Here is a 68,041-nt window from a genome sequence, read left to right on the forward strand (position 1 = left end):
GCCGGCTTGGGCAGCGGATGCGGCGGCAGGTGGCCTCCGCTACCGTTTTTCTCTGGCGGTGGATGTGGAGGCTGAGCGGCAGTTAGTGGAGGAGAGATCTCGTCCGGCAGAGGAGCGGTGAGATTGTCTGGAATGACGAAAACGCACTGCGACGGGCGGCGCTGGTGACGGTTAGCTCTCTGCGACATTTTGAGAGTAGAGGACAAAATGAGAAATGTTTGGATGTTTTGGAAATGTGGTGAAAAGATGTGTCTAGAATGGGTATTATATAGAGAAATTAAGTCAGATTATCCGTTCACAGACGGATTATGTTGCATTTAATTATTCATAAATCCAAATGAAAATTTGGTGATTACGAACATTAAGTCTTGTTAGCCTTTGAGTGTAAGTGTGGGACCAATAAACAAATACTCCCTCATCTTCCTATCAATTGTCCACTTTTATCATTTTGTTCATCCCTCATTAACTTTCATCTTTTACTTTTTTACTATAAAGAGTAAGTAGATCTTACTATCTACTAACTCATTTCCTTCGTATTTATTGTAAAACAAGTATATAGAAATGAGCTACATATTCCACTAATTTTTTCAACTCACTTTCTTTTACCAGTGGACAATTATTGGGGAGGGAGAGTAAGAGTTAACTACGAAATTAGTGTGCAGTGAATGCATATTGTATATTTATGGTATTTTATAAAAATAAATAATACTCCTATTAGAGATCTATGGATCAAGTCTGTATTTCTTTCTAATTAATTAGGGAATATAATTACTTCGAGTCTAATTAATTCACGAGATTTAATTACTTAATTAGTGTTTAATTAAATAAGGAGAACTAGTTACTTTTTATCTAATTAATTTTGGGGATTTAATTACTTGGCTTATATTAAATTAGAGGATGTAATTACTTTGGATCTTGTTGAAACAAGTTTTAGGGAATTCATATCACTCTTTCTCATTGATAATCACAAGATTTACATGCCTCTTTATAGGCCTTCAAGAATACAAATAAGGTAAGATTGATTTCCCTAACCATATTCTCTATACAAGGTAAATATCAATTTCTAATTAATCGTGATCACAAGAAATTAGCTACGGAAAATCTTTCCTTCCACTGTGAGATCTTTCCTTCCAACACTCCCCCTCAAGTTAAGTAATGGGATCACCGATACTTAACTTGTCCAATACATCTCGAAATGAGTGAGAGCTCACTGCCTTTGTCAAGATATCTGCCAGTTGATCTTCTGACTTGACATAGGGCAACTCAACTATTTTTGCATCAATTGTATCCTTTATGAAGTGTCGATCAACCTCCACATGTTTGGTTCGATCATGCTGAACTGGATTCTCCGAGATACTAATGGCCGCCTTATTATCACACAACAAACGACACGGCTGTGTGGACTTGAGATCAAGCTCTGTCATGAGTCTTCTGAGCCATAATATTTCTGTTAATCTACTCTTGATTCCTCGAAATTCTGCCTCGGCACTTGATAGCGCAACTACCTTCTGTTTCTTACTTCTCCATGTCACCAGATTTCCTCCTACAAGGGTAAAATACCCCGCTGTAGACTTCCTATCATTAGGATTTCCTGCCCAATCTGCATCAGTGTAACCATGTATTTCTAAGTGTCCATGCTTCTTAAACAGCACCCCATGTCCTGGTGTACTCTTCAAGTATCGTACAATTCTCAATACCGCCTCCCAATGTTCTTCTTGCGGTGCATGCATGAATTGACTTACTACTCCAACGGCGTAGGCAAGATCTGGCCTAGTGTGAGATAAGTAGATAAGTTTCCCGACCAGCCGTTGGTATCTTCCTCGATCAACAAGTTTGGCTTCTTCCCGGATCTGTAGTCCATGATTCTGGACCATTGGGGTGTCTGCTGGCTTGCAATCCACCATCCCTGTTTCTGCTAGAATATCGAGTATATACTTCCTTTGATTGATAAAGATCCCCCGTTTTGACCTGAGTACCTCTATCCCCAAGAAGTACTTTAAGAGGCCAAGATCCTTCATCTCAAATTCCTTGGACAGATTTTTCCTCAACTGATCTATTTCTTCTTCATCATCGCCAGTAATAATCATATCATCAACATAAATAATAAGACAGATGATCTTACCATTTCTTTTCTTGAGAAACAGGGTGTGGTCTGAGTTGCTTTGACGATAGTCATACTTCTTCATCACTTCGGTGAATCTCCCAAACCATGTTCTAGGAGACTGCTTGAGGCCATATAGTGTCTTCTTAAGTTTGCAGACGTCTCCATTCTGAAAATCTCCAGTAAACCCAGGTGGGGGAACCATGTAGACGGGTTTGGTCAGCTCTCCATGTAGGAAAGCATTGGTCACGTCAAATTGATGTAGAGGCCAGTCTCGGTTAGCCGCCACTGAAAATAACACTCTCACTGTATTGATCTTGGCAACAGGAGAAAAGGTCTCCGCATAATCGACACCATAAGTTTGCGTATATCCCTTCGCAACTAGTCTCGCCTTGTATCGGTCAATGGATCCATCGGGCCTCCTTTTAATTGTAAACACCCATCTACACCCCACTGTAGTTGCTCCCTCGGGTAGCTTACTAACTTCCCAAGTCTTGTTTTTCAACAGAGCGTCCATCTCTACAAGCATAGCATCTCTCCAATGCTTAACTTTCCATGCCTCTTCTGCTGTATAAGGAATTTCTTCTTCTTCGTAGAGGGCAGCTTCGAATGCCCTAGCCATTTTAGCTAGGTTTCCTTTCACAAAGTTTGCCACTGCATATTGGCTTTTTCTGCCTGTCTTCTCTGGGGAGAACCTCTTCGGAGGGATTCCACGATTACTTCGTGGTGGGAGTATATAACGACCAGTATTCTCATCTAGAGTCGTACTCTCATGATGAGTCGTACTCTCATCTGTAATTTCTGCATCAGTAGAGTCAGTAGTATTAGTATCTTCTTGAGGTGAATCGGGAATTACCTCAGGTGCCTGGGATACCGGTTGAGGGGAGCTACTCGAGCGCGGTTGAGAGTACTCCATAGTGTTTGAGACATGCTCGGCGACAATGCTAACCTTTTCTGTTGAGTCCTCGTTGGAGGGATTTGGCCCAGGCACAAACCAACTTAGGTAGTCCAAAGTGTTATATGACTCGCTACTCTCCCCCTGACTACTAAGGTTGGTTTGGTAATAAAACTCGGTTTCCAAAAAATTACAATTCATTGTGGTTACTACCCTCTTTGTGGTTGGGTCATAGCATCTATACCCTTTCTGGTTAATCCCGTACCCTACAAACACACATTTGGTAGCACAAGGTGACAGTTTAGTTCTTTCATGCTTTGGGATATGGACGTATACAGTACATCCAAAAACTTTGGGTTGAAGGTTAAGATGTTTGGGTATTTTGGTGAGTTTGGAGAGGGTGTCGAAAGGTGTTTTTTTGTTTAGGATTTTAGTAGGGAGTCGGTTTATGAGGTAAATAGAGGTGGCAACAGCTTCGGGCCAGAAGTGAGTTGGGACTTTTGATTCTAACATCAGGGCTCGGGTAATTTCAAGGATGATTCTGTTTTTTCGTTTTGCTACCCCATTTTATTCTGGTGTGTAGGGACATGAGGTTTGATGTATCAGGCCCTTTTGGGTAAAGAAGTCTGTCATTTTCTGGTTCACAAATTCCCTCCCATTGTCGGATCGAAGGGTTTTTATCGTGGTCTGGAATTGGGTTTGGATAAGATTAAAGAACAGAATAAACTTGTCAATTACCTCGGACTTATGTTTCAAAAAATATATCCACGTCATCCTAGTGCAATCATCTACAAAAATCACAAAGTATCTTAACCCATTACCCCCAACAATAGGTGCAGGACCCCACACATCAGCATGAACAAGGGAAAAAATGGAATTCATACGAGTGTTTGTAGATTTAAATGATTGTCTGTGGCTCTTGGCCAAAACACAAGTCTCACAAGAAAAGTCTTTTGGAATAGAGAGTTTAGGAAAAAGTAAACGAAAATAACCAGGGGAAGGGTGTCCCAGTCGTTGGTGCCAAAGCCAAATCTCTCGTTCTGTGGACCCGTGAGCCAACATCACACTGCCTTGTTGAGCTATCTCATCCACGTAGTAGAGTCCTTGGCTCTCAGTGCCACGCCCAAGTATCTTCCTCGTCCGAATATCCTGTAAAATACAGAAGTCGGGATGCATCAGTAACGTACAGTTCAACTCCTTTGTTACATGGCTTATAGACATCAATCTTTGGGACAAAGTTGGAACATAAAGACAGTTTGACAGCCTCAAGGTTGGGGATATCTCAATAGTGCCTGCCCCGGCCACAGTAATCAATTCACCACTAGCAGTCTGTATATAGGTTTTAGTAATATCACTAAAACTAATAAAATCATTTTTATTTGGAGTCATGGTGTCTGTAGCTCCATAATCAAATATCCATCCCCGTTTTTCACCCCCATTATCTCTCTTAACAGTAAGTGCAGCGGAAATACAGTCCAAGGGCTCAAAACGATTTTTCAGTGGAAGGGGGTTAAATTGCATATTTGGCCAAAAAATTGGGGGTTTGTCACAATAATGTATAAGCTGGGGTTCATTATGCAATTTATCAGGAAATTGGGGACTATCATGCAATGGGTGGGGTGCATGCCGATATTTAATAAAATTCTGGGGGGTTTTTTGTGAATAATTATGGTGTGGGGATGTAAAAAGAAAATGAGGGTTAGGGTTAATACACCCCAACCCTCTACCTCCGTCAATTCTCGCGCCGCCTCCCTCATTTTGGTTCCACATCTTGCCGGCGAAATTGCCAGCGCCGCCGCCGTTCCCGCCTATGCCGGAAGCTTCCGGTTCCTCCTTTTGCTTTCCCCGTCTGGTTACCACTTCTCGATTGCCCGATATAGTTTCCGCCGCTTCACTGCCGGCGGAAACTCCAATGGCCATCTTGGCCTTTGCCGTCTGCCTTCCTTCCCACCAAAGCTTGGATTTCTCAACCGGTTCGCTCCCTAGGCGGTGAACGGCGGTGGCTTGGCGCCAGGTTCCGCTCCGGTTACCTTGGCGTTGCCCCTGAGCCGCAAGTCCATGACCGATTCCTTGCGATTCTGTTCCGCCGTGGGTACTAGGATTTGAGGATTCCGGTGGCCCTAATCTCTGTCGGACCGCCTCCCTTTTAATCCACCCATATGCGGTCCCCAGTTGGTAATCTCCTCCATTAAGTTCGAATGCAACAGTTACATTGCTGCTTGATGATTCTGACGAATCTGTTGTTGGTTTCTTCTCGTCGTCTGACATTTTGGAATTGATTTGAATTTTGTTTACTCATTGGTTCTTGGTTATTTTGGCCGATATAGGTTTGGGCAATGATGAAAATAATTCTGAGCCCTTGTTTAAACAAGGCTCTGATGCCATGTTGAAACAAGTTTTAGGGAATTCATTTCACTCTTTCTCATTGATAATCACAAGATTTACATGCCTCTTTATAGGCCTTCAAGAATACAAATAAGGTAAGATTGATTTCCCTAACCATATTCTCTATACAAGGTAAATATCAATTTCTAATTAATCGTGATCACAGGAAATCAGCTACGGAAAATCTTTCCTTCCACGGTGAGATCTTTCCTTCCAACAGATCTGGCTAAAATAGCATAACTCATTTTTCTTGCAATCTCAGATAACCTTGATCTCAAACATATACTCAACGTCTGTCGTATCCTTCACCTCTAATTGTTGGATAATCATGACCAATGCTCAAAAACACGTTCTTGTCGTTATAAATCAATATAATGTCATATGCGTAGAGTACCAAGAATACTACATTTTTTCTATCAACATTGTTATACACATAATTTTTAATAGGGCACTGATCACCCTTAGTTAGAAAATACTATAATGCAGAAAATAAAAGACTAGTAGTACAAAAAATAAAAAAGGCGGTAGAAATTTCAAGACTACATTGTAGCATGCTTGGTTATTTTTCATACAATGTATATAATGAGTTCTTTATATAGGTAAAATATAATCATAATCCTAATCTAACTCTATTCCCGTTAGATATTTATACAAAGTATATGGATATATTTATAGGTAAAATATAATCATAATCCTAATCTGATACGAGGGTACTCGTATCGGTTCCGGCAGCGCGAAGTCGCCGGAGAAGGGTTAGGTTCGTTCGCGGGATCCTCCCGTCGAGCAGCCTAGGGTTCTCGGTCAATTAGGGTTTGACGAGATGAACTTGCAGAAAATAAAGTACGGAAAAGATAAAAGAACGATAAAAGATAAATTGATTTGATATTTCTTGAATTTATCAAAATGACTAACAATGTCCACTATTTATAATAATGGATACTAACTTAATGAGCAAGATAAAAGATATGAAAAAGATATACAAATCCATAATTAACTAACTAAATAATAATAATAATAATAATAATAATAATAATAATAATAATAATAATCGTATCAACTCCCCCACGGTTGAAATCCACCTTGTCCTCAAGGTGGGCACCATGAAGCAACAATGAGTGTCGAGGAATCCTCCTGGGTCAAACATACACCGAATAATTGAGCGTCTCCCTGTATCAATGCATCCATGAATGCTCAAGCACAGAGTGTCATTTTGCGGAGGAATCAACTGGGCATCGGCGTCGAAGAAAGTTGATCGATGATTAATACTTGTAACATCACCAACATGCCAAACCACATATACACAGGCAATTACCTTCTTCATATCCTCAATAGAACCATCTTCGTCCTCTTTCAACAAAAAAGAATCAATCTTGTTGCTCAACATTGTAATATCCAACATGTTATGCTCCACCACATGTATAGGTTCTCGGCAAGTAAAAACAACATTACATGGATCATCTATGCCATCTTTACTACCATAATTTGGTCCACTAACATCAACACTAGAATGAATAACATCTTTTTCCTCTTCATCATTATCAACGACAATTAATTCCATCGAGTCATACCCGAAATTGGAGTCGCACGACAGAGATATTGTGGCTGGTGGAGGCGGGATAGCAACGACAACAGGCAGCGAGCTTCTAGATGGATGGTGATGGAGATCAGCTGGGGCGGCGGCGGTCATCTGTGGTAGGGGACACGATACCGGCTCCGTGTACATGACACTGGCTGTAAGGTCAGGTGGAGGTCGTGTCGCGGCGTGTGGATCGCCCAGGCAGCGTTTGTTTGCATCCATCAGAGACGTCAGTTGCTTGACAGTAGCAGTCAAACGCTCGAGCTGTGAAGCTAAGGCAGCCACCGTTAGGTTCGGTTCAGATTCCGGCGTCACTGGATCACGTGGCATGTTGAGAGGCTCCATATGGCCGACATCGTTGGTCGTTGGGAGACATTGCCAATCCGGTTGATAAGGAGGTTGCGGATATAACAATGGCGAGTCTGGATAGGAGTATCCAAATTGCACGATCTGGCTCTGGAGGTACCAACACGATGTGGGGCTCGGCATGGGCAGTGGAGAGAGGAACGGTCTATTGAACTGGCGATGGACGTAGTCAGTGTAGGTGTATGACATGATGGCGGAAATACGGAGAATGAGCTCTCAATGAAAGCACCAGATGATACGAGGGTACTCGTATCGGTTCCGGCAGCGCGAAGTCGCCGGAGAAGGGTTAGGTTCGTTCGCGGGATCCTCCCGTCGAGCAGCCTAGGGTTCTCGGTCAATTAGGGTTTGACGAGATGAACTTGCAGAAAATAAAGTACGGAAAAGATAAAAGAACGATAAAAGATAAATTGATTTGATATTTCTTGAATTTATCAAAATGACTAACAATGTCCACTATTTATAATAGTGGATACTACTAACTTAATGAGCAAGATAAAAGATATGAAAAAGATATACAAATCCATAATTAACTAACTAAATAATAATAATAATAATAATAATAATAATAATAATAATAATAATAATAATAATAATAATAATAATAATATCATAATCTAACTCTATTCCCGTTAGATATTTATACAAGGTATATGGATATATTCATAAAGTAAAATCTATTCCTATTTTCTTGTGATTTGAGTATATCTTCTGACACCCATTGCCGTATGATGAGTTTTCTTGTAATTTGAGTATATCTAACACGTATGACGAGTTTTCTTGTGATTTGAGTATATTTTCTAACACCCATTGCCGTATGATGAGTCTGTTATGTGAGCCTCTTTGTTTCTCCTTTTTTAGTTTTTCAATTCTGTTGAATTTTCGTTAGAGCATACTGGGTTGGATATTGACGTGCTCAAGTATATGGAATTTTAGTTTGAATATCGTGATAAAATTTCTCTCCTTTTTTCGATCACATCAGCAATGTAATGATTCATTTAAGCAATGCAGGCAATTATTCTCTCCTTTTATTATGCTTTTAATTATTAAGATTATTTACTTTATGGCTTTCTTGGTTCAGATTACTTATTTAAACAGTTTAATTATTGAAATAAATTAATTTGAAAGTATAAATGGAAATAAGTTTACAACTTAAAAATAAACGTATATCCAATGTTAAAGTGGGATTCATATATTTTAGGGATCAATTACTGAAATTAGGATCAATCACATTAATTGTAGATTTGATACTAATTAGAGTAGATTGATATCATACCTTACAGAGGTAATTGTAACACCTATATAAAGGGTGATTGGAAGAACAAATAATCATCAAGTAATAAACAGTGAATTAATCCCCTCAAACGTTCTCCCTTTTTCTCCCTAAATCTAGATATGTCCGATACACTATTCAAGATGGTATCAGAACGGGGATGAGACTCAGAGTAGTCTCATCACTGTCTCGGACCAATCTCGACCATAAAGCCAAAAACTGGCAGATCTCTATCAAACCAACCAACCATGTCAGATAACGACAACCCATCCAAATTAACAGAATCTGAGCACTTCGCTCAAATGTTTTCCGAATTCATGCGCTACAGTATGGCGCAATCCCAAAGCTCACAAATAATACAAACCAACCCAACACAAAGCAGCTACAAACCAGATACAAAACCTCTTGATATCGGCACCAAATTAAATGGTGAGAACTACTCACTATGGGCAGGGGTCATCCGGAGAGCTATCAACGGGCGGGGGATGATATCTCACATCACTAAAGTCCCAACCCCACCGTCGAAAACCGATCCAGAATTTACACAGTGGCAACAAGCGGATGACTGTGTATCTACCTGGTTGGTTCAAAACCTAGAACCAAAATTGGTTAACAGAGTATCCAAGTACAGCGAAGGGAATTTGGGACAGCTTGGCGGTCACCTATGCCAGCGGCGGCGACTCGATCCAGATCCACGATCTTCACCGTCGGGCTACACTGCTGAAACAATAAAAAGGCGAACCATTAGAAGAAGTATGGGCATCATTACAGGACATATGGGTCTCGATTGACCATAAATGGCCAAATCCTATGGAGAGCCCTAGAGACATCGAATTGTTCAATCAATTCATAGAAGAACAGAGAGTACATCAATTCCTAATTGCGTTAGACGACACACACGATGTAGTAAAGAAGGAAATTTTGAGAACCCAACCACTTCCCTCGGCTGAAGCGGCATACGCGATTCTCCGGAGCGAAGACGCTCGGGCCTCGGTTCTGAAGCCAAGAGATACAGGAATGATGCAAGGAATCGGAGCAGGGCTCGCAGCAAGAACTCCGTGGCAAAATTACCCCACCAACCAGAGCTTCCCTCAACGTAGCGGCGGCAGCAGCGCTGGACCCAAGAGAGGAGAAGAGGACCGATCAAGGCTGATATGTACACACTGCGGGAAGAAGAAACACACGAAAGAAACGTGTTTCAAGCTCTGTGGCTACCCGGAGTGGTGGGAGGAGCGAAAAGCGGCTCGATAAGCCCAATTCAAAGGTAAAGCTATTGGCGCTCTAGCCATCGGAGACGGAGGACCAGCCGCTACCGTCGGGAGCAACTCAGAGGCCGCGTCAAACCGAGGCAGCGGAAGGCCTGGAGCTCCGGCGGAGTCGGGACAATTGCGAGAGGAGGCGCTGAAAATGTGGAGGCGGGTAAAGGTATTTTAGGGTTAGAGGATTTATCCTCAAACCCTCAAAACTTTGAGAAATTAGAAAGTAAACCCCACCCAATCATTTATCCTAAAAATCACCCTCCTGATTTAGTTGAATTACAAAATAACCTCCAGAGTTCGATATATGAGTTTCAGCCCGTTAAGAATGATAAATGTGAAAATAACACCCAGGAAACCAGAAATATCACTTCTGCCCAAATACCCTGCAAAAACAGATTTCAAGTCCTCGAAAATCTGCCCAACTCCTATGCTTTGTCCATATCATCAGAACCAAAAATTGATAAATGGATTTTTGATTGTGGAGCCACCGATACTATCACCTATGATAAAACTGATATATTTAACATGCATAGGGCCCCAAAAAGTCATATCCAGACTGCGAATGGGGAATTTTCCTCCGTGGAAGGAGCATGAACTGTTAAAATATCACCCACTTTGACATTGTCGAACTGTCTTTATGTTCCCTCAATGTCACACAAATTGCTATCTATCAGTCACGTCACTAAAGAGTTGAACTGTACACTCCTAATGCAACCCAACTTCTGTCTTTTATAGGATATCAGGACAGGGAAAATTATTAGGCGTGGCACTGAGCGGGACGGACTGTATTACGTGGATGAGATAGCCCAAACCGGAACGACCTTATTGACACATGAGGCTGCAGACAGGGATGCATGGCTTTGGCATCGGCGTTTGGGTCATCCTTCCACTGGTTATCTAAAACTACTCTTTCCTAAATTAGTAGAGATATGTACTGTGAAACCTGTGTTTTGGCTAAGAGTCATAGGCAAACTTATAAGTCAAGTAACACTCGAGTTGATTCTCTGTTTTCCCTCGTTCATTCTGATATATGGGGGCCTTCACCTGTTTTAGGGGGCAAGGTTTTCAATACTTTCTCCTCTTTGTGGATGATTGTACTCGTATGACATGGGTATATTTTATGAAACACAAAAATGAAGTTTTTGAACATTTCACCCACTTTTGTTCTCTCGTGCAAACCCAATTTCAGAAAAATAAATACTCCAATCTGATAATGGGGGGAGGGGGAATTTGTGAACTCTAGAATGAAACAGTTCTGTCTCGACAAAGGCCTGATCCACCAAACTACATGCCCATATACCCCAGAACAAAACGGTGTATCCGAAAGAAAAAATAGAACTCTCTTAGAAACAACACGTGCTATGCTAATTGGGTCCAACACCCCGAGAAGATTCTGGTCTGAAGCAATTGCCGCGTCATTTTATCTTTCCAACCGGTTGCCATCAAGTACTCTAGACCTCAAAACACCACTAGAAGTCCTCTCCATTCTAGCAAAAATTCCCTTACCCCTAACCCTTCAGCCTCGAGTATTCGGATGCTCAGTCTTCGTTCACATTCCAAAGCATGAAAGAACCAAACTTTCTCCATGTGCCATAAAATGTGTCTTTGTGGGCTATGGGATCAATCAGAAGGGGTATATGTGCTTTGAACCCACGTCAAATCGCATGTACACCACCATGAATTGCGATTTCCTAGAAACCGAATACTTCTTCCACCACCTTAGCGGTCAGGGAGAGCATAGCAATGATGATCCACTAAGACGACTGCCAATACCAATAAGTATGGACCAAACAGTGGAAACCAAGGAGACAGAAGACAATATTCCAGTAATACAGTCTCCACCGCCCAGTAACACTGTTCCAAGTCCTTCCCAACTGATATCCACTGTAAGTCCCTCTAAGCCTGAGAATACTGATATTTCATCTGCGACTGACCATGAGACAGATGTTGAGCCTGAATCTGAGAACCAAGATGAACCTGAAATCTGCGACCTATTGGAGGAGCAGATAAGTGAAGGGGTTGGGGGATACAAACTTCCTCCAAGACAAAACAGAGGAGTGCCACCAAAGAAATACAGTCCCAATATCATAAAGAAAAAGGTGAAATACTCTATTGCCAATCTTGCCAAGAGCCAACTCTCAGAAATGGCTCATGCATTTGAAGCCGCACTATATGAGGAAGAGGAGATCCCGTGTACCGCGGAAGAAGCTTGGAGACATAAACATTGGCGGAAAGCATTGTTGAAGGAAATGGGAGCTTTGGAGAGGAATAGAACTTGGGAAAAATGCATGATACCAGAAGGAAAGAAAACAATCGGGTGCAAATGGGTATTCGCTATCAAACGACGACCAGATGGGTCTATCGAAAGACACAAGGCACGACTGGTAGCTAAGGGATATACACAGACCTATGGGGTGGATTATGATGAAACATTCTCTCCAGTAGCAAAAATGAACACTATTCGGGTCCTACTCTCTATTGCGGCAAATAGAAACTGGCTATTACATCAGTGTGATGTCACAAATGCCTTCCTGCATGGGGAATTGAGAAGAGAAGTATACATGGAAGCCCCCCCGGGTTTCTCAGATGGATTCAAAAGGGGAGAAGGATGCCGATTGAAGAAAACCTTATATGGACTCAAACAATCTCCTCGAGTATGGTTCGGAAGGTTTTCCGAAGCCATGGGAAAATATGGATTTAAACAAAGCCAGTCAGACCACACACTTTTCCTAAAGAAGAGAGATGGTCGGATAACATGCTTGATCATCTATGTAAATGATATGATCATCACAGGAGATGATATCGAAGAGATAGAAAGACTTAAGGGAAGCCTATCCCAAGAGTTTGAGATGAAGAACTTAGGAGATTTAAAATACTTTCTGGGAATCGAAGTATTGTGGTCAGAAGGGGGGATCTTTCTGAGACAAAAGAAGTACATCCTGGATATTCTGGCTGAAACCGGGTTGCTAGACTACAAACTTGCGGATACACCAATATTAGTAAATCATGGGCTGCGGATCACAGAAGGAGCGGAGCTAGCAAATCAAGGTAAATATCAACGTTTAGTTGGGAAACTCATATACCTTTCCCATACTCGACCTGATATTGCCTACGCAGTTGGAATTGTGAGTCAGTTTATGCATCAACCACAAACAGATCACTACGAGGCCGCCTTGAGGATCGTAAGATACCTAAAAGGGACAGCCGGACATGGTGTACTGTTCAAGAAAAATGATCTTCGAGGGATCTACGGGTATACTGACGCAGATTGGGCAAGCAATCCAATTGACCGAAAATCAACGGCAGACTATTTTACCTTTGTGGAAGGGAACCTAGTCACTTGGAGAAGCAAGAAACAAAAGGTAGTCGCACTGTCAAGCGCTGAAGCAGAGTTTAGAGGAATCAAAAGTGGACTCATGGAGGTACTATGGTTGAGAAGATTGATGAATGAAATTGGGATCGCTCAAGAAAAGAGCCAACTCTTCTGCGACAATAAAGCGACTATCAGCATATCTGAAAACCCAGTACAACATGATAGGACTAAGCACGTTGAAGTTGACAGACACTTCATCAAAGAGAACATTGAAAATGGAGCTGTAGAACTGTCTTCCGTCCGATCAGAAGACCAATTGGCAGACATCCTCACCAAAGCAGTGAATGCAAGAAGCTTTACAAGTGCACTTTGCAAGTTGAGTTTTGGAGACCTAACCACTACTCAACTTGAGGGGGAGTGTTAGAAAATAGAGAATATTTTAGGGATCAATTACTGAAATTAGGATCAATCACATTAATTGTAGATTTGATACTATTTAGAGTAGATTGATATCATAACTTACAGAGGTAATTGTAACACCTATTTAAAGGGTGATTGGAAGAACAAATAATCATCAAGTAATAAACAGTGAATTAATCCCTCAAACGTTCTTCCTTTTTCTCCCTAAATCTAGATATGTCCGATACACCATTCAAGATTTCTTACAACGGAAGTCATTAGTCATGTAAAAAGTGGGACATATATTTGTGGAGGGAGGGAGTATATAGATTAAATGAGCCCCCTCTCTTAATGAGTTAGTATTTTGGACTGAGTTTTCCTGTTTGATCTGTATCAATTAGGTTTATAAAGAATCGTTTCAAGCACTCCTAAGTCCTACGCTAACGGATGCTTCTATGAATTCTTCTATGAATTTTGGTTTCAGACATACGACAACTAAGAAGAAGGTATCATGAAACATATCCAATAATCTTTTCTCGTTAAAAAACAGACAAAGCCGCCGCCACGGAAGTTCATTCGAGAGAGGTTAAAATAAGAGATTAATTTGTGACGAGAGAGGAGTTAAATTATACTCCCTAGAAAAACAGACAAAGCCGCCTCCACGGAAGTTCATTCGAGAGAGGTTAAAATAAGTGATTAATTTGTGACGAGAGAGGAGTTAACCCTCCGTCCCCATCATGTGTCCTACTTTATTTTGATATGTTCTATATTAATTGTCGCGTTTCATTTTTATCACTTTTAATAATGGAACACACGTTCTGCTAACTTATTCTCACTCATATTTTATTATAAACCTAATATATAAAAGTAGGATACATATCCCACAAACTTTTTCAGTCCATTTTCTATTACATTTCTTAAAACCCATGTCGAGTCAAAGTGAGACACATATTGAGGGACAAAGGGGTACTGTGCATCTTAGTTATTACTCCATCCGTCCCACAATAGGAGTCACACTTGGTGTGGGCACAGATTTTAAGAAATACTCCCTCCGTTCCATGTTAATAGAGTCATTTTTCTATCTTGAGAAGTTCCAAGTTAATTGAGTCATTTCTATTTTTGGCAAAAGTAATTTTCTCTTTTACTTTTTCTCTCTTCATCTCTCTTACTTTATTCCCTCTTACTTTTTTCACCATTCATTTAACACACTATTCTTAAACTCCGTGTCGAAAAGAAATGCCTCTATTAATAAGGAACGAAGGGAGTATAAAAAATAGTGAGTTGGAAAAGTTAGTGGAATATAGGGCACACTTTTTTATATTGATTTTATAATAAAATGTGAGTGGAGTGAGTTAGTGGAATGTGGGACATGGTAAAAGTGAAATGTGACTCTTATTGTGGGACGGAGGGAGTACTATGATTTGTGATTCGGTGTATTATTTGGATTAATTAAGTTATTATAAAGTTAAATGTGTTATATCAATATCTGTATCCAGTTAGAGCATTAGTAATGGAGGGCCGATGGGAGGGACTTCCCCATCGGCCTCCATCGCCCCACCACTGCGACGGAAGTGCCGTCGATCGGCTCCCTCACCTTCCTCCCATATGGCCGATGTATCGGCCTTGGCCGACCCTATAGGGTCGTCGATCGGCCCTTGATTTTTTTTTTGGCTGAAACAAAATGAGACAGAGGAAGAAACGTGGATGAAGAAGAATGGAGGAAGAAGAAGAAGAAGAAGAAGAAGAAGAAGAAAGCGGTTGTGATGAGGAAGATTAACCCTAATTTATGTTTAAACTATAAATTAATGGGCCAATAATTTTATTAAATAGATAGACTATAAATTAATGGGCCAATAATTTTATTAAATTAATAGAGTATATTTGAGATGAACTAATTTAGGTTTTCATTTAGAGCATCCACAGTGGGGCGCCCTAAGGGGTGCCCTAAAGCCCGCCCTATGCACCGCCACGTCAGTATTTCATCTTCCTCCCCTTCCACCTGCAGTGGGGCCCCCTAAGGGGCGCCCTAAGCATTTTACTATTGTTTTGTTAATTAATTTAAATGTTTTCAAATATATAAATGCAAACTTAGAAAAAACACAACGATTAACTAAGAACGACAAAAAATTCATTGATTATAAAAAAAAAGTTACACGGGTTAGAAATAAAAAAAATTGACTATCTTACAAAAGCCCCAACTTCCGACTCAACTCATCGATCAACCTCTGGAGGAATTCATCTCTGGTTGGATCCGTACACTTCATAAGGGCGTTGTGCGTATCCAACAACGTCCGTGCCATCGAGGTCGTTGCCAAATCCGCGTAGGCAAGTGTCGCCGAGGGCGGGGTAGGGGTCGAGGTCGGGATCGGCGATGGGGGGACGGCGGCCGAGGAGGATGTCGCCTTCGCCTTTCCCTTGTTCTTCGCAGCCTTGACGCCTATGGGACGCCGCCGAGAGGACATTGGTGTGCCGGAAGTCTTTTCCTCCGTTCACGTCTGGTTGAGGTCCACCGGATGAGTTCCTCTTTTGCTGGTCGTGTAACCACCAGTGTCGGTGGTCTTTGTCCTCTTCGCCGCACCGGTGTGCAGAATCCCGCCTTGGAACTTCTACTTGTCCCTCAAGAGCGCCCAGATGTTGAAATGCTTGAAGTCGTCGTACATGGACTGGTACGACAACAGCGCTCTATCGCGCACGTCGCTCAAGCTCTCGCCGCTTCCCTGATCCCTCGAGCACTTCTCGTACTCCGCCGCGAACAGGTTGACTTGCTTCTTCACCTGATCCCAGTGCTTGCGGAGCTGCTCCCGTTGGCGCTTGTACGCGCTCGGCGGCTTCACCTCATTGTAGCGCTCGACGATGCGCTCCCAGTACGCGAGCTGCTTTTGGTTGTTCGCGAATATCGGGTCCTCCGATATATCTACCCAACACCTCACCAAGACGAGGGTTTCATTCGGCTGGTAGTTCATACGGCCGAGGGCGTACTCTTCACAAGTTGTCGGAGGTGGCAACTTGTGTGCTCGGTGCTTGGTCCGCTTCTTTCTGGCGTGGGCGGTGGCGGCGGAGGGGGCGACATCGGCGGCGGCAGGGCGAGTTGGAGACGGCTCCATGTCGGAGAGACCGTACGAATCCGTACTGAAGTCCGGATCGTACTTCGTGTTGGCGTCGAACGACCGATATTAGCCAGGTTGTGTACCCGGCCACCGTGCGCCATCTCCAAACATCGGGCTACTAGGACTTGACCAGAATCCATTTTATAGCGTAATTTGAGAGTTTAAAAGTTAATCGAAAAGTTACAAATGAAAAGTGAAGCTGGGGTATATATATATAACAAAAAATTTTAATTTTAAAAATAAAAAAAACTAAAACGCGTTGCATCATCCGCGTCCCCTACAGTGGGCGGACGATTGCGCGGACGATGCCCTATCGTCCGTCGTCCGCGGAGCCACAGTGGCGGACAATAGCGCGCCCGATGCATCGGACGCGCTATCGTCCGCCCCACTGTGGATGTCCTTAGTTAATTAATAAGTTGTCACATATTTGAGATATGTGACTATATGTGAAAGAAAAAAAAGTTGTCACATATTTGAGATAAATTAAAATTTATTTCATGTACTATATTATTTTGACATTTTAATTTAATTAAGTTCATAACATATTAAATATAAAAGTGCTAAAAAATTAAAATAAAATAAAATAATTATGATATGAAAATAAAATGGAAAGGGAACGGCCTTATGGGAGGGTCCTTCCATTATGGGGAAATAGACCCTTTTAAAAAAATGATGATATGGAAATAATAAAAAAGAAGGGCTATATGGGATGTCCTCCCTCTTAGATCATCTACATGAAATTTAATGTGTCTCGTCAATGTCTCTTGAAATCCATATAACTTATATTGACACGTAATTAATGAGCCACGTATGAATAATTTGACGTGCAAGAATAGTTCTGTAGCTAGAAAATTACACAACTCCCCAAAGTTTATGATATAATTAATTATTTTTAAAATTTATGGGAAAATTGAAAAATGACCAAAGTTGGTGATTTTAACAATTTAAATTCTTGTAGGGACCATGGGCCTCCAAGGCCTATAGTGGCTGGTCTCCTCTCGCCGTGTTCAACTTCAATTGCAAAAATTTCACGGGATTTTTTTAATGTATTTAACAACTTCGATACTTCTTTGTGAGGGAATATTTGCAAGATCTATCTTGTCAGCGTGATTAGATTTGATTTTATCGTATTTTTAATCTAGATAATCTATGTAGTAGTAATTCCCTTGCCGAAAAATTTGGTCGGTACAATTCTCGTGCTACTTATCGACAAGAATTACAGGCTTCTTGAAAGCCAAAAAGTAAAGAATACAATATTTTTTTCATGTAGAAAGTAAATTGATAATGGCGAGAAAGTGATCAGTGATCACTAGCTATTCCTTTCTGTTCACAAGTCAAAGAGTGGAAATTAGGTTTGGGACTAGGAAATTGAGCTGTAATCAAGTGCTTAATTAAATCATCTGAAATTAGATTTGGAAAAGAGAAGTAGTTGATTAAATCATCACAAATGGCAGCAGTGGCCTTGTTGGTATCTCGCACACTTTAACATGGAATTAGAAACACAAAAAAAATACTCCATCGAAAAACAACCGTGTATTAATTTAATTAAATTTGATATGTGAATGAAGATAATTACAGGCTTATGCATATATGTAATGTACACTCAAAGTCGAGCGTTCTGCAAACCAAGCGTAACTCTTTTTCATACGCCAAAAGCCTCTGGAGCAAGTCAAATCCGACTTCAGTCAGCACTGAAGAGCGGATTTATGGTCCATTTGATGCACTGAAGCTGGTCGAGCAGGAGATCCGCCATGGTGGCCCCCACAGACCACATGTGACATCGGATTTGAGACCCCTATGGTTGTGGTGGAGGAAGGCAACACCCTTGAGTTTGAGTATCTCCTCCATTATGTACTTGATCTCCAAGAGCGCCTAGGGTTTGTTGCGCTTCAGGTCCGACATCATGTGCTCCATCACGCGCTCACCACCCCACGATGCATGGGTGGCGCGGTACTGATTTGAGCATCTTAATCGGAGGGGCCCAGCCCGCCCACCTCCTCCTTCATCGCCACCATCTCTCCGGTTTTCTCATTCCGAGCTTTGTACACCACACCGTAAGTACCCCGGCTGATCTCCTCCAGAATCACGTACTCGTCGTCGTTCCCGTCATCGCTCGAATACGTGTAGTCCACCAAGTAAGCAGTTCCTAATCCAGCCATTACTGCCATACCAATCAATTCGAATTTTGAAACACAACAAACAAACTCAAATTAATTTTGTGAAAAGTCGATCCAGAATGATCGATTATATTACATATATACTACTACTACTACCATTAAGCACAAACTATCTAGTTTAGAGTTGTATTATGCTCTTATGCTCTTAATTAGGGATAAAGCCGCGTGATTGCTTTTGTTGTCAGCTGATTAGATTAGTGGATACTAAAAGAATAAAGATAAATTTTATGTAAACCGAAGATTGACAGCAAGAAATAACGAACAAAATAAGAAAGAACTCGAGGGATTTTACGTGGTTCGATCGTTAGATCTACATCCATGGACCAAGGGAAAACGATTCACTATATTTGAGATACTTTGCAGAGTTTTACAATCGCTCAAGAATTCACTCCAACTCTCAACACTTCTAATCTCATTCTAAACCAAGAACTAATCAAGTGAATGATTTTGGAGACTCTCTTCTTGAATTACAAAAGCTGAAAAACTAAATGAGGAATGTAGGCTTCGATCTGCTATATAACGCTCCTCTCTTCTTCCAACAGCTCTCGGATCAGTTTGCATTAGTTAGTTAAAACCGTTGCATGATCCAGTTGTTGCCACCGAACAAATCTTGGCTCTTGATTTCATCTCTTTTGTATCCAACGGCTGCGGACTATTGAGATTACTTTCCAACAAATCCCACCTTAATCTCATAATCAACAATGAATCAAAAAACCCTTGTCATAACCACAAACTCATCACTCCACAAGTCCCACCAGTCCCATGTAGTATTTGAACTTCATGGCCGGTAGAGGCTTCGTTAACATATCAGCTGCATTGTGCTCAGTCGATATCTTTACAATCTTCACTCCTCCCCTCTGGATCTCATCTCTTAGAAAATGCATCAGCACATCTATGTGTTTGCTCCTCTCATGAAACACTTGGTATTTTGCAAGACACAATGCACTACTGCTATCACAATTTATATGCACAGTTTCTTGCTTCTCCAAAATCTTCAAGGATTCCTTTGAGCCATATTGCCTCCTTCACAGCCTCAGTCATTGCAATATACCCAGCCTCTCAGTCATTGCAATATACCCAGCCTCTGTCGTTGATAAAGCAACCACATGTTGTAAACCAGATTTCCAGCTTATAACAGTGTCATAGAGATTGAACACATATCAAGTTTGAGATCTCCTATTATCTCGGTTTGAAGCATAATCAGAATCACAAAATCCCATAAGTGCTCCACCTTGATTCTCAGCACCTGCCTTATACACTAAGCCATTGTCCAAAGCACCTTTTAAGTATCTGAGCAACCACTTTAGTGCTATCCAATGTTCTCTGCCATGATCTGACATAAAACGGCTAGTGACACTTATGGCTTGTGCAAAATCTGGCCTCGTGCACAACATTGTGTACATTATGCTGCCTATGATGTTGGCATAAGGTATCTTGCTCAACTCTCTCCTTTCTGACTCATCTTTCGGTTTCTGATCTATGCTCAGCTTAAAATGAGCAGCCAATGGTGTAGAAACAGGCTTGAAACAATTAGCTTGAAATTTCTTTAGAACTCTCTGGATGTAATCTTTCTGCATCAACCTGAGCTCCCTCCTTGACCTCCCTCACTATATCCATGCCAAGGATTCTCCTTGCATTACCTAGGTCCTTCATTTCAAACTTAGATTCCAGTTCAGCTTTAATTCCTTGAATCACTTCCAGATCTGCTCTTGCCACAAGCATATCATCAACATACAAAAGTAGAAAGGCAATTGGTACACCATTTCTTTCTCTGATGTACACGCAGCTATCATACTGTGATTTTCTGAATCCAATAGTCATCATATGCTCATCAAATTTCAGATACCATTGCCTACTGCTCTGTTTCAATCCATACAAACTTCTTTTGAGCAGGCAAACTTTATCTTCATTCCCAGCCTCTATAAACCCTTCTGGCTGATGCATATAAATGGTTTCTTCAAGTTCACCATGTAAGAAAGTTGTTTTAACATCGAGCTGGTGTAATTCCCAATCATATCTGGCAACAAGGACAAGCAATATCCTGATAGAGCTGTGTTTGACAACCGGAGAGAATACATCATTATAATCAATTCCCTCTTCTTGAGTGAATCCTCTAGCAACAAGTCTTGCTTTGAACCTAATACTTTAAATCTCACCAACTTCAATCTTCTTTTTGAAGATCCACTTGCAACTGTTGAGCTTTTGTGTTCCTGGATTTTTTACCAAAACCCAAGTATAGTTCTTTAGTAGGGACTGTATCTCCTCTCTCATGGTTGCAAGCCATTTCTCTCTTTCCTTAATGGACATGGCCTCAACATAGGTGGATGGCTCTTTTCTTATCTCCCTTCTGTTTCTGTCTCTAGCTAGCACATACTGCCTTTGATCATCTTCACTATGATCTTTTTCTTGCGGTTGTGGTTGTTGAGCACTTGCTTCTCCACCTTCATTCTGATCATCTGGCTCGGTGTGTGATGGCTCACCATGTTGTATTTCTTGATTAATGGAGATATTCTCACCTATCTGCTCTTCAGGCTTTAGGAATGGCATGTGGTATTCATGAAAGGCCACATCTCGGCTTATGATTATTTTCTTATTCCCTTCTTTTGTGCACCATAATCTGTAGCCCTTCACCCCACGTTGATATCCAACCATCACACACTTTTGTGCTCTTGCATCAAGCTTTCCCTATTTGCAGTGGGCATAAGCTCTGCAGCCAAAGACCCTAAACTGATCATATTCCCTATTTCCACCATACCACCTCACATCTGGAATCTCATTTCCAATTGCTGATGATGGAGAATTGTTTATGAGCACAGCAACAATACTTACTGCCTCTCCCCGGAACACTTTAGCTAAGCCAGAAGAAAGCAACATACATATGACCCTCTCAAGGAGAGTCCTATTCATCCTCCTAGCTACTCCGTTCTGTTGTGGGTTTGATGGGACCGTTCTATGCCTTTGTATCCCATTCGATTTGCAGAAAGAGTCAAACTCACCAGATAAGAACTCTAGGCCATTATTAGTTCTTAAACACTTGAGAGTAGTAGACCTTTTTAACTTCATTTCTGTGCACCGTTCTTTGAATTTATCAAAGGCTTGTGACTTCTCCTTTAAAATGAATACCCAGACCTTTCTTGTGTAGTCATCTATTATAGACATGAAGTATCTGCCTCCTCCCATAGAAGCAGGTTGAGCTAGACCCCATAAGTCACAATGGGCATAATCTAGAGGTGATTTTGAAGTGTGCTTCCCAGCCTTGTATGGAAGTTTCTTACTCTTCCCAAGAACACAATGTTCACACTGCTTGAGCCTCTAGCCCTCACTGGCTGAGATAACCCCTCTCTTTATCAGTTCCCCCATCCCACCTTCTCCAAGATGGTCGAGCCTTTTATGCTAGAGCTCTATATCAGCAGCCTCTGCAAGATTCATTGAGCCAACCACAGTTTCTGCTACAAGATAGTGCATGCTATTCCTTCTTTCAGCAGTCAATAGGATTTTCTCATTCATTGAAACATTCATGTAGCCATTTTCTGAAGAAAACTTAAAACCTCTAGACTCAAGCATGCCAAGTGGAATTAAATTCCTCTTAATTTCAGGAATATACCTGACCCGAGTGAACAACTTCATTGATCCATCATGAGCCCTCAGTCTGATATCTCCAATGCCCTTTATGTAGCATGCCTGATCATTCCCTAGCATCACAGATCCGGTTGCCTCAACCAAATTCTCAAACCATCCCTTGTTGGAGCATATGTGAAAACTGCATCCAGAATCCATAATCCAAGAACTCTTAATTCCACCACTCACAACATTCATTATCTGAGGTGCATCTGTTTCTTCAGCAAGATCAGCTTGATTATGGGCAGCCTTTTCTTCATTGTGCTTCTTCTTCCATGAGTAGCAATCTTTCTTGAGATGCTCGGGCTTCTTGCAATAATGGCAGCTCCTAGTTTCTTCCCTGGGGCATCAGCTTGTTTCTGATGATGGGGCTTCTGAACTTGAGTGAACTTCTTCTTCTTGCCTTTGAATCCTTTTACATTCAAGGCTTGACTCCCTGCTTCTTGGCTTGTATTGGACTTTCTTAACTCCTTCGATTTGAGCGCACACTGAACCTCTTCCAGAGTAATAGTTTTCTCTTTGCCATACAACATGGCATCCCTTACATGATCGAAGGCCTTTGGCAGGGGACTGAGGAGAATGATAGCCTTGTCTTCATCCTCAAGTTTCACATCAATGTTCTCTAAATCGTCCACAGCCTTGTTAAACTCATCTAGCTGCTATGCAAGGCCATTATCTTCATGAATCTTGAACGAATATAGTCTTTGCTTCATGAATAACCTGTTGGCCAATGACTTTGTCATGTAGAGAGACTCAAGTTTCTTCCGCACTCCTGTTGCAGTTGTCTCCTTGGATACTTCCCTCAACACGTTGTCAGCCAAGCACAAAATGATCACACTATGAGCCTTTTCATTTATTTCCTCCTTCTTGGCTAGAGTTTTCTCATCTGGGCCATCTTCTTCTGCCTCCTTTCCAGCATCAGCCTTGATAGCATCTCCAAGGCCTTGCTGCACCAACAACGCGCGCATCGTAATGCGCCATAACCCAAAGTCGTTCTTGCCGGAGAATTTCTCTGTTTCGAATCTTGTAGTAGCCATCTCCAAGGCCCGCGCCATCGTCCGCCTCATTGCGGACGCAGCGGACGATGGTCGCGAACGATGGCCATCGTCCGCGACATCGTCCGCCCCATTGTGAAGGTCGCGGACGATGGCACGCGGTTTCGTTTTTTTATATAAATCTCGTTTCTCATTCAGTTGTGCATACGAACATATCGACTATCTCTCAACATATTCTCTCTCAACATCCAACGAAAATGAATCCCGGCGAAGACACCAATAGTTCTAGTTCGTCTGATTGAAGAAGTGTAGGCTCGTAACCGCCGTCGCTGAGTTTGCGTTTTTTATTATTTCGCATTGTAATGTATTAATTTTTATTAAATGAATGAAGTTTTTAAAATTCGTATTTTAAATGTATTTTAGTTTTTTTTAATTCGTATGTATTTTGTAAATATTACAAAATTGATGATGTGGCGTGCCATAGGGCGCGCCTTAGGGCGCCCACTGCAGGTGGAGAAGGAGGAGGATAAAAATGCTGACGTGGCGCGCCTTAGGGCGCCCCACTGCTGATGGTCTAACGCTCATCTCTTCTTCCAACGGCTCTCGGATCAGTTTGCATTAGTTAGTTAAAACCGTTGCATGATCCAGTTGTTGCCACCGAACCAATCTTGGCTCTTGATTTCTTCTCCTTTGTATCCAACGGCTGCGGATTATTGAGATTACTTTCCAACAATAAATTAACAAAAAATTGTGTATACAAAATGCCCCTCCGTTTGAAACCGGGTTTTATTTAAACCGGTTTTCTTATTAACTATTATTTCTTCACTTAACTACCCTTTTGTTATATTTGTTAAGTTACATCACTATTAAATTTCATGGACTATATATGGAAAATTTGAATATATGGAAGATCACTACAACAAAAAATATGAAAATAGTACTGCATCAGATGGTTTGCTCAGCCATTTTAATCCTATCTACTTGGTGTTCTTATTTAGCGTGGAATCATATCAGGTTCCAATTGTTTCTTATTCTTAGATTGCACTCAAACAACTTTAAAATTAAATGTAAATATATTATTCAGTAATTTACATTAATTTTTTACAGAAATAAATAAAATAATTGGATTCAAACGACTATGATCATTTAGTTTGATTGTAACTCTAAGATTTTAATTATATACACATGTAGTCGTTTTTATAACTTAGAATTTAAAGATAATTTAATAATGAAATAATTGGATGCGAATGGCTATAATTATTTTGTAATTCGTTGAATGATAACACTAAGAAATTAATTATATACGTATGTAATTGTTTTTGTAACTTAGCATTGTAAAGATGATTGAATAATAAATAATTGGATGCGGATGGGCATTATTATTTTTTTATTTTATTGGAGGATAACACTAAGAAATTAATCATATATGCGTGTAGTTGCTTTTATAACTTATAATTTTAAGAATTATTTAATAATAAAATAATTGGTTGTGAATGACTATAATTATTTCTTTGGATGACAACACTAAGAAATTATTATATACACATGTAGTTGTTTTTATAGTTTAGAATTTCAAAGATTATTTATCATTAAAATAATTGAATGCGGATAACTATGATTATTTAATTGGATGATAACACTAAGAAATTAATTATATACACATGATGTTGCTTTTCTAAACGTATAATTTTAAAGATGATTTAATAATGAAATAATTGGATTCGAATAACTATTATTATTTTGTATTTAATTGGATGATAACACTAAGAAATTAATTATATATGTATGTATTTAATTATATGTATTTAATTGTATTTAATTATAAGTTCAGATTTTAAGAATTACTATATAATAATAAAATAATTAGACGTAAATGATTATAATTGTTTCTTTAGATGATAACACTAAGAAATTATTACAATAGTCAATTTTTATAATTTAGAATTTTAAAGATTATTTATTAATAAAATATATGGACGTGAACAACTATGATTATTTAGTTAGATGATAACACTAAGATTTTGGTTATATATATTTGTAGTCATTTTTATAACTTAGATATTTATAGATGAATTAATAATGAAATAATTGGATGTGAATGACTATTATTATTTTTTATTTTGTTGGATGATAATATTAAAAAGTAATTATACAGGTAGGTAGTCATTTTTATAATTTAGAATTGTAAAGTTAATTTAAAAGATAATTAGTTTGTATGGGGGAGTTTAAATTTAGAGGAAATGGAATGAAGATATATCCTTTTTCTTGTTAATGGAAGAAGAAATTATGCAACTAATATTATCTACCTAATTGAATAGATCGATTCAACATAATTGATTAGAAACTATGCAATTGATTCTGTAGTAAATCATTTCCTAAATATGTAAACGTTGATGAAGGAAAACTTAATCTTTCCTAAACTATTATAGGAGGGTAATTATGTAATACATTAAATTAATTAATAATTGTTATTTTAATTTATGTGTAAAATACCTAAAATGTCCAATTTTGTACATTGTTTTTTTGTTAATTTATCACTACTCATAATAAAATTAATTCAATTATGGGAAGTAAATTTAGGATAAATCTCCAGGGACCCTATATTCACGCTTCATATCTTTCATAAGTAAACACTATAGTAGTATTTAATTTGGTGTTTGAAATGAAGCAAATCTCCCATATTGTCTCGCTTCTTTCTATAACTTTCCAAAATTTCATTTTTTATTTTCACTCTTTTCTCAAAAAAATCTGTTTTTTCAAATTGAGACATACACTTTGTTTTCTTAAAACATTATAATGATAATTGCAATATCTGATCAGTTAGTTATAAGAAAATTATAAAATACATCTTGATTTGTTGTTTTGTTGCATACATGGAAAAAGTACGGTGTCACATACTTGAGTTCAATTATATTATTATTAAATTTCAGAATATAATTTTTAATATAATCTCTTTATGTCATAATTTTCTATATCTGATTTTAAGATTTTTGGATTTTACCATAATTATAGTATTTCATATCTTAACTTATGTATCTTTATTTTTATTTCTCATGAAGATAAAGCAATTAACTATCAATCCCTAGCTAGAAGCATAGAAATGAAACTAATCTATACTGTATAAAATTGGAAATTATCACTACTATAAAATTATCGTTTTATAACATTAGAATATGTCAAACAGAATGTCATTCTGACACTTAATCTTTAATTAAACTTGATTGTTGATGCAAGTGTAACGTTACAAGATGTACGTGTAATGAGAGAACTTCTAGTACTTCTTTTAAAATACCACTACAAAAATGCTCATTTCTAGGCCTGCTTATTCGGCCGGTTCCGGTTCTAACTGGACCGGTTGACCGGTTGACCGGTTTCAATTTTTTATCAATCCTAGAATCGGAACCGGTCGGTTTCGGTTTGGAGCCGTCCAGTTAAGAACCGGTAGATTCTAGTTTGGAACCATAACCGAAACCGTTTTGTGATTTTAATGTATAATTATTTGTAATTTAAAATAATTCAATACCACAAAAATTGTAATTTACCACCTAGAAATATAACAATTAATGAATAAAGACGATGAATTGCATTTAATTATTAAAATTAAATCACTCTCACAAAAGGAGTCTTTGTTGTTATCAACCATCATCTATACAATCTGGATCATGTTAACATAGTTTCCATGTTCATAAATGAATCAATATTCCTCTATTTTTTCTTAAGTACATGGCGGCGTTAATCGCCTATGTGATAATTAGGGTCAAAATTTGAATCTGAAATTATGCATAATAATATTTTATTATTAGTATATTAAATTATAAAATAAAATAAAATAGAAATGTAATCCGGTTCCCGGTTAGGAACCGGTCGGTTCCGGTTCTAATCGGAACTGTGTTTTAAAAAAGAAATAGAACCGGTACCAGAACCGGAACCCGTTTTTCGATTCCCGGTTCCTCAATTACTCGGTCAGTTCTGGTTCCGATTCCGGTTAACCGAGAACCAGAGTGTAATACCCCAATTATGACCCTAGACGGAATTTTCCATTCCGATTAAGAAATAGGAGAATCAGCGCTTACGGAAAATAATTCGTTATAAAAAATAGTGAAAATCATATATGGTTGGAAATGAAACAGAAGAAGATTTATAATCAGGATAAATAAAGTTTACAAACTAGGTTTTCAGCAATTGTTATGATGCCGAAAGAGATGAATAAATTTAACGTATAAGTGATAGTTGATGTATAAGTGATAGTTGATGAGAGTTATTGTATCTTTCTAAATGAGTGTTAAAAGTATAATATGAGTAATGCAAGAAATTAGAATTTGATTGAAGTTTGTATAGGAAATAGATAGAAGGGCAAATTAGTAATTTCGCATGAAATACACTACCCTAATGATTTAATCTATGTGTGGCAATTTTATTCCTACAAGTAATACAAGTAATACCATAAGACCATGTTTATCAGCAGCTACCCAACCCAACCCAACTCAACCTAACCCAACCATCCACTTTTTCAATATTTAAATATTTTATATCTCTTCCACATCATCAATATTCATCCAACCCAACCACACCATTTTTGATAATTTATCAATGACCACCCAACCACATCATTTTATATTTATAATATTTTTTAATAATAATATTATTACATGAAATATTTATTTTTTGCACAATAAAATTTATAAAGAAAAACACAATATACATGACAAACTAAAAATTATAAAAACAAGCAAATAAAAAATTACAATAATTGAAATCTTGGGAAGGATTAAAATTTTAGGAAGCATTGAAATTTTAGGAAGGATTGAAATTTTGGAAATCAGAGAATATATTATTATCATTATCCTCCATGGTAAGAAACAAAGGAAACTAAAAAATAGTAGACTAAAGGCCAATTTTGGTCCTTAACATATTGCGATTTTTTTATTTTGGTCTAAAACATTATCTTTTGAATTATTCGGTACCTCACAAATAAAAACGGCTCACATTTGGTCCATTTTGGACGGTTCCGTAAAAAATTTGACGGAAATTCCAAATTTGGACGTAAATTCAAAAATTTGACGGAAACATGCCGGCTTCTGACTCCCGGTGTTCTCCCGCTGCTGCTCACCGTCAAGTCGTCGTCTCGCCTCCTCTCCCTCTCCCTCACCCTCGACCCATCCATCGACCACCTCCCCATCGCCGTCGCCGTCGTCCAGGAACCCTCCTCTACGACTGCCTCCCCCCGCCGCAGTTCCACCTCCTCCTCTCAAATCGTGGCTGCAGCAACTCCGGAAGACGTTGTCGTCGCTAATTTTGCCAGAGATGAAATTGATCGGATACAACCCGATTGCGGCACCTGCAGTTACCTATTTCTGACTCTTTCGAAAATCGGTCAATTCGTCGTCTCGCCTCCTATCCCTCTCCCTCACCCTCACCCTCGACCCCTCCATCGACCACCTCCCCCTTGCCCTCGCCGTCGTCCAGGCACCCTCTGCTACGGCTGCCTCCCCCTGTCGCAGTTCCACCTCCTCCTCTCTAATCGTGGCTACGGCAACACCGCAAGGCGCCTACGGGGGATTGATTGCTGAGTTGAGCGAGGCGAGGAAGGTGGACACCGTGGCGGAGGTGGTGAGGGAGATGATGTAAGGAGGGGAAGCTGAGGGATGAGATAGTAACGATGGTGGGTGAGGCTGATGGATGATGGAAGGTGGACGCCGTGGCAGAGGTGGTGAGGGAGGTTTGGGTTCCGTCATATTTTTGACGGAACCGTCCAAAATGGACCAAATGTGACCGTTTTTATTTGTGAGGGACCGAATAATTCAAAAGATAATGTTTTGGACTAAAAACAAAAAATCGCTATATGTTAAGGACCAAAATGGACCTTTAGTCAAAATAGTATGAAATTATATCAAACAAGAAGGATTATATGAGGAGAAAAGATGATATTTTTTTGTATGCAATACTATAGCAAATGTGGTCTATATTCATAGAGGATGAAAAATGATGAATTTTGGTATAATTTATATAATTTTTAAATATAATATATTAAAGATATATTAATTTTAAAAAGTATATATCAACTAATGAGATTATGCCATTTTACACAACCTCATTGGCTGATGAAATTGAAAGGAGTGGGATTAGGCGGTTGGAGTTGGATTTGAGTAGACCCTGGCTTTAGAGAAAGAGGTGCCTCAACTTTGATTTTTTTTTTCTTTTTTTAATTGTGGTGATGTGGCGGTCGACCACAGCCACCACTAAACATGGTCAAGATGAGTTCTTTTTAATCCTTAGAGCATCCGCACTGCCGCCCGTACCGGTGGACGTCCGCGAGGGACGTCTGCCATTGTGCAAAGGTGACGCGGATACGGACGTCCGCTGCGGACACCGGAGTTCCGCGGCGTTCCCGGGACGTCCGTGGCGACGTCCTTGCGGACGTCTGCCATTGCGTTGATCCCACGGACGTCCCGATTATATTTTTTTTACAATTCTATAAATACGACTCGTTGAATTTCATTTCATTCGCTCCACTTATATTAACGAGTATCTCTCTCTCTCTCAATACTTTTCTTTCTAAGATAATTATATATGTTTTTTTTAACTATGTAATTTTTTTTAATAATTATGTATATTTTTTTGTATTATGTATGTTTTTTTTAAATAAAGTGGTTGCAATTTCTCCGTATTTGTGTTGAAATTTTAATTCCGTAAATTGTTTAATTTGGTGAATTTGTGAATTTTTATTATTGTGTGAATTTTTGATAAATTTATGTCTTAGGTGTGTGATTAAATACTAACTTTTTACAGTAATAACTAATAACTAAATATCAATTTTATATGTTAAAAATATCAACACAAAGACATAAATTTATCAATATTATTGTGTTGATATTTAAATTTACATGTTGTATTGATATAATTATGTCTTTGTGTTGATAATTTTAATACACATAATTGAAAGTTATTAGTTATTACTGTAAATTAGTTAGCACACTAACGCAACCCTATATATATATATATATATATATATATATATATATATATATTTGTGTGTGTGAGAGAATCTGTTGATTTTAAAGTGATAATAATTTGTTACGTGTTTATGTGTGATTTGATGTATTAAATGTGTGGTCCTATAGAATTTTGATGGGTAATAGTATGGCATACGAAAATGTGTTTATGCCTTGTGCTTGAATATGTTCATTGAGTATAATTGTTATGTCATGTGACAACAATATTGCATTATATGAAATCACTCGTCTTCTGGATAACTGAAGTGGGGATAGTCTGTTATCTGGTAGGCTCTTATCTAATCTGTCTGATACACATTGCTCTTGAGAGCCTCTTACAGAATTTGTTCTGCGAGTGTCTGATATGATTGGCTCTTTGGAGTGTCTGATACGATTTGTTGTCTGCACCCTAAATGGGTGGTCCGTGCAGCGTCCTTTCAAGGGCAATAGCTGCGTTTGTATTTGCATCTTATTTGATCCGTGTACCGATGTCTGTTACTAAGCATAGTAAAGGAGCTATATGTGTTGTACTATGCTATTGTGTGAAATCTCCGTTATAATTAGGATATGTCTTGATATTTAGAGCATGACATAGAGTTATGTTATGTGTGTTTCTGTTGAGCTATGATACAAGTGTTGGAAATTTGAGATTTTGCTAATGTGATTTGACAATGTATATGAACTTATAAGTCTCGGAAGTCTAAAGATGGGATGAGGATTCTGTTGCTGGAACGGGAATGTAGATAAGTTTATTTACAAAGAATATTAATTTCTAACGAGGTAAAGGTCATTAGATATCTACTTATGTAAATATGTTGATAAGTGACGAAGCCAGAAATATTTTTTTGGAGGTCCAAATATTTTTATTGATGACTAAATACCATAAAAAATACTATTTTTTCATTTATTTAATGATTAAATCTTACAATAATTACTTTTAATTTTCTGCGAATCTTGAATAAGAGAACTTTGAGATGAAATTGAATGATCATTATAAAGAAATGAATAAAGATTATGGATTATATTCTTAGACTAAAAGTTGTTAGTATAAAATATTTTCATATTTAAGGAATATTATAGAAGTCTAAGAATATTTAATTTATCAACTATGAAATTAAAGTTTAAAATAATCAAATGTTGCAAAGTCACAAATAATAAGCATTAAAATTAAATTAATTAGTAGATGTGGATGTGTAAAAAAATAAGAATTTTATGAATGATAAAAATTATAAGTAAAAAGGTTTTGCAAAGTGGCTAACATTAATATTTTTAAAATGAACAGAATATATAAATGGAAGACATTGAAATAGAAGAAGACATTGAAATAGAATAGCTTAAGTGGTGTGTATAAAAAAAATTAAGTGAAGAAATTATATTTATTGTTCTATGGGAGATTCGATCACAATAGCTCAAGGATGAGAGGAGGGTCCATTGACCAACTGCGCCAAGACAGTATTAGTGTAATGCTAAAGCATATATATATATATATATATATATAATAACAGTTCCCATGGCTGGGGGGCCAGTGGCCCCCCAAGTCCCAGTGTGGCTTCGTCCCTGTGTTGATATATTATTTCTCAGTTTTGAATAATTTTGTTTTAGTATATGAATACTCTACGGGGCTTTCTAAGCTCTTCTCCCTTCCTACAAGTTAAGCTAAAGATTTTGACATTAGAGTAGTGCAGCGGCTGCATCTTAAGCGAGTCATTAGTCGTTTGAGAAAGTTTAGAAAGTGTATCGTGTTTGGTATGAAGCTTTGGATAGTCCATTTTCGCTGCAATGTTCTAATTTGATAAATTTTCCGTAATGTATTTTTGTTTGAGTTTCCGCAATACCAATTGATGACGTCATTAGCGGTGGATTTTTACCTATGGGGTGTTACAAGTTTGGTATCAGAGCTTAGGTTAAGGCGTTCCTAGGCTTTTGGTAGGTTTGAAGTGTGTTTAGTAATACGTCACATAGGGTGTCTTTATTCATATTTAGTATTAGTAACTTGATGCAGCTGCTACTCTGTTGGTATAGAAGTCTGTCAAATGAGAATTTGATAAATTATAAAGTTTAAAGGTTAGCAAAGTTTTGGACAAGAATTCCTGTGTGACTGAGAAAATGGTTATATGGGACTGGCCACCTCATATAACTTGAATCTCGGTAGCATCTTTGTTGGATGAGAAAATTAACGAGTCAAGTAGAATAAGTTTGGAAAGATTGTGACCCTTATGTGTTATTGGCACCAAATAAGGGCTACATGTGAAAATGTGTGGTCATATGAGTTGCTAAAAGTATGGTATAATGATGTATGCTCCTGTTACGATCCCCCTATATCTTAGGATTCCCCAAATATTTAGTTATCTTTTTATTCCCCATATCTTTTGATTCATAGTATATTTTCATATCTTGTTTTCTTGTTCCCTAAACTAGTATTCTAGTATTATAAATAGGGCTAGGTTGTTATCTTTTTATTGATGAATGAAGAATTATTTTGCCCACAAACTTGTGCATCACGCTTTGAAACCTTACGCTGCTGACGGAGAGAGTTCTCTGCGCCAGCTTCGTTAATCAGCCGCCGACCCCAACGATCGGGGCGCCGGATTTGTGTGTTGCGTTCGTCGAAGGCAGGGAATCTTCGTTAAGAGAATCGTGCTCTTAACAACTGGTGCTCTCGTTGAGAGTTGACCCTCCCACCATCTCGAACCGAAGCTACACCGCTGCACGACGGAAAACATTTCGCGCACAACAACTGCTTTGGTTGTCGAGTCCCGCCTGTCCGCCGAGCTCTAGCAGCAGGACAACACTACTTCTGCAATACCCGACGGGAAGGATTCCCGCGTGCCGCGTCGAAGTCAAACAATCATCAACAACCACAGCCACGCCTCAGTCCGTCAACATGTCATACGACTATGTCGGCTATCGCCGTCGTCAATACGACTTCCCTCATGCCACACAGCCATTCCGTCCCTACCAGCCGGCCCAACCTCGCCGTGTAACCAGTTGGGACCCTCCGAGCAGCCGGGTGGAAGTACTCCGTCCGCCGTCCCGCGGTGGCTACATCGAGAGGGGTGGCCACCTATCTGATCGCGGAGATCATCAGACCCAATTAGGGTTTGATCGCTACCCGACAACCGCAACGCAGCGGCACTGCCCAACGTGCTGGGACCCACCGGCGCAACAGCAGGACCACGGCTACTTGACCGTTGACCGTCCCCGACGCTCAGAGACGTGCTGGGACCAACCTCGCCCTCGGGAGGAGGTGAGAGCGCGAGTCCAGCCCGCCTCCCACCAGCCTCGCTACTCCACCGAAAAGCCAACGCAGGACCTGTACAGTCAGCCCGCGCGTGTGACCAGTCAAACTCCGGAGCAGCCTCGCCTGCCGCTAATACGAGTCTCCCAGGCGGAGAAGTCAGAACGGTCCAGGTTGGGTCTCTGTTGGCACTGTCCCGAGAAATGGGTGATGGGACATGTGTGTAAACAACTCATTCTATGTTATGCGGATGATGAGGAGCAGTTTGAGGAGAACATTCAAGATGAGAATTTAGCCGAAGAGAAAACTGATAATACTCCCACGATAGTATTCTGTGATGATGTTCCCAATGACGTTACCGATGTTCACAATGATGGCGCTCCTCTTGATATTCCAAACAACGAGTCCCCTGGAGAGTTCGTCAAGAACAAAGGGATTGTCAAGAACGACAATGAGTCACCGCAAGTGCTCGTTGGGGTATATGATGAGAAGATTGGTGAAAATGAGGAGACATTGCTAGAAGATAAAGAGGGTGATGGTTCTATTGGTGAAGTGGAGAAGATAATCGCCTCACTCAATGTTGTTCAAGTGTCATCCAAAAATGTTGTTGGAAATTGTTGGGGCAAGAAAGGAGATGGTGCTTACACCGATTTGCCTGTAATTGCTTGTGTCTATGTGGATTTGAATGTCGGTGATGTTCCAAGTATGAATCATCGATCAACATCGCTCGACAAAGATGCAAGGTTGATCCCTCCGAGTAATGACATGCCATGCTTGGGCATTCTGGGAGGCGTGGACAAGCTTTTCGATTTGGCAAGGTATACGAGTCTTATACTATTATTATTTAGTTTAGATATATTAGGGATTTGCATATCTTTTTCTATATCTTTGTTTTCTTGTTCATTAAGTCAGTAGCATTATAAATAGGAGTTATTGTTATCACTTTATTCATTCCATCAATATATGAAATTATCATTCTTTTGGCTCAATTGAGTAGCAAACAAGAAACATCTCCTAAGGTTGCCGACGAGGCTGATCTCGCGCTCAACCGCCCCTTTTTGTCGTCCAAGTCACGACCCAACGTTGGGCGCTCGACAACGACGACATCTCGTTTCTTGATTTTGTGTGGAAATCGACGTTAAGGATTTAGGTCCTTAACAACTGGTGCTTTCATCGGTTCTCACCCTCCGCATCCATTCACCCTAATTAGAGACTTTGAGATGCCAAATTTGGAAGACTCCTATACAACCAAGTTGTTTGATCGCATACATGCTGCGATTGACAAACTGGAGACCCGGTTGGACGCAGCCAATCGACGCTTTGGCAAACTTCGTGCGCCTCCCCCGCCGGAGCCACCGCCTCATCAGACTCCAGACCCGATGTACTCGCAGCGAACCCACCGCTATCCACCCCACAGTCAGTCGCGGCCTAGAACATCTCCATACACTTCTAGGCCGTCATCGTATTTCAGCCCAGATACGTACGGCCCGCAGCCGTATTTGTGTTCAAACTGGGAACAACCTGGAGTGCTCAGCGACTACTACGAGCCGCCGCACGCACGCTCTATTTCCAGCTGGTATTCCGCCCGACAGAATGTCTACCGGCCTCCGCGCAACGCCTTCACCTCTGGGGATCAGTTCGCGGAGCAGGAACGGCCACTCTGACAGCCGCATTGCGCTCGCCAAAGCCCGAACTCGGGTTGGTCTTCGTCAGAATCACACCAGCAGCCGTTTCTGCATGTGAAAAACCAGACTTGCTGGGATCTGCCCTCCCAAACGTCCGGTCGCCGTGTTGGAAAGATTCGCGCTCCCCCGTTGCCAGAACATCAGCCACAGCTGACTCCGTCATATCGTCAGCTACAGCAGCCAAATACAACATCGACTATTGAGCTTCCTCCCTACGCCGCACCGAGCCCTTGCCAGCCCTTGCTATCGATGTCCGTGAAAGCTCTATTATGCGCCTTTCCTCGTCAACCGCAAGCGGGTGTCTCAAGCTCAAGGAAAAAGGAGTGGAAAATTGATTCGCACGATGATGAAGAGAAGAGGGAAGAGAAGTTGATAGTACTTAGTAATGTGTGGAATCAAACAGAGATAAGGAAAGAGAATGACTCTATTACCAAAAGAGAAGATGAGGTCAACAACACTTTTCTGAGGGTGATCGAGAAAGAGATGAAACCTGAAGCTCTTGATTCTAGTTTGGAGTCGAAAGAAAAGACTTTAAGTATGCATCCTGAAAAGCAGAGCAAAATCGAGAGGATGGAGAGTCTAAGCCTTGTTGAGGAGGACAAGGCTGCTTTTGAGATACAAAAGTACAACCTTGAAGAGGAAATGGAAGAGAAGAGAATGTTATTTGAGGATGAGATTAGAGTCAAGACTGTAAAATTGGTTACGAAGAAGACCGCAATCAGCAACACAAAGAAAATATTGAAAAAGAGAGGGCAGTCTTGTGCGTTTGATCCCGGAGGGACTCTTCGTGGTGTCGTGGTTTCCACCTTGAGGACAAGGTGGATTTTAACCGTGGGGGAGTTGTTACGATCCCCCTATATCTTAGGATTCCCCAAATATTTAGTTATCTTTTTATTCCCCATATCTTTTGATTCATAGTATATTTTCATATCTTGTTTTCTTGTTCCCTAAACTAGTATTCTAGTATTATAAATAGGGCTAGGTTGTTATCTTTTTATTGATGAATGAAGAATTATTTTGCCCACAAACTTGTGCATCACGCTTTGAAACCTTACGCTGCTGACGGAGAGAGTTCTCTGCGCCAGCTTCGTTAATCAGCCGCCGACCCCAACGATCGGGGCGCCGGATTTGTGTGTTGCGTTCGTCGAAGGCAGGGAATCTTCGTTAAGAGAATCGTGCTCTTAACAGCTCCACACAGACTATTGGTGTGCTCGATATCAGGATATATGTATGAAAAAAAGGTGATATGATAAATGTGTACACAAGTGAGGCTATAGATGACTCATTGAGACCTAAATAGAATTAAATGAATGATCTGATATAAAGAAGTACATGATATTGTTGGATTTATGTATTTACCCTTTATATTAATTATGTTATTCTATATAAAATATTTTGTGTTAATTGGCGATGCAATGTACTACTATAAGTTATTATTTGTCATTGGGATATGTTTGGGTTGTGAGGATATTGAAAGAAATGAATTATTACAATTATGTGATTCGATAAAATGCCGAAATAATGATATATGGTGTGACGGGAGGAAATGATATGTGACGTGTGGTGTGCTGTGATTGGAGGAAAATGATACATGATATATGGTGTGATAGGTGAAAACGATAAATGATATATGGTGTGATGGGAGGAAATGATACGTGATGTGTGGTGTGGTGTGGTGTGATTGGAGGAAAATGATAAATGATATATGGTGTGATAGGAGGAAATGATATGTGAAATATGGTGTCATGCAATGAATTAATATGTGATATATAATGTGTAGTGGGAAGGAAATATTATGATGTATGGTGTGATGATATGATTTGAACGGCTCCATGCGGGTGCATTTGGCCTAGCACGTATACTCGTGTTTATAGCTAAGCAAAGTTAGTTGGGGCAGATATGCATAAGGCTGTGATGGTATATGTGTTTTGATATGTGAGAATATTATTTATTGCAATTTTGTATTTCTATAAGAGCATCTGTAACTCTTGGGGCCGGGCCGCAAATTGCGAGTCCCGGCCCGTCCCATGCATTACACGGAAGGGCGGCACGGCTCAGGCCCGTCCCGGTGACGCGTGACCGGCCTGGGGAGCGTCCCGAGTCCCGGCCCGGGATGGGGTTGCACGGAGACGGGCCGCAAGTCCCGCGTCCCGGCCCAGCGTTGCACTGTGACGGGCCGGGCCGGGCCGCAACAAAATTTTTTTTATATATATTTTAAATTCGAAATTTTTTTCTATAAATACTACACCATTTTCATACACATTCAACTTCACATTCAACTTCAAATCTCTTCTTAGAATTCGAAAAAATGCCTCCTCGTCAAAGAATATTCGAAGATCAATTGAAGAAATTTGGACTCGCAACAACGTTTTCCAGCATTGACGTTATGTTTTCATGTATTTTATTTTCAGTTTGAAAATTTATATGTTGTAATTTTGCAGTATTCGATGAAATTAAATTTTCCGTGTTATAAATTTACAGCGTTTTTTATTTTACTTTCAAAATAGGTTGGAGTTGTGAATAGTGTCATTTATTAGTTGCGGCCCGGGCCGCAACCTGCAGGGTTACAGCAGTTGGGGCCTGGGCCGCAACTGTAGAGGAATGATGACGTGGAGGGGACTTGGGGCCGGAAATGGGGACGGGGTTACTGATGCCCTAAGTGACGGTGTCTGATTTTATACGCGTTGATGTGTAATTGTGATACGTTCTTTGAATTAATTCGATAATCTATGTGGTTGACTATTATTAAGTTGTGCATTTTTACTATGTATTATTTCTATAAATTTTGTGAGGAGATATATGATTATGACTTCGCCAAGTTTAAGAAGTCAAAGTAAAAAAAGTTATACGAGTGTTAAGCGGTTAAATAATTTTTACAAGAAAATAGGAAGGCTGGGCAAAATTAAATGATAATATGAGATTAGATGACGTGATACGATACATGTCTACGGATATTTAGATCAAGTGAAATTTCGAGGATGAAATTTTGTTAAGGAGGGTAAAGTTGTAATACCCCAATTATGACCCTAGACAGAATTTGCCATTCCGATTAAGGGTCATAATTGGGGTATTACATAGAGAACGGATTAAGCACCCCTACTCATTTCCGAGCGCCAATGTGCTCGGTGTATAAGCAAAAGTGCTCAGCCCTGCATTATCGGAGGAGGTGTGGGCCAAATCTGGTACATGCGGGGAGCGGTGTAGGGCAGTGACTGTATGGTGGTCTTGTGCGTCTTCACCGCAGATTACCACATGGTGGACCCTCGACTCACAAAGCACAAAGAGAACGTGGCATTTTCGGAGATGAAATGCTGATAAACATGTATTAAGTATTCTATGATGCTAGCACAGAATAAAGTAATAAAGTCATTTTGTTATATTTACATTTTTTATTTTAATTAAGTTGTGGTGTGATGTTGTTGAAGTTTGGGGAAAATAATGTAAGTAGACTTTTGATGGAATATGGTGGAATTTTTTATTTATTGATGCTCAATAATTTATTAATCCATTTACCGATTTATTTATGCAATTTTTTTGGGGAAAGTGATTGGATGTAATTTTGTACTACACCTATACATATTTTTCCCAACAATAAAAACCAACTTAAATCGCAGTGTTGGAAATGCGATTTCCTCAATCAGTCACTCCACACCAGTTTCAAGCTTATAACCAAAAATAATTCTGCGGCTGAAAATTGCAGAATCCATTGAAGCAGCCATGGATATTCGACTTCAAATCGGAAGCCTTTATTCTCACACATGTCTCAATCTCACATCAAATTCCAATTTTCTGAAACCGCGCTGCGTCAGAGGGCCGCCTCCCCAGCAAAATGACGACAACACTAACAACGGTAAGTGTACCCACACGCACACACACTCATATTAACTTCAGCCGTTTTCATTGAATGCTAAATCCTGATTGCTAGGTGTTTGCTTGTTTTTAGAATAAAACGAGGACTCTATGATTTGTTTTGTTTGTGTTTGGCGGTTTGATGAATTTTTTTTGGGGCCTAGCTAGTTTTTGCGTGAACAGTTGCGTCGATTTGATGGATTGTTAGGTTTTACTGATTTTGTTTCGCGTGTGCAATGAAATGTCCTTGTTTGATTTGGCTGGGAATATATTATGGTGTTCTTGGTCCCTTTGTTCAACCTACATATTACATGGGTTCCAAAAAAAATAGGATGCCTATCAATGAGAATTTGAGAAGCTTAATTGAGCTTGATGCAACTTCAAAATTAATCTAGAATTACTTCGCTCTGTCAGGAAGATTATCCATTCTAGTTTCACAGCCAAATAGGCTTATGTTTTCCAGTATTTTCTTTATAAGATGTTGCATTTTTCAGTGTTTGCTTCTCTAGGAACACCAAAGTTCTCGAATGAGTCCTAGTTGAGCAGGACGCTCAAACCCTCCCAATTGAGCCCTATACATAGTAACTTTCAATGTAGACACCGTACAGATCTTGCTCAATGTTGAGTGAACTTATGCAGTGTTGTGAGTCCAATGATACTGTTCACAAGACTTGGATCGATAGGTTGTCATTATAAGCTTCATCCCCTTTCACGGAAAAGAACTTATTTTTAACCGAATGTTAGAATTGTTTTGGACCTAATGTGTTGATGCTAGCGGTTTCTCTTGATACATGTGCATCCGACAAATTTTCTGCGCTTCGGAATACATTCGTCTGTTGTGTTACTCTAGTAAAACATTCATTTGTAACTGTGTCAATTCATAGTAAGGTTGATGTATTTATGTGTGCATGTGTTATATTTCCTCCCCAAGGTAATAGGTATGTGAGATTTATGCGTCGTCTGAGGTAATTCATCATAAACATCAGATTTGCCTTCATTTTTATATGATTGATAACCTCATGTAGAGCTTAATGGTCTGGCTAGAACATAGTAAGTTTATTATGTATTGAGCCATCAGTAATGAAAGTCGGCTATCCTAAACTGTGGCTTGCTGAGTAGGATGGAAAGACTAGCGAAGTAGTTACTGACATCTTTTTGCAGATGATAAACCCTCAAGAGACTGGGATAAAGCATGGACCAGCTTCAAAAAGAAAGGAAAGAAGACATTGTTCTCAGGTTTCACACCAAACAAATACGTGAGCTGGAACCCGAGGCGGTCGGAGTATCCGCTGTCGGAGGAGGTGGACCCCATAAAAAGAAGTGAGAGATCGAATCTTATGCTATGGACTAGTCCAAGGTTTACTCTGTTTGGAGCGATTATCATTGTTACTTTTCTTCTTGTCTATACAATTCTTTACCCCCTTAAATGAACCCTTTCATCTTCCAATGCTGTAAATTCCTTCTAATGGAAATATTCCACATTTTGCTACATATATGAGCAAAATGAAAAAAACTCTGGATGGTATGATTATTTACTTCAGATTAAAAGGTAACGATTCAATTCAAACATCCTAGATATCGTATCAAGATTGCAAATAAGTGTAGTGCTTGTTATTTTTAAGTAGCACCACTGACAGACGGAAAAGAAACCAACATCACTTGAAGAATCAGCTTCTTACACCATATTTAGCAATATATATATATAGTGTAACAAACTGAACCAGGCACAAGGATATCATAGCTCCTATCTCTCTCCCTCACGCGCAATGCAGCTTTCAGCGGAGGTGGCCGTCCCGATTGAGCAGCATTCTTCTACTGCTGAGGGGTAAAATGTGCGTAGAGCCATAGACTGTGCGGCCTAACACACAATGTCAGCTGGTTCTTTGATCTCATAATGTTGTTTTCGATAGGCTAGCTTCCAGTTCGTTTAATTCATCCATGTCCAGCTCATCATGATCGTCAAATTCGTGATCAGTTGCACTCCACAGGTCGTTGTAGACGTACTAGGCATGTCCGTAGGTGCACCTTCATTGACCTGAAATTAAACATGGAATTTTCGAAAGTCATCCCATGAGATCTTCAGGAATCTTCGATATATCCCCAACAAAAATGACAGGTAAGATTTGAGTATACACGTTGCAAGACACACAACATCCTAAGATTTGACTAATCTCATTACATTGTTGGAAAATTCGTCGGAAATAAATGACACAATCCATTAAAGTTTATGAGAAAATATGCTACATAACTCTTTGCCACCTTTATTCTGATTGAGTGAAATTGTAAATCGTAGAACTTGTCTATAAGTTGATGATATTTTTCTTTAATTACTAAATCTAAAAGTAGAAGGTTATTTGACCCGAAAAACAATGCTTAACCTAAAAACAGAAAATACCGAATCTGAAAGGAATCTTAGCCGTTTACCCATTTTGTGAAAATATAAAGCCTAGAAAAAAACACATCTCCTTTTCTACCCTTCTCGATTCAGCTCGAGCGCCGCCGGCCAAACCCTCCAATGGCGGCTTTGACCCACCTCTTCAGATCCTCATTGGCGGTCTTCTCAATCCGGAGGTCCTTGTCTTCGGCGGCCGCGACCGAATTCAAACCCCAGTCCTCCCCTCCCCGTGTAGATCCCAAGCCAGAAATGTCCAGTGGGTGTTCCTCGGCCCCGGCGTCGGAAAAGGAACCTACGCCAGCCGCCTCTCGCTTCTCCTCGGCGTTCCGCACATCGCCACCGGCGATCTCGTCCGCGAAGAGCTCAATTCCTCCGGGCCTATGTCCAAGCAGGTTTGTTGCATTTTCATGTGGTGATGTTTTGGTTTGTGCTTGATTGGATTGAGTGGGATCGTGGAATTTGAATGCATATGTTCTGTGATTTCAATTTTCAAATATGTAGGAGTATCATATTTGGAAGAGAACACTCCTTTAATACTATTACAAAATAAATTGGGGAAAATATGTGGAGTTTCAGATGTGTTAAAACTAGTTGGAAAAAAATTGACACTTTTATTGAATAGTTCTCAATTGTATAATGCTCAAGGATCAAGTTTACAGTTTTGGTGCAAGATTGAATCTCCCATGCTGTGTTGTTTCTGTTTATGTCTGTTTAGTGTGACGGGAATGTGTGTTGGTTGAGGTTGCTCAGCTGAATTGTTGGATCTCTTATTGTAGCTGGAGGAGATTGTGAACCAAGGCAAACTGGTATCGGATGAGATAATTATTAATTTATTGTCGAAGAGGCTTGAGTCGGGAGAGTCCAAGGGAGAATCAGGATTCATACTTGATGGTTTTCCTCGCACAGTTAGACAAGCTGTGAGTTACTACTTTTTATCGTGCAAAGTGAAGTCGTTTTATTTTATGAGGTATGTTAAATCTGAGGAGTACATGATGTTATAAAGGTTTCTTGCCAAATGGTAGTGGTGCTAACGTCTGAAGCATTGTCCTGCAACACTCTCAATTTAGTTCAGGAATTATTGCTTCCCATCCCTGCAAGTTTCTTCAAGTGATTTTCCGAACTGTATCAAAATATTGGAGAAAAAGTAGGAGATTTCTAGTTATCAAAGATATGATCATCAGTGGTTCTCTGTAAGACTTAATTCATTTACTCCACATGAGTGTCTGAAAGACCTCTATAATGTTTCCTCTGCATCCGGTGAACACACTTATATTGGCACGATTGTGATTGTTTAAGATATTGCATCTCTCACCTGGTAGTCTCAAAGCTGCATTTAATGCATTTTTTTTTTATCATTTTTCTTGTAATAAGCGGAGCTTTCAAAAACTTTGATGAGTCCACAAAGCTACAGGTGCTGAACTACTATTCGACTTGATTCAAACACGTTGGTTGGGCTGCATGATAGTGATAGGCCCATTGATAGGCCCATTTACGTGGGCTTAAATTGTTGATTGATTTACATTTTTTTCGTTTATATTCTAATTAATTTTATTCGTGGATAGACTGCTAAGTTGAAATATTTAATACATAGGTAAAAGTTAAAACAATAATATTGTATAATCGTTATCTATTTCGGGTGAGGGTAGCCGGCGCTCGACTCAGGTGGGCCGGATATTGGGGCTGACAGTCAACGACTCATCATTGATACAATAATTAATTTAAATTTGTCAATTAACACCATAACTCAAAGTAAAGTAAATGCTTGTTAAAATATTTTCATGTGATTAACCCTTTAATTAATAGTACTGTATGTATAAGGAATTTATCTGCGAACTATATATATTTGCAATCAATCAAGTATATATCCGTTTGTCGAACCGAACTACTATAAATTAATAAATAGATGGATATGATGGAAATTATTGAACACATATTATTGTGGTTGACATCACTTGAAAACTTGGAAGATTTTTGTACATCACTCTCTCTACCAGCTAACATTGACCTAAACCACAAACTCATGTTTTTATCTACAATGGGTGATGTTCATCCTTCTACACCTCGTTATTTTCAACCATTCTTATATGCATTTATTTATGACTTCCATAATATTTTTATAACATATTTTCGAGATGAATAATTCTGTCAGATTATTTTTTACATGTGTATGTGTATTTTGACACGTGTGTCATTTACATATGGCCAAACCACCAATTTTGTAGGATATTTTTCTATAATAAAATGACATATTTCAATTTTCTAAAAATGTAACATCAAATCATAAAATATATCTAGAAACTAAAAGTGGTCCGTTGCAATTAATCACGGAATTGGTAAAGCATTAGTGATCATATCATTTGTAAAAAGAAAAACAATCACATATAAATCTACACTGCATAATTCTAATAATTGCATTGTTACATGATTTACATCATCATCTATATTCTATACCATTCCATCTAACTGATTTCGCAATGAATTTCACAATATCTCATCACACATTACACTTGGTAATTAACCACAAGGAATTAAAACTCATGTAGTCTCACAAGAGGCGATCACGGCGAGCTCCTCCAGGAGCCGGTCGATCTCGCGGCGGAGATCGTCGGTGGGTAGGCGGTGGCGGCAGCAAGGGCAAGTATTCCTCTTCTTGAGCCACCGCAATATGCAAATCCAATGAAACAAATGGTTGCATGGCAACTCACACACATCTCTCCCTTCCCTCATCTCCTCCCTACATATCACACACTCCTCCCCTCCCTTCACCACCACCGACGGCAGCGCCACCACCACCGCCGCCGACGCCGCCTCCTCCCTCCCCTCCTTCCCCTCCCCGGCGCCGCCGCATCCCATCACGCCCACCAAATTCCAGCATCTTCTCACGGACTCAACGAACTGGACCAGAGCCTCTCCGTCGGAGCAGCCGCCGAGTCTCGAGAGCCTCAGGACGGCGTCGGAGACGTAGCCGGCGAGGATGGCGCGCCACCATGAAGGCGGGGCGTCGAGGAAGTTAGGGTCGTGCTGGTGGAGCTCGCAGAGGAGGAGGAGGAGGAGGACGGCGTCGAGGTCTCTGAGCTTCATGTAGGCGGCGGGGGGCGGCGGCGGAGGGGCGGCGGTGGGGTTTCGGATGGCGTGGGTGAGGAGGGTGAGGTTGGAGAGGAGGTGGCGGGCGACGAGGAGGGACTTGTGGTGGAGGGAGAGGGATTGGAGGTGGCGGAGAGTCAGGGTGAAGAGGGTGGGATAGGAGAGGAGGGCCACCAGGCGGCGGAGGTGGCGCCGGAAGAGGGCAGAGATGGAATGGGAGAGATGAGAGAGATGGGGAGGAGGGAGAGTGGAGAGAGCGCCCATGAGTATGGCTTCTGTGGAGTTCAAGTAATTTGCCATGTTAGCAAAAACCATGTGTCTCTCTAATTGTGAAATATGGAATGGCTTTTATATGTAAGGAAACAAAAAGGATGTGTGACTATAACAAGAATAAAAAAAAGTATTATTGTATACAACTTTTTTCTCCCTCTTTGGGCTATAGAGGACTAAGCACTATTTACATTCATGGTTAAAAAATTAGGATTTATTAATATTAGTAAATGATTAGTGCAAACAAAACATGTTGTCATGAACATTAGCATAGGCAATTCATAATAGCATATTGCTTGTATTTCACTGTCAAATTTGATTCATTTGTTTAAAGTACTAAAACCGATTTTTGGATTATCAAATTGATTAGTGATATAAATGTTTGGAAAGTGTAATGGATTCTTGCAGTAGAAAAGTGGCAAAAGATATCAAAAAATATTTGGTGGACGAGGAATGTTCTTGAAAGCAAACACCAGATCCAAAGCTGTGGATGTAATAACCAAAAAAGGGAAAGTAAACATGAGCCCCACTTCACAGTCCAGTAAATTTTACAGCCTAACACACTTTCTATTTCAGGAATACCATATTAGATACGTAGATTTTAACTTCGATCTGATTATAAATTCAAGACCAATCGCAAAACACAAATAAAATCAAATATGAAGGCCCCTAAGGAAACTAATTAATCAAATACGAAGTCATATAAGAGCATCCACAATGGTCGCGGACCTCACATAGCCTTCCCACTGCCACATCATCAGCACTTAAATCCTCCTGCCACATTATCCTGCCACATCAACTGGACATCAAATAGCCCTCACATAGCCCTCACACTATCTATCTACATCACTAATAACAATTATATAATTTAATTTACAATCGTATCAACATACGGAATTTAATTTACGAGACAAATATGGGAAATTCGAATAATAATATTAAAATTTAAAAAGTACATTAATTTAAAAAAAAGTACAATAATTTTAAAAAAATACAATAATTTTAAAAAAAGTACAATAATTAAAAAGTACAAATGCAAAAAAAATACAATAATTTAAAATATGTTAGTTTCCTTTAGGATATGAATTATATGACAGATAATTATTCAAAATAATAAAGTAAACATTAAAATTCAAAATAACTAAAAAAGCAAGAAATTTAATTAATGTACAACATGTATGAAAAATAATATTCCCTTCGTCCCAACTAAGTTGAGTCGTATTCCCCTTTGGGATGTCCAAACTAAGTTGAGTCATTTCCGTTTTTAACAAAAAATAAAACATCCTATCACTCTTACTTTATTCTACTATATACTTTACTCCCTTTTTATATTACCTACTTTATTCCTCCCTCCTACTTTTCAACACAATTTATTAATCTCCGTGCCCAAAAGTTATATCTCAACTTAATTGGGACGGAGGAGGTAATAACACAAAACAATAAAAATAAAATAATACTCTCTGCGTCCCACTTTAGCAGTGTCGTTGACTTTTCTGCACTTGTTTTATAAAAATTATACTCCCTTTGTCCGGCATTAGGAGTCCCGGTTGAGTTGGTGCGAGTCTTAAGAAATGTTTGAGTGTGTAATAATTGGAGTGTGCGATAATGGAATGTGGGACCCATTTGCATTATTATTTACTTTATTGTTTGGATGTGTTTTTACTTGTGCTTTTTAGTGTTTTATTTTATAATATTTGTATTTCACTTTTTATGGAAAATGTCTAACCGGGACTCCTAATGCCATACGGATGAAAATGGTCAACCCATCTGTGGCATCATCTGCTGCCACGGGTACATGTTGCAGTACCTGGGCATCGGAGGCCAACCACCTCCCACGGGAGTCTGAGACCCTCCCCCGGGAATCGGGGGGTCGGAGACCCAGACGTCACTGGAGTACCGTCGTAGTTGTTCTCCATTAATCAAAATTGATCTTGTACAGAAATTAAGATAGAGAGAGTACTCGTTAATACAAGTGGTGCGAATGAGAATTACGTCGAAAGCGCGTATATATAGTGTTTCGAAAAATGTAAAAAAAAAAAAATTAAATGCTGACGCCGACCTGACGCCGATAGGGGGCCTACAATGGCGCCGTGAGAATCGGCGTCAGACCAAGAATCGGCGTAGGCACGCCGATTTCGCTGACGCCGGCTGCAATGGTTCGGCGTCAGCACCGGCGTCAGCGAAATATCGGCGCGCCGGTGGCGACGCCGCCATTGCGGATGCTCTAACTCTGCCCCTTATATTATGCTAACTCTGAAAATAAAACATGGAATAAAAGGGGAATCTAAGACAACAGTCCCGACACCCTAAAGATTCAGACGTGTCACGGAGCAAGCCCCATTATGGGAATCAAATTGTACTCCCTCCGTCCTGGCTAAGATGATATATTTCTTGGCCGGCACGGGATTTTAGAAGTTATTGGTTAAAGTGTTTAATTGAAAAGAGAAAATATGAGTGTAAGTATTAAAATAAAGAGAGAAAGAAATATGAATATTTTAATAGGAGTGATAAAAAGTTGTTGGGTGTATTAATTGGAAAGAGAAAGTTTCTAAAAAAAGAAATGTGTCATCTTAGTTGGGACAAACTAAAAAGGAAAATGTGTCATCTTAAGCGGGACGGAAGGAGTAATATTTTCCCCACATTAGGTTTGATGAACTTTTATGTGTTTATGGACTTATTAGTGTTAGCTCACTTATGTACGAAATGGCTGGAGAAATGACAAAGTTCGGAGCAAGAAAATAAAGCAAAACAACAAGGGTCGTCGGTTGGAGTACAAGATGCAAGGGCCATGCAGAAAGTTGCTCTTGAAACAATGCCGATGACACAAACCATGTGGTTAGAAGACGAACCACACGGTACATGCAAGATGTCGAGAATCAATTTAGCCCTCAATTTAGTTAATTAAGGATTTTAGTCTCCGTGTAGGTTCTCTTGCAAATTTTAGGGTGATTATTACTCCCTTCGTCCCACTAAATGTGAACATTTGCTTTTCAGCATGATATATTTTGCAGTGTTGTTTTCTGAGTTAATTGAGAAGAAATTAAAGTAAGAGAGACTAAAAAATAGAGATGATCATATTTCTATTTTTGTAGATATTTGTGCAATTTATACCTTAAAATACACGATAGATCGTTTGTAAGCTAATGACACAAAAAAGGTGTAGAGAGAATTCTGATTATCACCATATCTAATACTCCTAGTAAAGTTCACAAAAGTTGTGGACATTCGACAAAAAAATCCACATCTACTTTGCATTATTGAGCATGGCAAGTATGATTAACAATGATGTGAAAAACAAGAAGAAAAAAAGCATTGGGACTTCACAGGTGGTAGAGTAACATGGAAGGGAGTGTCTGGAGATGTTTGATCTTTGTCCTGAACTTTGTGTCCAGTTATACATTTTTCTACTTATCATTCGGATCTGTTTACCAAAACGAAAAGGAACAAATAACAAGAAATTAAAAAAAAACAAGTTGGCCCATATATCTACTCTATGTTTTCACAGGTCCTACAAAGTGTGTATTAGGAAATCAATAATGCAGATTGCACTACAGTAACTAGTTACACTTTTCAGCCCTGAACAGATCGAGTTGTGTGGAAAATGAAACTAAGATCATAAAAAATCTCTATACGACTATACGTTAGTTGGATTTGGTGGTGACGTTACGTCTTGTACGTGAACGATTGCACATACCATTTCGGGGTGTCATTAAAGGTTGTGCAACAATAGTTGAGAAATGACATTAATGAAATGGCTAAGAAGGCTGGTGCTGATTCAAGCAAGGGCCTAACGTGGGACCAGTACCATCATGACTCGAGGCAAAAAGGAAAAAGTTAAGGGGCATTGAACCACTTCTCCTGTTAATTACCTAATGCAATCAACGAACAGATATATGTGTTGCCATGAGAATCCTAGGTAAAATGTCTACAGGTTGGGTAAAATGTCTACAGGTTGGGTTTGAACTATTGAAATGTATCTCTATAGAAAGTAGCTAGCTGGAGAAGAGACGATTAAAATGGAAATGGTAATCTAACTACAAGTATCTAGCTTATCTAGCTAGTGTAGTATTCTCACAAGCCAAGCCTTCATTGCTTGAACTTTGATCCTACCTGGTTGACGAGGACACGATTTCCATCGCTGAAGGCACACAAACTAACAGATTCAACTAGATAATAGGCTTACTACTCAGTGGTAATACAGTGAAAGAGCTTAAGTCACAGGTTTCAACAATCAAGAACACGTAGCAAGAAGCAGCTCAAAGAGTTTGACACACCAAATCACTGAGGCTATAACTTTTGCCTTTTAGTATTGTTGAATTCTTAGAGATTGTTTTCATTAAAAATTAATAAAATCAAGAAAATGGACAAGATACCTCATGGATGCATTAATTATCATCAAGTTCACAAGCCGAGCTCTCAGTCTGAAACTGGACTTTCAGTAGGATTGCTCTCATTTGTTGTTACGCCTCTAGAAATCTTGCTAGTGCCTAGCAGACACCATTACAGTTCTTCTACAATTCCCCGATTTGCAACCATCAGTGAACTGGAAATCTCAATGTCATAATAATTTCCTTCAAACAATCATCATATATCTTCTTTAGCCCTCAACACTTGTAGCACCTCCAAGAGTGTGAGCCTAGCTTTCGGAATGGGACTTTGAGTTCAGGACTGGGCTTATGTTGTTACTGTGACTCCTGTACAAATCTCAATAGCAAATACCATTACATTTCCAACTCTTGATAACTCCCCTCATTAAATTCATCGATCATCAAATACCTTCTTTAACCAACAACTTTTGCAAACATTTACCAAAATTTGCCCCTTCTTTCATTCATAGCAATTCCTCTCACGAAGCCACCAGAGGTTTCTATTCGGCTACTGCCAGCAACTTTCTTAAATCCCCTCTTCGCCAGTCTCTCTCTTACACTCTCGGCTTCCTCCCACCTACCAGCTTTTGAAAATAAATTTGCCATGACAATGTAATTGGTTGGGTTTTCAGGCTCCAATTCGAATAAACGCTCACAGACAAACTCAGCAAGCTCAACATCACCAGCCTCTGAAGCTTCACTAAGCAGAGCACCCCAAACCTGAGCCGTAGGTTCACTAGGCATTTTCTTTACAAAGTCTACTGCTTCAGACAGCTTACCTACTCGGCTCAGGCATGCAACCACACAAGCATAATGATTTGACAGAGGCTGAATTCCATACTTTGGCAGCAAAGAACTAAATATCTCACGAGCTTTGTCCACTAGCCCAACATGAGCACAAGCAGCTAAAACTGCAGTAAATGTGATAGCATCTGGATTTATCTTGCTATTTAGCATCTCCTCGAATAGACTAAGTGCTGAGCTAGCATCTCCATGAGCTGCATAGGCTGAGATTATAGCAGTCCATACTATCACACTCTTATCGTGTGCAAGATCAAATATTCTCTGTGCTCCCCTCAGATATCCAAGCTTGGCATATACATCTACCATTGCAGTAACCACATAGATATTCCTATGGTAATTGTTTTTAATAGCATAAGCATGGACTTCTTTTCCCCCTTTCATATGTGAGACAAATAGAATAGCTGGAAGTATACTCGACAAAGTCACAGCGTCAGGCTTGAAACCAGAACCTTGCATTTCACGAACTAGATCTAAAACTCTATCATGCTGATTATTCTGAACACTACCCGAAATAACTGCATTCCAAGCACTCAATCCTGGATTCCACATTCCCCTAAATACGTTCATAGCTTCCTCGACAAACCCGTGAACCATGTAGGCAGATATAATCGTTCCATAAGTTATCTCATCCTTCTCACTCATCTCCTCTAAAAGCTGCCTAGCATAATCCAAGCTACCGCATTTAGCATAAACCCCAATGATCGAGTTACAAAGTGAAAGATCCATTTCAACCTCATTTTCAATCAAATACTGATGCACTGCCATCCCTGTTATAAGATCACTCGACTGCGCACACGCCTGCAAAACGCTCACTGCAGTAACCGCATCGGGCCTTACAGCTTCCGAATCCAGCATTCTTTTATACAAACCCTTGCATTCCTCAAAGAACCCACCTTGCGAGTACCCCGAGATCATCGAATTCCAAGAGACCAAGTCCCTCTCAGGCATTTCATTAAACAAGCTCCTCGCCGAAGCCACATCACCACACCTTGAGTAGTAAGTCACCAACCCATTCCCCGCGAAAACATCCCAATCAAACCCACATTTAACAACATAACAATGAACCATCCGAGCCGGAAGAGGCCCGTCCAAGGCCACCTCTGACATCGACTTCAACACGCAACTCAATGTAAACCTATCCGGCTTGACATCCGCCAAATCCAAACGATCGTGAGCCCCTTGTCGAGACAACAAGAAGGCAAAGAGATCCAGCGTGTGCGCGTGGTGGTTGTGCACGGTGCAGGCGATGAGGAGGGCGTTGTAGGCGAAGGTGTTCTTGTGCGGAATTTGGTCGAACACATGGCGTGCGCGGGAAATCTGGCAGGGCTCGGAGTAGAAAGCTATGAGCTTGGAGGCGAGGAAGTTGTCGGCGGTGGTGGAGGTGAGGATGAGGCGGGCGTGTAGCTGCTCGGCCTGGCGCGGGAGGCGGAGGTCGGTGCAGCGCTTGATAAGGCGGCCGTAGAGAGTGTAGTTGATGTGGTAGCCATATAGGTGCCACTGTCACTGTCACTGTCACTGTCATTCAAATTCTAGTGAATTCAAATTTCTGATCCAATAATATTTCTATTTCAATTTTCGAAAGGAATTAGGCCATCCACGACTCGGAATAGCCCAGCCATAGCCTAGCCACAAACTCCTTCTGCCACATCATCAGTATTAAAAATCCCCCTACTACATCATCAAAACAAGCAAATAACTCAGCCATAGCATAACCACATCACTAATAACAATTATATAAAAATGAAATAATTAACAATCACACAATATACGGAATTTAATTTACGAGACATATACGGGAAACATTAATAATACTATTAAAATTTTAAAAAGTACAATAATTTTAAAAAAAATACAATAATTAAAAAAAATACAATAATTCACTCCTCGTCCCCGTCGTCGTCTCCTCCGTCGCTGTCGCCACCATCGCCTCCGCCTCCGTCGCCACCGTCGCCCGCCATTCGGCCATCGTCTTGACCATCTAATTGCGCGTTTGTTGACGCGCGAAGAATTTGAGATCCGCTGTGGATTGGCCAAGGGGGATGCCGACTGGACCTCCTAGGAACCCCCGGCGACCCTCCTCGCCTCCCGTTGAGCCCTCTTGTGCCCAACCGGCCAAGTTCGGCGAGCGAACGAACGAGGGGTAGGGATCTCCTAGGCCGTCTCGGGGAGGTCGTGGGAACCACCGCTGCTGCCGCTGAAATCACCGGTATAGTTCAGTCGTTGCTTCTTCGGCCAGCCAGCGTCGACACCTACTCGGAACTTCTCGGAGTCGTTCAGCACAAGATAGCAGTTCCAGTAGGTGAAATCCTTATACAACCCGGGCTGGGGGAAGGCTTTCTCCGCTATCCTCCTGCAGTCTTCCTCCGTTTGGCCACTGCTCTACATGCGGAGGGCGTTGGCGTACAAACCAGAAAATCGGGAGACGACAGCCCTGATTCGGTCCTACCCCTTCCGGCAATCCTCCCCGTTGCGTCGCCTCCCCTCCAGGCAAAATGTCTGGTAGGCTGCTATCTTGCCCCACAAGTTGACGATCCTCTGGTTGTTCGAAACGAGAGGATCGTCGTAGACACTGACCCACGCCTTGCACAGCGCGACGTTCTCAGCGTCCGTCCACCTCCTCCGGACCTGGCTATCCTCACCCGGCTGCAACGACTCGCCCTTCTTCTTTGGGGCGCTCCGCACTGCTCCCCCTGTTTGAACGGGAGTTTCCGGAACCCCGAGCGTATCAAACCCCAACTCTTCCACAGAGAAAGTCTCAAATTGCGTGAACTACGCCTCCGCTGGGGTCGAAGTGTGCGAAGAAGCAGTCGAAAAATCAAAACTGGGACGATAGACGTTTTCCTCCCCCCCGCGTCCCCTGCGTCCCCGGTACCCACCCTGTCGTCCCCTGCATCGGGGGCTGCAGCGTCGTCCCCCCCGGGCGTCATCTGCATCCCGGGTGCCCACCCCGGCATCATCTGCACACCGGGCTGCATCCCCGGTACCCCTGCCACGCCGGCATACTCCCCCCAGGTACCATCCCGGGCATCATCCCTTGCCACGGGTACATGTTATAGTACCCTGGCATCGGACCCCATCCACCTCCCATAGGTACCGGGGGAGTTTGAGACTCGCTCGTCACTGGAGTACCTTCGTTGGTGTTCTCCATTTCTCGGTGTTGATCTTGTACATAAATTAAGATAGAGAGAGTACTCGTTAAAACAAGTGGTGCGAATGAAAATTACGTGCAAAGAGCGTATATATAGTGTTTTGAAAAGAAAAAAAAAATCATCTAGGCGATGCGCTAGGCCATCCGGATGCTGCAATAGCGCCGAGCGGATCGCCCAGCGCCACGAAATCGCCGAGCGCTAGGCGGTTTTTAATTCCGAAAATGGCTGGGCGGTTGCAATGGACCGTCTAGCGCACCGCCTAGCGCCGACGCTCGGCTAGGCGGTGCGCTAGGCGCCATTGCGGATGGCCTTACAGCTATTCAATTTAAATCATCGCTCTCAAAATGCCTATGACCAAATAACCCAAGAATATTAAGAATCAGGGGAGTGGACTACTAGATTATATTTGGCGTGAAATTCACTCAATTAAATTAATTAAAATTACACGTAATTTATATTATGGGTAAATATTCGATTATTTCCTTGTGAAAAATTGGACATGATTACCATTGAATTTTCGGCTTTTCCAATTATCCCAATATCGTTTTTTCCAATTTTTGAAAACCGGACCGGTGAACGAACCAAAAAAGCTACCGGTTCATGATTCAACCGGTCCAACCGGTTTAATCACTAGTCGAACCATTATACTGTTGCAAATACATATAATTAAATATACAATATACAAAATATATGAAATTTATATATAATTAATATATGAAGTATCAAAAAATATTAACCTTATATATAAATAGTTGTAAATAAAAATAGTAAAATTTAATAAATAATAAAATTTTAAAACGTTTTTATAGATAAATAAAATTAAATATATAAATGATTAGTTATTGTAGATAAAAAATTTAATACTATATATATAAATAGATAAAGTTCATTTAAACTAAAAGTAAAACTATACAATAATATCAATAGTAATTTGTATATAAATTAAATATAAAAAAATATTAATATCCGGTAACAATAAATTATAATACACAGATAAAAACTATTAAACTTTATGTATAATTATAAACTCGTATATTGTAAAATATTATTGATTATAAAAGTATAATTAAAATATAAGAAATATATATTATAATTAATAATTTCTTAAAAGAATATAAAATTAAAATGAATTATTAGTTTCGGTGGAAAAAGAATTTCAGATTTAATGTATAAGAATAATTAATGTTCTAATATTTTAAAATGATCATGTGGTGTAGTGGTAAAGAGTTGGTATTTAGAGATTAGGTCATGTGTTCAAGCTTTATCAACAACAAATTTAAAAAAAATATTTTGAAAAAGTGAAAAATCGGTTTTCCGTTCACTGTTGGACCGGTTCCACCGGTTCGCGGCGGTTCAATGTGCTAGCGGTTTTTAGGGGTGAACCAGACCGGCCGGTCCGGTCCGGTTTTTAAAACACTGGTTTTTCTCTCATACGTCTGTCATCACATCTCGTGCAAGTTCATCAATGGCTAATTGACGAAAAATTTTAGTAGCACAAATGCCATTCCTTAAAAGCAATCACAATAGGGCCGTTGATCAGTGCCTCCATCGGCGCCTATTTGGGGGCGAGAGGCGAAAGCCGAGCGGCTGCGGGCACCGCTGCCCCGGGCGTTGAACGCCGATCGGCGCGAGATCAGCGCCTATTGCACTTCGAACACTTCAAACGGGCGCTAATCTCCAATTTCATTTGTCTTATTTTAATAAATTATGTTTGGTTTTTTTCTTATGTTTTTTATCTCCAATTTATTTCGTTTTTATTGTTTTACATTCCCTCCATCCCCAAAATAGAAATTTTTTAAACGGTACGGATTTTAGTGCAAAATTGGTAAAATAAGAGAGATAGAAAGAAAAGTACATTAGTAGAAAATGCTTATCATCTCATTAAAGAGAAAGAAATTTTGTTAAATAGAAAGCTTTTATTTTTAGAAGATAGAATAAAAAGGAAAGAGTTTCTCTTATAGGGGACGAAGGTAACATTTGATAAACACCAACAATTAAAATGAATTATATAGAGATAGTAAGATAGGCAGAGATGAGTTGTGTGTTAAGCTGCTAAGTGGCAAGAGGAAAATGAAGATGAGCTGTGAGATAAGCTCTTCTTATTTTTAATGATCTATACTTCCCAACGAAAATTTTGATGCATTTTGTGGTTGGTACTATTGTTGGGGATCGGTGGTGCACACTCGAACTCCACATTAGTATGATATTGTCCGCTTTGGGCAAAACCCTCACAGTTTTGCTCTTGGGGTACTCCCCAAAAGGTCTCATACTAATGGAGTTGGGATAGCCCATATATATGCTTGCAACTCTTGTTCATTCCCCAATGTAGGATATTGTTTGCCCTCACAATCCTCCCCTCAAACCAAGACCACCAGACTAAGACCACATGTCCACCCCATATTACAGGTCACTAGGTCACCACAGGTCTTGATCGAGCTCACAGAGAGACATTGGAGAACTTGCAAGCAATCCACCGAACCCCGAGCCACACAGGCCCAGCCCTGAACCAGGGCTCTGATACCACTGTTGGAGATCGGTGGTGCACACCCGAACTCCACATTAGTATGATATTGTCCGCTTTGGGCAAAGCCCTCACGGTTTTGCTCTTGGGGCACTCCCCAAAAGGCCTCATACTAATGGAGTTGGGTAGCCCATATATATGCTTGTAACTCTAGCTTGTTCATTCTCCAATGTGGAATATTGTTTGCTCTCACAGGTACACCGGCGATACAACAATCAATCTATCATAAAAAAACAATTGTGTGTTTGAACCATAAATCCATGTGCTTAGGAATGAATTTTGGTGATGGAAAAAAAACATTCAACTGAGAGAGTTCAACGACCAAATGCATAAGCTTGTTGTTTGCATATTATTCATGCATGAAAACAAAAACAAAAACAAAAATAAAACAAAGAACCTCTCTGGATAATCAACGAACACATTGTGCAATAGCGAGAACAAATCATATGCTTCAAAATTGTCACCGGAATTTTATATCAACTGAATGATCAATTCGATCCAAAAAAAAGTTCCTCCAAAGATCAATTCTTATTTCAAATACTTATATTACCTTGTTATCAAGTCAAATAATTTAGTGCCTCCAAAGAGTTTTGTCATATCTTTTTAAGTCTGCTTTCGACCCAAAACTAAGAGGTGTTACATAAAAATAATCTCAAACTCATCATTCACATTGAATTTGGGAATTAAATATATCAAACGAATGTCTAAAATACAAATAAGTATTGCACACTCAGCACGAGTATAAACATATTATCAACAAACTAACTCTGGACAAGAACATATATTCAAAGAAATGAGTTCTGACTCAAACCTAAGGAGTTATTCCGCAATTAACAGATAAGATCGGTCAATTTACATTAAAAATTGATCATTCACACTGAGTATAAACTTAGAAACAAGAGCCTAAAGTACAAGCAATAAGTATTGCATAGTCATAAGTAGCAGAAACAAGAAAAAGTATTCAAAGACAAGAACAACGATAACTTAGATAGGATCACTCAATTTCAAATTGAGTTTGGAATGACATAGTAACGAGTATCCAAAATACAAACAAGTATTGCTCGATCATCAACATCTGCAGCAGCATATAGTTGAAAACTAGCAATGAACAAAAAAAGTATCCAAAATACATGACCGAATTGTAATAGCAAATCACAAACAAGCAGCAAAAGGATGAGCTTCATGTTGCTTCACTTGAAATGAAGTTATGCAAAATAAATGAATGATACGACCAAGAATAAGGGACGGAATCATAGAGGTTGTTTCGTACATTATTTTGAATTCATAACTAAATGGGATACCTGACCACGACAGAAGGAACAAGCTGCACTTTGTAAAAATCCTCACATCCTTTACTCACTCATTCTCCTAATTCAGACATTCCACTAATTTGCAGATCTGTTAAGGCATTGAGGAATCTGAATCCATCCAGAACCATACCCAATAGAGGGCAGTCATGAATACCAATCTCAGAATCGAGGGGCATGGCTCCTTTCTCCACTTTCCATTCTCTTGGGCTTGATAACTCTTCTATTCTAAGCTTCTCGAGACGAGGAAATGAAGACGCATGCATCAGTCATCGACAGATGTACTAAATGGGGAAGTTTTCCCAGTGTCTCCATTGAATCCTCCTCAATTTTACTCCCAGACAAGATCAAGCAAAGAAGATTTGAGATATATACTTCAATTTCCAACTCATTGAACAGATTTTCTATCGGAACACAAATATACAAATTGTGAAGTTTGAACAATTTCTTGAAAATCATCAAATCTTCCTCTGATGAAATATGACAGCCTAAGTCCACCAAATCTACAATCATTCCAGCTTGTACAAAAGGCATTAATGATATCCGACAAGCTTTGGTTATCGTGGACTATGCCTTCCAAATGTTGGAGGTTCGTCATTTGGGTTTGGGAGTCCAGTTGGTGCACCAGACTATTGAACCCAACAAGTGTCTCCAGCTACTCAAGACCTTCCAACCTCATTCTGTAACCCTCTAAATAGCATAATATACGGGAAGGAACAAATGCCTTAATCGTAACATTCTATCCAAAACACCATTTGGTATTAGAACGTTCCCACTATTCCATTGTCACGACCGCACTTCCTAAGGATAGGAAGCACGGGAAATCGTGACTAGTGGGGGGAAATATGAAGCGGGGATGAAGGGGGAAACAATCAAACAATTCAAGGCAATACCACTTAACAGTCAAAGACGAAATTCCATTTTAAGTTAACCAACGTTTCAATCCCGAAGTCTACAACATGAAAGATAACAGAGTTCGACAATAAAGAAAATAACAGAGTCTCTTGGGACATTGAATAGCGGAAGCAATTTGAGAGTTTAGCTACTACTACGTATGAAGACATAATAGTAACCGGACCAGTTCTTGAATCACCACTCAACATCCTCCGCCTCCCGACCTCGCTCAACCTGCACATTGGGAAAACATATGCAGGGGCTGAGTACTTGATGCACCCAATGAACTCACGCCCGAAAACATTCATCGTTAAGATATGTCAAGCCATCATCGTGTGGATCCCGGGTTTCACTTTAAAAGAACCGAGAAGCACAAGAAAAACCATTTCCATGAAATAGTGTCCGCGCGGACTTACATCATCCTCCATCATATACCATATCTGAACCATCATGTGAAACGAGACTGTGGCCACAATCTCGATCACTGGACCGGCCGACCTAGGGGACGGCTCACGATCCCCATCAGTGCACTAGTCTAAGTAGGGCGTAGACCCTAGTTAGACCCGAATTCGTTAACCATCAAAGTCTAGTAGAGTTTTATTCTAGTAGACAATCAGATAGGCAGTTTCAAAACATAAACACGGCATGACATACTTATAGAAACATCCTTATAACACCGTAAACATATTGATTTAAAATAAACGTTAAAGAATAAAGCCCACCTCAAATGCCTAAGTTTTCCGTAAAAAATTCCTCGTTCCGACTTTCAGCGTGCGTGCGAACCACCTTTTTGGAAAACACATAAAGTTCACATCAAACCTCTGTAACGACGATAATTAGAATGCATGCACTCTAATTAAAATCTTTTAATTCTCTTTCTCGATTTTCGCTCACTTTCGGTTATTCGGCGGCCGCCCAAGGCGTCGCGTGCGACACCGGTCGGCCGCTTACACTCGTTCTTTCCTCCGTTGGCTCCTCGTATTTTCCATAACGTCGAAAATAATTTTTTTTAAAAAAAATTATTTACGCGAATACTTTAATTTCCGTAATTATTTACCATTGAAAAAGTATTATTTCATACCTAGGTAAATTATTCACTCGTCAAAAGAACTTACGGAATTTAATTAAATATTTTCCCCCGATTAAACTCTCAATCACCGACCCGGGATTAAATTTCTTAGCCACCTTATTCCTCCAAAATTACATAGTGAGCCACCATCAATTAAAGGAAGAGCCCAACAACTAAAAAAAAATTAATCCAAGGCCCAACAACAAAAGTACATGGCCTAAAAAAAAAAAAAAAAAAGTACATGGCCCAATTCCCTCTATCTTCTTCCTCTCTTTCTTCCCTCTCTCTCTCCTCCCTTCCTTCTCTCTCCCCGACTCCTTCTCTCTCGCCGACTGCCACCACGACGAAGGCACGCCGCCGTCGCCCCCGGCTAGAGATGTCGCTGCTACTGCCCCGTCGTCGAGGAGTCGACGCTTCCAGCCCGTCGCCGTCGTCCCTTACAGCCGTGCAGCTGCTGTTGGCGTCGTCGGTCGCTGCCGTCGCCGGATGGCAAAGCAGCTGTCGCCGACTGCTGCTCCGTCGCCGTCTGTCGTCGCACCTGGAGCGGAGGCAGACCCAGCCGCCAGACAGCCACCCACCTGCCATCGCCGAGAGGTCCAGCCGCCGGACAGCCACCACGCCACTCCGAACACGCCCGAAACCAACCCGAAACTTCCCGAAACACGTGCTATTACTATGAAGTTAAGTTCTTTCTAAGCTTCAGCTATGTACGGCGATCGTTTGGAAGATTCTAAGTTGGTTCCTATTTAGTTTGATTATGGAAGAAAAGCTATGAAACAAGGATGTAATATGCATGAAAAACTAGAACAACACATGCTTTAAACAAGGAATGGATTATACCTCCAAGATGGTTGAAAATGGTGGAAAATACACAAGGTAGTGGCTCAAAGCTTCCTCCTCCCTCTCGGCACTCTCTCTCGCCGCTTCTCCTTCTCTCTTCTCTCTTTTTTTTTGCTAAGTGAAAGGTTACAAGAGTAAGTGGGGGGGTGGCTTTGTGGTGTAGATATTGATGGGGAAAGTGGAGAGGTGGATCAAAGAGGAGTAAAACCGATCGGTCATGGGGGAGGGGATGGAAAACCGTCGACGAGGGGGGGCTCTTTTTGGGCTTAGCTAGTTTAAAACCAAACTTGGGCTTCCATAAATTAAATTTCAATTGGGCTAAACCAATAAATAAATTACAAGCCCAAGTTAAAAACTACCACTTGATGTATTTAAAGAGTGATTAGAACTCAAGCTATTTTATTTTTAATTGGACTTCAAATTTATTTTGGAAAGTCCAAAGTAATTTCATACATTTTTATATTTTTCGCATTTTCCTTCGTTAAATAAAATTCACGGGCCTTTATTAAGTTTTGTTATCTCGTTCTTCATAACCAAAAATTAAAGTACGAGAAATCGTACATAACTTATATTTGGTGTTGTTCCAAATGAATAACTTATATTTGGTGTTGTTCCAAATATAAAATTCATTCAACCGTTCCTCAAATTACGCGCGTCATTATCCATAAAACATACATACCTTTCCACTTAATTCATTCGCCTTGCTAAAGAATAGCAATTTCATCATTGACCTTTCAACGAGACCTTAAACGTGCCTCCCATCGTTCACAATTAAAAAAAAAACATAAACACATTCCTTTTCACACCACACACATAACCCACAATTTTTCCCATATCACATTTACCGAGAAGCATAGCATTTCGAAATAATTTTATCAATTATTCCGTTACATAAAATTAATTTCAAACTTAAGGTACGGGTGTTACATTCTACCCACCTTAACAGAAATTTCGTCCCGAAATTTACTCATTTCTAACGAAAAGTTTCGGGTATTTCTCTTTCATTTTATCCTCGAGTTCCCAAGTAGCCACCTCGTGGCCATGGTGTTTTCAACGTACTTTCACGGACGCGATCGATTTGTTCCTCAACTCTTGCACTTTCCTGTCCAGAATAGCTTCGGGCTTCTCCTCGTAACTCAAGTCAGGATTCAAAATCATTTCCTCTTGATGAACCACGTGCTTGGGATCGAACACGTACTTTTGTAATTGTGACACATGGAAAACATTGTGCACAGTCCCAAAACTTGGTGGTAGTGCCAACCTATACGCTACGGGTCCCACCTTCTCAAGGATTTCATAAGGCCCTACGTATCGTGGCTTCAACTTCCCCTTTACACCGAACCTCGTTATTCCCTTTGACGGAGATACTTTCAAGAACACCTTATCTCCCATATTGAACTGTAAATCTGTACGCCGGACATCAGCATACGACTTCTGTCGGTCTTGAGCTTCCTTTATCCTTTGTCGAATTTGTCGCACGATCTCTATCATTTCCTCGACCGAATCTGGCCAGAGTATTCTTCTTTCACCAACCTCATCCCAATAAAGTGGTGATCTATATTTCCTCCCATACAATGCTTCATACGGGGCCATATTTATTGTCGCCTGGAAACTATTGTTATAGGCGAACTCGATCAATGGTAGTACTACTTCCCAATTTTCTCCTCTGTCGAGCACCACGGCTCTCAGCATGTCCTCAAGAGTTTGAATCGTTCTCTCGGACTGTCCATCGGTTTGTGGATGGAAGGCAGTACTAAAATTCAGTCGTGTACCAAGCTCCCGTTGCAGACTTATCCAAAACCTTGAAGTAAACCTTGTATCCCGGTCTGACGTGATTGTTACTGGCACCCCATGTAGCCGAATGATTTCCTTCACGTAAATCCGGGCCAGTTTGTCGGATCCATGCGTTATAGGGATGGGTATAAAATGCGCACTCTTGGTGAGGCGGTCTATAATCACCCAAATGGCTGTATTCCCTTGTCAGGTCTTTGGTAGTCCCGTCACAAAATCCATGGCGATATGTTCCCATTTCCACTCCGGAATCCCCAACGGTTGCAACTTCCCATAGGGTCGTTGATGTAAAGCTTTTACTTGTTGACACGCCAAACATCTCTCTACAAACGAAGCTATGTCCCTCTTCATTCCATCCCACCAGAATGATCCCTTCAAGTCCTGGTACATCTTCGTACTTCCAGGATGAGCGGTGTATGGAGTCTCGTGTGCCTCGGTCAGAATTTCATTTTGAAGTCCTTCGTCGCTTGGCACACATAGTCTCCCCTCATAGGTGAGAGCATTATCAGCCTCCTCTCAAAACTTCTCTTGTTCACCCTTCCTCACCTTCAGTCGAATTTTCTCCAAAATTTCATCATTTCGCTGCCCTTCTATTATCCTTGTCCGCAGATCGGATGCAATTACCAAGGTGGCAATCTTTCCCTTCACGGTCTCCGGAGCTCTTACTACCTCCAATTGCATCTTGCTAAAATCGCGAATCAACTCCGCTTCCTGAGTGAGAAAAGTAGCCAACTGCGGTTGAGCTTTCCGGCTCAAAGCATCCACCACTACGTTTGCTTTACCCGGATGATAGTTGATACCACAGTCATAATCCTTGACTAGCTCGAGCCATCTGCGTTGCCTCATGTTCAAATCTTTCTGCTCAAAGAAGTATTTCAGACTCTTGTGGTCGGTAAAAATCTCACACCGAACTCCATAGAGATGGTGCCTCCAAATCTTCAATGCGTGCACAACAGCCGCTAGTTCTAAGTCATGAGTAGGGTAATTCAACTCGTGTGGTCTCAACTGCCGCGATGCGTAGGCAATCACCTTACCATTCTGCATCAGAACACACCCCAGTCCAATCTTCGATGCATCAGTGTAAACCCCATAGTCTATTCCCGGTTCTGGCACGGCTAGAACAGGTGCGGTGGTCAATTTCTCTTTCAACAATTGGAAGCTAGCCTCACACTCCGGTGTCCAATTGACCTTGGTCCCCTTCTTCAATTGTTGAGTCATTGGCCTTGCAATTTTAGAAAATCCTTCAATAAATCTTCGGTAGTATCCTGCCAGTCCAAGGAAACTCCGAATCTCGTTTGGGGTCTTTGGTGCCTTCCACTGTTGTACGGCCTCCACCTTTGCGGGGTCAACTCGAATCCCTTCGGCCGTCACAATATGCCCCAGAAAGTTTACTTCCTTTAGCCAGAATTCACACTTACTGAACTTGGCGTACAACTTCTCCGTTCTGAGTGTTTCCAGCGTGATCCTTAGATTCTCCTCATGTTCCTTTTCGTCCTTCGAGTAAACTAGCACATCATCTATGAATACCAGGACGAACTTGTCCAAGTATGGATGGAATACTCGATTCATTAAGTCCATAAATACCGCCGGTGCATTTGTCAGTCCAAACGGCATAACTACAAACTCATAATGCCCATACCTCGTTTGGAAAGCCGTCTTGGGTATGTCCTCCCTTCGTACCCTCAATTGATGATATCCCGACCTTAAATCCATCTTCGAAAATACTCCTGCTCCCCTGAGTTGATCGAACAGGTCGTCTATTCTCGGCAGAGGATACTTGTTCTTGAGAGTCAACTTGTTCAATTCCCGATAGTCTATGCACATTCTCAGTGTCCAGTCTTTCTTCTTCACAAACAGCACCGGTGCTCCCACGGCGACACACTCGGTCGGATAAAACCCAAGTCCAGTAATTCTTGTAGCTGGATTTTGAGTTCGTCCAACTCCTTCGGCGCCATCCTATAGGGTGCTTTCGACACTGGTGCGGCTCCTGGTTCCAGATCGATAGTAAACTCTAACTGTCGGTCAGGAGGAGGGCCTGACAACGCATTGGGAAATACGTCGGGAAACTCACTCACTACCGCCACATCTTCAACTTTCCTTTCTTTCTTGTCATGTCCTTGCAGATAAACGAGATAGGAAGGACGCCCCTTTCTAATCATCGTGGTTGCTTGAAGTGCCGATATCACATAAGTTCGTTGATTCATCGAAATTCCGTGGAAGGTAGAGGGCTCCTTCCCCGGGGTTTGTAACGAAATTTGCCTCTCTTGGCATCGGATAGTGGCATAGTTTTCAGCTAGCCAGTCCATCCCCAGAATAATGTCCACGTTATCCATCAGCATAATGTGCAAGTTGTGCGTCACTAAACTAAGTTCTCCCACCATGAGTTCTATGTTCGAGCAAGATCATGAAATTTCTATAAGGCCTCCTACCGGTGAGTTCACATTCATCTTATGTTCAAGTTCATCAACAGGCAGTCTTAAAGCATTCACGCAGGAGTGCGATATAAAAGAGTGCGACGCACCCGTATCAAACAGAACAGCAACAGGCATGTCAAGTAATGTTCCCATACCTGTCAGATTATCTTGTTTTGGCTCTCCCTGTGGGGCTTTTGTTTGACTGCGTCCCAAGGCATAGGCCCTGGCTTGAGTCGGGTATGGCTGGCGACGCTGCTGCTGCTGCGGAGGTGGTGTAGGATTCCTTCGAGGTCCGTTCGGCGTTCCCCCACCTCCAGTATTGTTGTTGCTCGGGCACTCTTTGGCGAAGTGTCCGACTCCACCACACTTGTAGCACACGTTGGTCCCGACTCTGCACTCTCCCATGTGGTTCTTCTGACATTTGGCACAAGGAGGTGCTCTTTGACGGAAATCTCCACTTTGGAATGGAGCAGCTTGTTTTCCTTTTCCCTGGGAAGAGTTTGGGGTATTCTGGAACCTCTTATTGTCGAAGGGTGCGCGGTTCCCGTCCCATTTCCTCTTATCCCGGAAATTCTGCTGTGAGGTCGGCGGTGTTGGAGTAGTGGGCGTAACCGTCCTTTCCCGTGGCATCGCTTCCTCCACGTCCAATGCACGAGATAATGACTCGGCATACGAGAGTCTACCACGGCATGCCAACGCCATCCTGATTTCGTGCCTCAGACCGGCACAAAACTTCTCCGCCATCTTCTCGTCGGTGTTTACTTGCTCGGGTGCATAGCGAGACATGTCACATAGGGCACGGTCATATTCTGTCACAGTCATCCGCCCCTACTTTAAATTGTAGAACTCGGCCTCCTTTGCCTTACGGTAACTCCTTGGAATGTATTTGTCATACAGTTCCTCCTTAAAGTCTTCCCACGTCAGGGTGTCTAACTGTTCCTGCGTCATTGTCCACTGCTTAGTCTCCCACCAAAATTCTGCGGACCCGGTGAGCTGATAAGTCACGCACGATAGGCGCTCCTGGTCAGTGCACCTCAAGAACTTAAAGATGCGTTCTATGGCCCGAATCCAGGTCTCGGCCTTGGTTGGATCTCCCATTCCATCGAACACGGGAGGACGTTCCTTTCGGAACTCTTTCTCGATGTTCCGTTCCGGCTGTGGCGGTGGTGGAGGTGGTGGTGGTGGTTGTCCTTCAGGACCCACACTGCTTTGGGTCTCGTTGCTTGCCCCATTCTCGTGGTGAACTGCGGCACGTCGGGGAAGCATTCTGTTCAACACATGCATTAGTATAAAATCCAACTTTACCATCACCACTCCACACAACCTTTCCAAAGCGATAACACAACTTTCCATACACAACATGGTAAAACGAACACCACGATAAAACAACGGAAACTTAATTATCTCAAAACCAACAAGTACGTGTTTCCACAAGGTCTTTGAAACAGGGAGGGAAAAACAAACGTCAAAAGAAACTACTACCTAGTTCGTCAAAACAAAACATTCGAAACTAACAAACATCAAAAGAAGACACTACTCCTCGGGAGCTCTCTCGTAATTCGCCCCTTCCTCGCTATCAACTTCAACCTCTCTCGCAAGGGGCTCTTCTTCAGGGTCTTCCTCATCCTCCATGGGATCCTCCTCGTCTTCAAGGGGATCTTCTTCCTCTTCCTCATCACTCTCCCGCACATCAGTAGCGACGTCGATATGCTCATCAACCACAAGGACTTCCGTCGCGGGAGGTGCGGAGGTGCGCATCCCAAGTCTCCTTCTCTTGGGGCAATTTGGTTGCGGCGTCTCACTCTCATACCGACCCCCGCTGTAGGGGCTGCGGCTCGATGAAGACGCCTCCTTCCTAGGAGGAGCATAGGGTGGCGGTCCACCACGAGCATCGACCAGTGCTTCCAAGAGAACCTTCACAAAACCATGCATGTCTCCCTGCATGCTGTAGTCGGGAAGCTTATGCCAGATGTATGACCGTGAAGCCTCGTCGGCCCACCTATTCCAAGGTGCCGGTAGTCCATCAATCAATCTCTTGATTCCCTCATAGTGCCTCACTCCACAGCCATGAGCATCCCGCCATAAGGTCAAGTAATCGGCGACATAAGATATCAAAGGGGCCCTCGCGTCCCTCTCGAACCCGCGATACATTTCCACCACCCGCAATCCATTCTTGACGTACCTTCCCCTTAGCGGTGCGTGGATCGTGATCGCCATCTACATAAAAGTAAGTTCCCTTAGCAACCAATCGTAGAAAAAGAATAAACGAGGTAGAAAGAGATAAAAACGCGTAGAGAACGTCATACGTGCTACCGTGCATATACCTGTCGATTTCCATAAGGAAAAGTCATAACAATTCTTTTTTCTTTTTTTTTCTTCTTTTTTTTTGTTGTCATCTAAGGATAGATGCTTCGTACTTTTAAAGACATGGTACTTTTACAATTTCGTCAATCCTTCGATCTAACGCTAATCGCGCTTCACAAGGTTTTCCTCGTCTCGTCATCTCATCATTCCTTGGAATTCGCGCCTTTCTGCGCCCCACTCATTCTTTTACTTCTAATATGCTTCGTGTCAAACTTTTGCCTTCTTTCATGTTGAGCGCGGTGAGACGGAGTGTTGAGCTTTAAACGGATATTCTTTTAGTCTAGCGAAACGAGTCTAGACTAGATTGAATAAACGACTCTCGGTCCAGAGCGGAAGGAAAAACCGCGCTCTGATACCACTCTGTCACGACCGCACTTCCTAAGGATAGGAAGCACGGGAAATCGTGACTAGTGGGGTGAAATAAGAAGCGGGGATGAAGGGGGAAACAATCAAACAATTCAAGGCAATACCACTTAACAGTCAAAGACGAAATTCCATTTTAAGTTAACCAACGTTTCAATCCCGAAGTCTACAACATGAAAGATAACAGAGTTCGACAATAAAGAAAATAACGGAGTCTCTTGGGACATTGAATAGCGGAAGCAATTTGAGAGTTTAGCTACTACTACGTATGAAGACATAATAGTAACCGGACCAGTTCTTGAATCACCACTCAACATCCTCCGCCTCCCGACCTCGCTCAACCTGCACATTGGGAAAACATATGCAGGGGCTGAGTACTTGATGCACCCAATGAACTCACGCCCGAAAACATTCATCGTTAAGATATGTCAAGCCATCATCGTGTGGATCCCGGGTTTCACTTTAAAAGAACCGAGAAGCACAAGAAAAACCATTTCCATGAAATAGTGTCCGCGCGGACTTACATCATCCTCCATCATATACCATATCTGAACCATCATGTGAAACGAGACTGTGGCCACAATCTCGATCACTGGACCGGCCGACCTAGGGGACGGCTCACGATCCCCATCAGTGCACTAGTCTAAGTAGGGCGTAGACCCTAGTTAGACCCGAATTCGTTAACCATCAAAGTCTAGTAGAGTTTTATTCTAGTAGACAATCAGATAGGCAGTTTCAAAACATAAACACGGCATGACATACTTATAGAAACATCCTTATAACACCGTAAACATATTGATTTAAAATAAACGTTAAAGAATAAAGCCCACCTCAAATGCCTAAGTTTTCCGTAAAAAATTCCTCGTTCCGACTTTCAGCGTGCGTGCGAACCACCTTTTTGGAAAACACATAAAGTTCACATCAAACCTCTGTAACGACGATAATTAGAATGCATGCACTCTAATTAAAATCTTTTAATTCTCTTTCTCGATTTTCGCTCACTTTCGGTTATTCGGCGGCCGCCCAAGGCGTCGCGTGCGACACCGGTCGGCCGCTTACACTCGTTCTTTCCTCCGTTGGCTCCTCGTATTTTCCATAATGTCGAAAATAATTTTTTAAAAAAAAATTATTTACGCGCATACTTTAATTTCCGTAATTATTTACCGTTGAAAAAGTATTATTTC

The 68,041-nt window shown here is 40.8% G+C and overlaps 3 protein-coding genes and 1 pseudogene across 3 annotated transcripts; 2 read left to right on the top strand and 2 right to left on the bottom strand.

Moving 5' to 3' along the window:
• The first annotated feature begins 38,982 nt into the window (after positions 1-38,982).
• LOC121760294 lies at positions 38,983-40,799 on the top strand. Its single transcript, XM_042155949.1, has 2 exons — positions 38,983-39,226; positions 40,387-40,799. The coding sequence occupies exons 1-2, from the start codon at positions 39,094-39,096 to the stop codon at positions 40,653-40,655; spliced, it is 402 nt and encodes a 133-aa protein (XP_042011883.1). The 5' UTR covers positions 38,983-39,093; the 3' UTR covers positions 40,656-40,799.
• An 854-nt stretch (positions 40,800-41,653) lies between these two features.
• LOC121762568 lies at positions 41,654-43,042 on the top strand (annotated as a pseudogene).
• Positions 43,043-43,938: 896 nt separating this feature from the next.
• Positions 43,939-45,063, bottom strand: LOC121762567 (E3 ubiquitin-protein ligase SGR9, amyloplastic-like). The gene has a single exon (XM_042158472.1). It carries the CDS (start codon positions 45,017-45,019, stop codon positions 44,156-44,158), a length of 864 nt encoding a protein of 287 aa, XP_042014406.1. The 5' UTR covers positions 45,020-45,063; the 3' UTR covers positions 43,939-44,155.
• Positions 45,064-48,229: 3,166 nt separating this feature from the next.
• LOC121760745 (pentatricopeptide repeat-containing protein At2g37310-like) lies at positions 48,230-53,120 on the bottom strand. The gene is made up of 3 exons (XM_042156371.1): positions 53,022-53,120; positions 49,348-51,642; positions 48,230-48,395 (listed from the first exon to the last, which is right to left on the bottom strand). Exons 1-2 carry the CDS (start codon positions 53,118-53,120, stop codon positions 49,780-49,782), a joined length of 1,962 nt encoding a protein of 653 aa, XP_042012305.1. The 3' UTR covers positions 48,230-48,395; positions 49,348-49,779.
• Between the last annotated feature and the right edge of the window lie 14,921 nt (positions 53,121-68,041).

Source organism: Salvia splendens, chromosome 13 (genome assembly GCF_004379255.2).
Source record: "Salvia splendens isolate huo1 chromosome 13, SspV2, whole genome shotgun sequence".
Taxonomy (NCBI): domain Eukaryota; kingdom Viridiplantae; phylum Streptophyta; class Magnoliopsida; order Lamiales; family Lamiaceae; genus Salvia; species Salvia splendens.

What these genes read in the sequence shown, in the direction of transcription:
- LOC121760294 (XM_042155949.1), top strand. Translation starts at nt 39,094, where the DNA reads ATGGATATTCGACTTCAAATCGGAAGCCTTTATTCTCACACATGTCTC. An exon ending in TGACGACAACACTAACAACG is followed by an intron (nt 39,227 to 40,386) that starts GTAAGTGTACCC and finishes ATCTTTTTGCAG; the next exon opens with ATGATAAACCCTCAAGAGAC.
- LOC121762567 (XM_042158472.1), bottom strand. Translation starts at nt 45,019, where the DNA reads ATGGTTTTTGCTAACATGGCAAATTACTTGAACTCCACAGAAGCCATA.
- LOC121760745 (XM_042156371.1), bottom strand. Translation starts at nt 53,120, where the DNA reads ATGCAGCCCGGTGTGCAGATGATGCCGGGGTGGGCACCCGGGATGCAG. An exon ending in CCGATGCAGGGGACGACAGG is followed by an intron (nt 51,643 to 53,021) that starts GTGGGTACCGGG and finishes TGACAGTGACAG; the next exon opens with TGGCACCTATATGGCTACCA.